Genomic DNA, 71,507 nt, shown 5'->3' on the forward strand with positions numbered 1-71,507 from the left:
GTTCTCTGTTATCACGTTATATTATCCCGCTAGCTATTAAATACATTACTCCCTACACAGTACATTCTCGTTGATCACGAGACACGTCCCTATATACACTCTGACAAAATCATTCTTGCTTTACTTGACGGATTTGTGGAAGTGAAGAAAAAGAATTATTGAAACTGTCTCAGACAACATTTACAGCATCTACTCATGCACACCTTATGATATAGGTCACTGTTCTAGTAATCTACTTTAGTAATTAATACATTTTAGAAATAACTTCAATAGTCAGCGCAAAAAATAGTATTTGTAACTGTTGGATATGCCAAACTAGTATGTTTTTATATTTCTAATCAGATCTTTAATATTACTCTGTTTAATACTAATTTGAATCCTACTTTTATTCCTTTGGTCTCTCTCTTCTGTAGGTCATCTATTTTCCTTCACTTACATACACTGTTTGGTGTGTTTCAGAGACAAGTTCTATAAAATGGCTCCTCCAATGTTAACCAGAAGAGCGGCTGCATTGGAAGAGCAATTGAAACTAAAGAATGCCCTCCGTGAACTCAAGTCACTCAAACAAGTAAATGCTGACTTGGTGAGGGAACAAGATGACAGTGAAGTTGAACTGAGAGCAATTATAGCCAAGAACTCCCAACTGAAAGGTGAACTAGCAGAGTTAAACAGTGCACACAATCTGGTCATAGAGGAGCGCGACCAACTCCAGAAGGCAGTCAGCTCATTTGAACAATGCATATCAACCTATGAAGAAGCTCTAGGGAAAATTTCTATGTTGGAGGGAGAATTAAGTAGGGCATGTTCAACAATCAATGACCTTCAGTCACAATTACACAGTGCTGAAATACTATCAACAAATAATCTGTACGATGAACTTGTTGCTTCATCCTCAACAATGCCAATGTGTATCGATCTGACTTGTGATAGTCCTTGTATTAAAAACCCCAAGCCTCAGCAACATTCCTGTTCCTATTTAAATAGCCATAACAAAATAAAAAAATACATTAAAATAAGTAAAATAATTAAAAAAACTCAAACTTTAATAAAAAAACAAAGGGCTGGCACAAAAAACCTGGCATTAAGAAAGGAACGCTCAGTTTTAGTAAATAAATTAAACACCCTTTCATTATCCTCTCAGAGAAGTAGAGAAAACTATGAAAGTGAAATTCAAAGCCTCAATGATGTAATTAAACAATTGGAGGACTCACTTAAAACTGTAACCATTAAATATGAGCTATCACAAAGGCAGATTGATGAACAAATTCTGGCAGCTGATGAGTTGTTAGCCCTAGATACCTATGACTAACCTAAAATTATGTGATACAGTATCTTCCAACCAATTAGAAACATGCCTGGAGCAGTGCTCAACTGTCATACCAGACCCTTCACCTTTATTAAAAAGTATGCCTGAAAAACAGACAATTATATTTTCCGACATGTTAGGTAAAGGTTTTGGACCTATTATGAACCATTACCTTGATCACTCAGTGACTAATAGATGTTCACCGGGGGCTAGTTTCGATTATCTTATTAATAGTTTGAATAGTGACTATTTAGATGTAAATAAAAATGTTGTTCTCTTAATAGGAGACAGTTTGAATGTCAAAAAGCATCAAATTATAAGATGCATTGATAAATTACTAGCTTTACATAGTAAAACTCAATGTAAATTCGTTATGTGTGCCTTTCCTTACTGTGGCACATTTAGTTCAAAGCAGAATGAACATATTTATAATTTAAATTTATTAATTTATAACCTGACATGCCGTCATAGTGACGCAGTTTTTTATTTTGACATCAATAAATCCATGTCATCCCTATTGTCTAGAGATAGTTTAATTTTATCTAAGAAAAGTAAGCATCACTTGGCATCTTTACTAGCTTACAACTTAAATGATACTGTTACAAGTATTGTAACTAAGTCTATTGACACCTCTACATATTGTACTTCAAGTACCACCAATATTTCTAATATTGACCCTAGTACTTGTTCTAGTACTATAATAAATAGTTATTTAAACTAGACAGTGAGACAACGGGGAAGCTCTGTAATATGAACATTGTACATCAAAACATACAGAGCTTCACCGGCAAAGAATTAGAAATAGAACTGTTTGTTGAAAAATTCAATATACACATATTGTGTATAACTGAGCATTGGCTCACTGGAGCACAAATAGCAGTTAACATCAATAACTTCAAAATGTCAAGTGTGTTCTTTAGAAAGACTGCTATTCATGGTGGATCCTTAATTTTTGTACGCAATAATATAACATGTAAGGAGCGAAAAGATATAGTTAGTCTTTCTGTGGAGCGCATAATTGAACTGTCTTGTGTGGAGCTGGAGCGTTTTATAATAGTGTGTGTGTACCATCCCCCCTCAGGTGATTTCAACCAATTCGAGGATGTAATGGAAGATGTCCTTAAGCGATTGTGTATGTCTACTAAAAATGTAATAGTATGCGGGGATTTCAATGTTGATATCTTATTACATAATACTACTACGACTAGGTTGTTAAACTTATTTAAATGCTTTAATTTGAATAATGCTTTCGATGAACCTACTAGAATCACAGCAACTTCAGCATCTTGTTTAGATAATATTTTTTTTAACTGTGATATCTTAGGTAAATCGATATTAAACAATTTAAGGTCAGATCATTGTGGCCAACAAATTACTGTTGTTGGTACAAATAGAAATAAACATATTGTTAAGTACAGGCCGATAACTCAGAGTAAACTGACGCGATTTGAAGGTGAAATATCAGCCAAAATTCCAGCTCTCTTTTTTGAAAACTGTCATCCCGACAATCTTTATCGTACGCTTTTCATTGAAATAGAAAGTGCATTTAATAAAGTATTTACTTTTAAATACATAGATTCTAATAAAAAAATGAGGTTTAGTGATTGGGCGACAATAGGCATTTACAAAAGCAGGGATAAGTTGTATGAGCTATATGATGAAAAACAATACAATCAGACTCCAACCTTCCTTGAATATGTAAAAAGTTACTCCAAATCATTTAAAAATGTTTGTAGACAAGCTAAGTCGCTATACATTAAAGATCGGATAGTAAAATCTGAAAACAAAATACAAACAACCTGGAAAATTGTTAATAATGAATCTGGGAAAACTAAATCTCGAGACGGAAATTTTGAATTAATTATTAATAATAATATGGTTACTACTGATACAGAAGTTGCTAGTACTTTTGAAAACTTTTTTCAGAATGTTCCTATTTTGTTAACAGATTCACTAAATTCCTCACCTACTGCAGCTCAGAATTTATTAAGAGGCAACATTAATGAGTGCAAAGTTTTATTTCATTTCAAACATATAGATGCATCGGATATCAGTAAAAACTTCAAGTTGTTAAAATTAAAGAAAACAGGTGATATATGGGGAATGTCGGTAAAGGTAATATCTCAAATTATTGACGTCATTGCTCCTCTTTTAGCCATAATTTTCAATGAATGTGTTGATTTAGGTACTTTCCCGAACCTAATGAAACATAGTAAACTCATTCCTCTATTTAAATCTGGTAATAAAAATGATATAAACAATTACAGACCTATCTCAATCTTACCAGCTCTTAGTAAGATATTTGAAAAAATTATATTAAATCAACTCTTATATCATTTTAATGTAAATAACTTACTACACCCTGAGCAGTATGGCTTCACTAAAGGTCGTAGCACAACGGACGCAGGCGCTAAACTTATAAAACATGTTTATGATGCCTGGGAATGTTCACAGAACGCCATGGGTGTTTTTTGTGATCTATCTAAAGCTTTCGATTGTGTTGATCATAAAACCTTGCTTCTTAAGCTAAGCCACTATGGTATCCAAAACGTTGCACTAAATTTGGTTGCCTCTTATCTCAGCAATAGAACCCAAAGAGTTTGCATAAATGATGCAAAGTCTCAGGGTTCAAATACCTCAATGGGTGTCCCACAAGGCTCGATTTTGGGTCCTTTTCTATTTTTAGTGTATATAAATGATCTACCGTACCATGTCAGTGGAACATGCGACATTGTATTGTTTGCAGATGATACATCTCTAATTTTTAAGACTGATAGGAGTAAAGATAACTCTGACGAAGTAAACCGTGTTATGTCGCATGTGTCGCACTGGTTTACAGTTAACAACTTACTTTTAAATGCAAAAAAAACAAAGTGTGTCGAATTTATCTTACCAAATGTAAAGAAAATTGATAAAAATATAATGATAAATGGTGAATCACTAAAAATAGAGACTTCCACAGTTTTTCTGGGCGTGACCTTGGATAATAAGCTACAGTGGGGTGCCCATATAGATTCACTAGCGGGTAAACTAAGCTCGGCTGCCTACGCAGTCAGAAAAATTAGACAGATTACTGACGTTGAAATAGCTAGGCTAGTTTATTTTGCGTACTTTCATAGTGTTATGTCCTATGGAATCTTGTTATGGGGTAAAGCAGCTGATATCGAAACTATATTTATATTGCAGAAAAGAGCTGTACGGTCAATATATAAACTTAAATCACGCGAATCCCTCCGTGAGAAGTTTAAAGAAATAGGCATACTTACTGTAGCTTCACAATATATTTATAACAATATAGTATTTGTAAGACAACATATTAGTCTTTATACACAAAAAGTGGACATAAACAGTCGACTTACAAGAAATGGTCATAAATTGGTGTCATCTGCATATCGTCTGCGTAAGGTACAGGGATCATTTGTGGGATTGAGTATACGTTTTTATAATATGATTCCTAAGGTGATTTTGGACCTGCCAATGCACAAGTTTAAAGAATTTGTTAAAACACATTTATTAGAGCGAGGTTACTATACAATTGATGAATTTTTTAATGACAAGGTTGCTTGGAAGCATCCGGCTCCGCTTTCAGCTCTCACAAGATAGAAAAATGAATGTTAAAATACAAAATGTAAATTGTTGATGTTGGAAAAGAGCAACTGCTGAGTTTCTTGCCGGCTTATTCTCGGTAGAATCTGCCTTCCGAACCGGTGGTAGAATCACTACAAACAGACAGACTTGAAGTTTCAAAAGTGCTTATATTAGGCCTACTTGAAATAAATGAATTTTGAATTTTGAATTTTGAATTGAATTTTCCAGTTGAAAAACATCTTACTCCCTGCAAAAGAGTAGTCTATTACTACAGACGTGGTGACTATGGAAAAATTAGTGATGAGCTCGATAATATTATCTGGCAGGACTTGTTTTCATCAACCAGTGTTGACATTGCGGTTCAGCGTTTCTATGATATAGTTTACGGCTTTCGTGACTCGTTTATTCCTAAACGCAGGCTCGATAATAAAAAGACGTATCCTGTTTGGTTCTCTGGGGAACTTATAAAAATTCTTAATGAAAAATACAAGTATCATTCCAAATTTAAAGTATATGGTAATCTTGATGATAAAATTCAATTCGAGCGTTTGCGTGTCAAGGCTATCGAAATCGAGAACCTATGTTACAGAAACTATCTGAAAAACTGAAAATTCTATTATTTTCAATTTTAAATTGTTTTGGTCAATTATGAACAACAAAACCAAAAATAACTGCATTCCAGCGTCTATGACCTACTCCAACCAAGCTAGCGACTCAGGCGAGGGCATATGTAACTTACGAATCAGGTAAAACTAAATCTCGTGATGTGGATTTTGAACTTATTGTTGATAACAATAAAGTGACGTATGAGGTTGCTAATACTTTCGAAAACTTTTTTCAGAATGTTTTTCAGATTCTCTAAGCTCTTCACCAATAGGAGCTCAGCGTATATTGAGAGATAATGTTAAAGAGTGCAATGTTTTATTTAATTTTAAACATATATCTGCAATAGATATTGTAAAGAATTTCAGGTTATTAAAGTTGAAAAAAACCGGTGATCTGTGGGGTATATCGGTGATGGTCATTTCTAACATTATTGACGTTATTGTCCCTTATCTAGCCGTAATTTTTAATGAATGTGTTGATATGGGTATTTTTCCGAACATAATGAAATGTAGTAAATTAATACCCCTTTTAAATCCGGTCATAAAAATGACCTTAAAAATTACAGGCCTATTTCAATCTTGCCAACTCTTAGTAAGGTCTTTGAAAAAATTATACTTTATCAACTTTTAAATCATTTTAATGTAAATAACATACTTCATCCGGAGCAGTACGGCTTCACTAAAGGTCGTAGTACAACGGATGCAGGCGCAAGACTTATAAAGCATATTTACGATGCCTGGGAACGTTCGCAGAATGCCATTGGTGTTTTCTGTGATCTGTCCAAAGCATTCGATTGCGTTGAACACAAAATGTTGTTATTTAAACTAAGCCACTATGGCATCAAAAACGTTGCACTCAATTATACACAGTTGTTAAGTCTCGTTTCGATCAATTTCAACACGGTTTTGTTAAGGGAAGTTCTGCAGTATCTAACCTGGTCCTATCTTCGGACTTCATATCTGATAAAATGGATAATCAAGACTAGGTGGATGCTGTATACACTGATTACAGCACAACTTTCGATCGGATTGATCACAGCATATTATTACTCAAATTATCAAAAGCTGGAATAAGGGGAGATATTTGTATCGTTGGTTCTCATCTTATGTTAAAAAAAGATCACAGGCAGTAGTACTAAACAGTTTCACTTCACCTTGGCGTAATATACCTTTAGGTGTTCCGCAAGGCTCACTGCTTGGGCCTTTACTATTTAACATTTTCATACATGATATTGACCATTGTTTTCTAAATACGAAATTTTTACTATTTGCAGACGATATGAAAATCTTTAGAGTAGTTAACAATCCCAATGATGAGATGCTTCTTCAGGACGACCTAGATAGACTAGATAATTACTGTACCATCAACAGATTAGATCTAAATGTTTCTAAATACTTTGCAATTTCATTGACACGTAAACGCAATATATTCAAATCCACCTACAAAATAAAAAATCAAAATCTTAACCGGGTGTCTGAAATACGAGATCTAGAAGTCGTGCTTGAAACTAAACTACTCTACGATAAACACGTGACCAAGTTGTCAGTAAAGCTTCTAGAATGCTCAGATACCTGTCTCGATCATCTAAAGATTTTACCAAATTAAAAACAATCAAAATACTATATTGTGCCTTTGTAAGGAGTAATCTTGAATACACATCTCAAATATGGAATCCCTAGTATGAGGTGTACATTCAACGTATTGAAAGAATCCAGAAAAAGTTTATACGGTTTCTTAAGTTTAGATTTTAACTCAATCCTAGTTTGACCTATGAAGCTATATGTGCTCAATTGCACTTATTACCACTTGCCCTAAGAAGAAATATAAATTATATTACCTTTTTAATCAATATTGCTAATAATAAAGTAGACTGTACACCGCTCCTTGATAAGCTGTTCTTCAAAGTCCCCGTGAATAACCATCCTCGATCCGCTCGATCCCATTCAATTTTGTGGACACCTTTTTCGCACACGAAATTCCGGAGTAATTCTTATATGCTTAGATCTTGCGTATCATTCAAAAAACTAAGTAATAAAAATGATAAAATGGATCTTTTTTGTACAAATGCAACCTCTGCGCGTAAAATTATGGCTAATGGATTTTTTAGATCTTTTAACTTAAATTAGTAAATCTGCTGTTCAGAACTAATCAATAATTTTAAGTACTCTCACAATATTTTAAGTAGCTATAACTTTTCAGTGTTGGTCACTCCTATTTTTTGACTACACTATTCATAAATCTTTTAACTATACTTCCCGTGTGAGCAATTTCCTTTCTTAGTATGTAAATTCTATCTGTGAAAACTTGTAATTGGCTATACTTGATTACTTTACTTCCATTTTTTTTATTTTCTGTTATTAGCTGTAAGTTTTCCTGTACAATAAAATAAAATAAATAAAAAGGAGGACGAGATCGGCCTCATAGGGTCTTTTCGCCTTTTCGCGTCCGACGCCCAATTCGCGTCCAAACGACGGTACACTGTTTTACAACAGTGAAAAATAACAATACCGACACACCAATCTAAACAAGAGCGCTTCTATTGATGTTCGGACCTATGACAGGTACTCACACACAAACAAAAGATCTGTGCGTGCAACCCAAATTTAATGAAAAATAAACTAATCTTGCGTGTGCAACCAACAAGTGCTGACGCACGAATGAGTTGTAAAAAAAATAGTGAGCAGCTGTACTTTTCACGATAAGTATTTAAGGTTTTTATGTGAAATTTAGAATACTTTGTTATCCCTAGACCTTAATTGTGAACCACACTATAGGAATAACGATGTTTGTGCTTATATTTTTCTACTGACACTTTTATATAAGGTGGACGCGAACTGGTACATACAATTTATAAAAAAACCACTTTGCGTCCGCTGTGGACGCAGATTACTCTAACTATTTCTCAGTCAGATGTTTAATTAAATACGATAACATGGGAAAAACAATATAAACTTCCTATCAATTTTAACAACATTAACATGCATAATATGATGGCCGATTTGCGTCCATATTATTAGATATATAAAAAAAGATAATTAATGTCAAAAATCAGACTTGGACGCACAGTTTTCCTACATTAGAAACCCTATAACATTTTGCGTCCATCTTTTTATCACACGAAAATAATAGAGTAAAATTTATATAATTTTATTTAAATATACTCTTTATAACCTACCTAACCTAAAAATATACAATTATTATACGAAAATTATTTTATGTATTTGCCAATATTTGAATTTTGTTCCATTTTTAGGGTTCCTTACCCAAAGGGTAAAAACAGGAACCTAGTACTAAGACTTCGCTGTTCGTCTGTCACCAGGCTGTAGCTCATTAATCGTGATAGTAAGACAGTTGAAATTTTCATGGATGATGTATTTCTATTGCCGCTATAACAATAAATATTAAAAAATAGAATAAAACACGGAACGCGCGAGTCCGATTCGCACTTGGCCAATTTTAAAGGCTTTGTACCGAAATGGTAAAATAGAATCGTATAAAGCCATCGACATGATATTCGAAATAATAGTGAATCTATTAATGGAGTTAGTTGGAGGAGAAAAAAAAATATCCTGAAGTGCAATTTATGTTTACTTTTATGATATCAGCAATTATTAAATAAATGTTTTGATTAAAATCACAAGCTTCCCTTTTGATTTCCTATTTCCCTTCCTAATTATTTCTAAACAGGTGGACGCCAATTGGTCCACAGGCGGACGCAATCTGGATTTTGTGGACGCAAAATGGGAAAATCGCCTGTTTCAGCTATTTGTACCTGTGTAGAATAAAACATCAGATGCGTTGTCCAAAACAGTGCATTAAACTTGACAAGACTATATAGGGACTACATTACAACCATATTTGATTAAAAACTACCGCACGGACATTTTTTTTTTCACGTTCAAACCTAACAACTCCACTAAGTGGACGCAAACAGGCGAAATGACCCTACATGTTTCACAATTGTAGACCACACACGAGATTTTGTAAGAAACTTCATGAAGGCTTGGCCCCACAAGTACATAAGCGTAAGCCTTCTGCTATTTTATAAATTGACCATAAACTTTTCTGCTAGTGAAATTTTAAGAAATTATTTACGTTGACACCCCGTTGCTAATGTAATGAACATATAAGGCATTTGTAAAAAAAAAATGCGCGTATGTGTGAGCAAATGAACGTGCGTGAAATATTGATTTTGCATTATCTAGGACCAAACCCTTCGCGGTGTTGCCATAGTATTCCGTGACCCTATTAGTCCTCAAATGTCTTACACGATCCACCGGCTAAGCAGCTTGAGAGTGTAGACTCATAATTTCTTTACCGCTCTGTCTTTTGTGTAAAGAGTACAGTGAATTTCACAGCAAGTGCACAGATACAGCGGGTAGGATACAGAATTTCTTTTTTTGGAAATCTACCTCTAATAGAATGAAAGATTTAACTTCTCGTATTTTCAAATTTAGGTACATTAAAATTCATAAAATAGATTCTTCGCAGTGCCACAATAATTAATTTGCAATTTAAAGTATACTGATTTCTGTTGCGTGCGTTACGAAAATAAAATAATCTTCTTTGGTCTAATATTTTTTTTGATGTTATAAGACTAAGAATTTCAATATTTACTGTTACAGTTTTTTTTATAAAATTATTTCTTAATAAAGAACAACCTTCAGGTGTGTTCAATATTGGATGACAGTTTGTATGGTTATATTTTTCTTAGAAAAAGTACGCGCAAGAAGTCGCGGTTACCTGTTACCAATATAAATAAAGATCGGGGCCAGATATTGATTGGTAATATAATTTATATACAAAATGGGAGATACCATTAATGATTCGCGTAGAAGGCTTCATTAAGATTCACTCGAAGGCAAGGGTCACTAAAAACAGGGGTGTAGGTTACAATTACATATTTACGTGATGGCAATACAAAATGGGAACAATTCCTTAGAGGCACGTACCCGAAACATTATGAAATAATTGTACATTCAGCTGGCGATCTTTGTAAATAGATTCCGTTTAATGATGTCATGCTAAGCATTCCGGTTTAGCAATATTACAAATTACAATATGTTATAGTATCATAGGAATAACTAGTTAACTATACAACTTAGACAAATTGAGATCACGGGCTGCTAAACTGCCAACGCCGCACCAAAATACGCTCTGTTGGTAGGCCCCCCACATTAATTCAACCGTGTAAAAAATATCAATCAACCAATCACACAGACAAAATATTAATTAAAAAATAAAGTACGTGACTGAATGGACTATGTTACTTAAATTTGGCGTTGTTTAATCGCCGGATGTTTATCATTGAAACTTATTTTGTTTACGTTTTCGCGCCAAAATTGATTGTTAAATGAATGAGAAACAATATTTTTTACTCCATGACTACCCTGCGTCAGAAGTACAGCATCCATAAAAAACATCACTAACACTCCATTCAAAGAAATTATATTATTATGATTTCAAATTGTTTACATTTCACTAACATCTGTAGTACGAGTTTTTACTCAGTTTAGGTATCAGTGATTCAACCAAACTTAATATTAAACTATGATTTATGTCACTATTTAATAATCGTGTGAATAAATGATTTTATTATAATTATAATTATTTAGTTTATAGAAAAACTATCTTAAATAAAATTTGACAACCCTTATCGTTATAACTATAAAACGCATATGCACGTACGTGTCTGCGTATAAATGTGTGTGTTATTGTTTTCGTATTATCTAGGATGATAATAACATTTTGCACTATTCCGTGACCCCATTTGAACTTAAATGTGAGCACGGCTAATATTTTAGATGTCACTGCTTATTTTTCATGACATCACTGTACAGTTAATTCTCCAAAAACTTTGAATAGTGTGGTAATCCATCAGCTCCTTGTCTTCCAGCATTGTCTACAATCAACATAATTATCCACAAATCTTCATGGTATTTTACTTATGAGACTTATTTTTTTCACTACAAGTTAACTCTTGACGGCAATCTCACCTAGTTTGAAATGATGGAGTGAACTGACTTCTTACACAACGGATAGGACAGAGAGATTATGAGTCTAGACCCCCACGCTGCTTCCATCAATAGTCTGTAACAGTCCACTGCTGGACTAAAGGCCCACCACCCCGGCGGTAAGGCCATAATCACAATGCCGGGTTTGTGATCGCAGAAGTTAGTAGTAATTTCACTCCATCGGGGAGAGAACGGGTTATGTCATCCTATATTCTCTGCCGTAACCACACCGCAACGCACAACTCGTTGCTTTAAATTAGATTTAAAGTATATGAATACTTGCAGTAAATAAGGCACTAAGTACCAAAAAGTTAAAATTCAAACTAAGTATGCAGTTCGGTTCTAAATGCCATGCCCAACAACACAAATAAAGCACTAAGGACCCAGCTTAATATTTTTCTAACAAAATAATGGTATGAAGTTCGCGCGGGTACTAAGAGCCACGGGTTCGCTGTTCTCAGAAGGCACTAAGGACCATTGTCGTCTGATTCATTTTGTATCAAAATGGCGGACTGTGACGCCGCGCCTGGGTGTTCAAGTGATGCAAATAAAAGAAAAAAACAGTGTTCCAGTGCTAGTTTTCGAAGAAAACTACTTAAAACTCATGGCAAAGAGTATGTTTCGACATCAGAAAAAGTCATTCCTGCGGTTTCTGCTCCCGGTGCCGAGGTAAAACAAACAACTGTTTTGTTATGCTTGTTTAGTCGAATTCAAAGGATTATTGATAGTGACGTGCTGAATGTGTTCCGACGACTCATCGTATTTTGAATTTTAATAGTGTATCTTTCAACTTTTTTGTAATTATCATTTTTAAGACTACGTAAAATATTATATTGATTTAGGTAGATGTACCTACCTAGAAAAAAATTAAGATTTTTATTTTATAACAAAAACGATCCTATCGTTTTATCCGCGTTATCGATTCGATCTAAAATTTATAAATAGATTAAGCTGAAATATTCAAGGCTGAATTCGAAGAAGCTTAGAAAACGAAGAAATGATTTTTTTTCTACACCCGACAAAATAAAAGGAAGGTTATGACTTTAGCAGCGTATAATATGCGAACGTATAATTTGTGCATGTCGTGTGTTTCCTCATAGCGCTTGAACTACCTAACCGATTTTAAACGATCGTGATATACTCGTAGGTCAGTTAGAAAATATGGCGTCATTATTTTTTTTTTAATTTTTTAACAGTCGGGTTTCACTTTATTTTTATTTTTATTGCAGATACTATGCAAATGTTCTAAGAGCTGCAAAGATGTTTCACATGAACAAAAATTAAAGATATTTAAGGAATACTATGATTTAGATTCCCATGAAAAGCAAGGCAGTTACTTAATGGGCTTAATTAATATCTTACCAATAAAGAGGCGACGAAATGGAAAATACCTTGATCCAAAAGATAGTAAACGCCAATGTACGGTTTCCTATACTTTGCCTGATGGTAAAGGTAACATAATCCAAGTTTGTAGGAAAACATTTTCATCTGTTTTTGGCCTCAAGCAGAAAAAAATACACGTTCTTGTTAATAGAATAAAAAATGGAGAGCTTACATATGAAGAGAAAAGAGGAAATAAGATAAAACATCGAAAATACTCTGAGGACATCGTAAAACTAATTAAGGAGCATGTAGCAACATTTCCTCGAGAAGAATCCCACTATGGAAGAGCACGATCCCAAAAAGAATATTTAAGCCCCGATTTAAACATAAATAGACTTTACAATGCATTTAAAGTATTGCATCCTGACATCACAATTACATATAAATTTTACAGTGACACCTTCAAAGCTAATTTCAAAAATTTAAAATTTGGTCGGAAGCGAACAGATACTTGCGCAACTTGTGATCTGTTAAATGCTCTAGCTAAAACTAATGGTCCGGATAGAGAAACAAACGCTACCAAGCTACGTCTTCATCAATGCAAGGCAAATAGAGCTATGGATACTTTGAAGAGAGATGTGGTGAGGTCTCAGATGCCTGGAAGCCTTATATGCACTGCAACTATGGATCTTCAACAAGTATTATCTACCCCTGCCCTTACTCACAGTCAGATGTATTACAGTCGCCAACTTTCAAACTTTAACTTGGGAATCCATATTGGTGACACCAATGATGCATACATGTGCTTATGGCACGTAGGTATTACTGGACGAGGTGGAAACGAAATCGCATCCTGTGTTTTAAAAGTCTTCAGTAGTGGTGCTACAAATAAAAAAAAATTAATAATGTGGAGCGATAATTGCGCAGGACAGAACAAAAACCGAATGATTATACTATTGTGGATCTATTTGATAAAATTGGGAATTTTTGATGAAATTGAGCACAAATTTCTAATAACTGGACATTCATATCTTAATTGCGACAGAGACTTTGCGCTTATTGAAAAGCGCAAAAAGCTATGTAGCCCAATGGTACCCAATGATTTGATAAAGATGATCGAAGAAGCGAGATATAAGCCATTTAAGGTAATTCCAATGGATAAAGAGAATTTTTTCGATTTCCAAAAAGCTGCAGATTCCATTATTACTACGGATAAAATGTGTATTTCTAAAGCCAACTGGATAAAAATATCGAATAAGCAAATAAATAAAATAAGAGTCCGTACAACCTTGAATGAGATGGAATCTTGGCGGGTAGTCAATATTTTAAAAAGGAATAAAACAATAAACGATTTAAATTCTATAATCCTTCCACAGTTAAAATGTACGTCAAAAATCAATGAAGCAAAAAAAAAAGATTTATTGGCTATGGTGCCGTACCTAAAAAAAGAAGAGGACAAAAATTTTTATACAAATCTGCTCACATAAATAATAATTTGTATAAAAACATTTTTTTATTTCTTAATGAATGAAATAAAAAAATCAATATTGTTTAAAATTTAATCGATGTGTCCCATCACTACTGATTTTTATATAAAACGTCGCTCCGCGACATAAGTGCCTTTCAAATTTCATTATCAGTTGGACTTAGTTCCTTTTATAGGGAAACACACTAGGCACATATGACTTTCTGTTAATTTAATTTTGTTTATTCATTTTAAGTGTGAAATAATAATTTTGTGTTACTTTTTTTTCAATTTTCCTATAAAACTTAACTTCATTTATTGTGTCTAATGCTTATTTTTAAAATGAATAAAAAAGTTAATAATTTAAAAGAGTTTTGTTATTTTCCTAACTTTAATCTTCGTGGTTCATAGTGCTTTATTTACTGCAAGTATTCATATAGAAACAGTTTCTGTTACATTTTCTTTTTTTTTTATTCGTGCTCATATTATATTAGCAAGTAAAACCTTAACCTAAGGAATAGCAGAACCGCTTAATAGGATACTTTCAATGATGACTTTGGCAGATGGACTAATATCAACTGGCACTAACATTATGTAATAACTGATATCAACAGCTAATAATATTATGGAATGAATTTAACATTATTTTTTTCACAGAATGCGATCGGCGCCATCACGAATCCATATTCCGAGTTCCTACGCACTTACCAAAATGAAACAGTGGATTACAACGACCCCATCATTTGCCTATCCAATCAAAAGGCATACAAATCAGAATACGGCGAGGCAATATCAAATTTAATTAAAGGGGTTTGTATTTATAGTTTTAAAAATTAGTAATATGAACAGTCCAATTAGCATGAAATATGATAACCGCTTTTATACAACTCTATTTATTGTGCCATACAGCAAAAATACATGTATAATGGATTAAACTCCTATTATTAGATCTAAGTTTTTCTAGTTGGTGCGGTAAAAGTCACTTAACCCTGCCAAGCGTAGTTCGCTCTGAACTCAGTGCCGACTGGTGTCAGATTTAGAATATATTTACACCCATAATATATTCTATCTAAACTGTATACATTCACCCTTTGTGTGGGTGAGTAAGTATGCGTTCTCATATGTAAACGCTTATATTCTGTGTAACGTTAAGTATTGAAATTGGGCTGACAAATTAAAAAGCATCAACTCTAGGCTCAGAGCGAACTAAAAGCTACGCGTAACCCAGACATAGTTTCTGCTCATATTATTTTAGCAAGTCAAACCTTTACCTAAGGCATAGCAGAACATCTTAGTTGGGTACTTCCACACAAATCGATCGAATTTTGGTCTTTAACCTGAATTGGTACGATAAGTTTGGCTAATGGACAGATATAAACTACGATACTGGACGATAAATCGTCGATGTAACATCGATCAATATTGGTCAGTATGAAACTTGTTAAAAAACAGAATTATCTGGATTAAGAAACGCCGTTCTTAGAGCGGAAGATTCCATAATACAAAACTACAATAATCGATCCATCGATCGATGAAATCAAGTGACGATTGATTGATTCGTGTGGTAGCATCGTGTTTTCGTCTTAGAATTTTCAATTCTACTACCGAATATACTCAAAGAACTACCATTGATCAAAGGGTCTGGTAACACGAACAGAAGTGGCGAGACACGGCAGTTGACCATAAGAGCTAGCACGCGCTACAATTTGATGAACTTAGATTTTTTTTCGAAATAATCTTAATTCCCGTTACGCTCAGCGTGATGAATCTGCACAAGAACATTTAAAGGCACATTAAAATGTGTGTGAAACTTGTTGACCCCAAAATTTGCTAAATTAACATATTTGAAAAAATAACTTTGTTGTCTTCGCGCACATCGTCATCGTCGCAACACCAACTCGACTGAAATTTGCATTAAAATGTAAGCTTTATATTCTTTGACATTAAAGTGTTACTTGAAGTGGCGTGGAAAACAGGTGTATAACCTATCAAAAAATCATAAAATGAATTTATAGGCTTATAAAATATATGAAAGTTTGCCTTATATCCGATAACGTGACCGATGACCGATGACCTTACAATCTAATGCTTAAATTTCAGCCGAGTCGGTTTTCGGCAGCAAATTGAAATTTTTCCGGTCGCTAGTTTTCGGTCGATGTGGCCATAAGGCCATATAAAAGAAGAAAGACTTAAGACGCCACGCAAAAAAATGACAGCAACGAGTGATGTTTTTTCCGCAGTGTCTGAGCTTCTGATATTACGGACTTAAAAATAAATCAAAAAAGTTACACCAGTGCTACTCTAGGATTGTCTATGTCAACGAGCGTATACTATGATACCATATAGTACACAGATATTTGCGTTCCATTATCACGCGCAATGCTGAAATCAGTGTTGCCAAGGAAACAAATCACAGCACAGATATGCGTCTCGCAGCTGTACGCTTGTTCGTACATTATAAAATTTAAAATGCTCAGCGCTATACTCAAATTTTCTAAATGCCACACGTTTTACGTTTTCTGATGAAAGTCTATAACTTTAGTAGTTATATTATTGTTCGATATCAAATGGTGTCTCCATACTTATGAGCTTTTATTTTGCATCTTCATGGAACATCATAACGCATGCGTTGAATGGTACGAAAGGGCTTTAGTAATAGACCATATACATACGCTGCAGAAGGTTGTATAGAAGACCGAAGCCGGCCACTTAGCTTAGCGTTTGTGGACTATGAAAAAGCCTTTGATTCGGTGGAAACCTGGGCTGTGTTAAGGTCCCTTCAGAGATGCCGAATTCACTATAGGTACATCCAAGTCTTGAAGTTTTTGTACGAAAACGCCACAATGCCAGTCCTTACATACGAGGCCGATCCGAGTCATAATGGCAAATATTCTGGGAGACCTTAATGCGATGCTTATTGACCTCAGCGGAGTTTCTTAATAGGTGGGCTTCCGTATGAACAGGAACAAGACGTAAATTATGTTTAACGCTTATGTCCCGCTCCACCCAGTAATAGTTGGGTATTCAAACTTGATTTATATAAAATACTAGCGGACCCCAGCACCATCAGCCCGGCTAATTTGTCTATCTAAACCATGCAGGGTGCCACCCAAACGTATACCAAAAAATTCATTTAAATCGGTCCAGTCATCTAGGAGGAGTTCAGTGACATACACACGCACACAAGAAATATATATTTAAAATATATATGTTTTACTCGGTTTAAAAATTACTATCCAAATATTAAATAGTCAACTTTTATTAAGACTGAGTCGATTTAACACGTTAATTGTCCAGTGCCCCGCAAAATATACACGGACTTTCAACAGATTCGTAGGACTTTATTTTGTGTTTATACGTCGATTAAAGCAACGTTTGAATACTAGTAAATATGTCGCCAAAACATTTGCGCAGACCTATTCTATATCTTTTTGAATATGAAATTACTGAAGAAAACACTGGAATTTTATCATCAAATGACTGTCAAACCATTAGCTGTTTTCGTCGAGAAACATTCATAAATAATCTCAGCTCATCTTTGTAACTACTTTTTGTTTCTTTGGTGTACAATAAAAGTGTATTCATTCATTCATTCATTCACTCAGTTGAAAACTGCTTCAAGCAATTGAGAAATCGAATATCCTGCTGGTATCATCGCCGTTAAGCACAATAGTTATTAGTAATAAAACATTATCAACCGACCTTGCAATTAACGTCTTTTCCACCGGCATTTAAATATCATAGTTTCATATGCTTACGTACTAAATAAACTGTTTGAGGTCATATGAGATTCCAGATGACGTTTAAAGTAGGAAGATTATTTTATTTGCCGCAGACGGTGATCGAAGGCATAACAGGACCGATCCACTTTCATGATACCTGTATCCGAAAGAACTTTACCATGCACGTACATCAGCTCAACGTATCCGGAACTCTAAAGAAGGTAAGTCCAACAATTACATTAAATTACGTTGTACTCGTGGTAAGCATGTATGATTAAAAATGAAGAAGTCATGAAATTTCGTGTGAGATTAGATAGCAACCGAGTCGCTAGAGTTTAACTGAAATATTCGCTATATTGATGGACTTTGTCGCGTAGGTACTGATTAGGGGAATGGGTTTAATATAACTGCCGTACTTCCTAACAGGTTAACCCGCTACCACATTATACTGCATCACCACTTACCGCTAGGTGAGATTGCAGTCAAGGTCAAGTCAGCCAACTTGTAAAGGAATTCACTAAAAAAAGTACCTTAAACTTTTCACCGCATGCGGACGCGTCAGCCCGAGTGAGTCATCTGTTATATTATTTTTAAATGATTATTATCATTTACTATCAGTCAATGACGTAGGTGGAATAAAAAAAAAAACGTGTGTGTACTTATGTACACGCGTAAGAAGTTACACTATGGCGTAACAAGATAAAAATCTTTTCAAAAATTTTACATTTCGCCTTATTCTACGTTTGTAGAAAAAACTTCTCTAACAATAGTAAAAAATACATTTCATTCCTTGAAAGTTTATAATAACTCACTATCTAGTTAAATAAAGTTTATTTAAGTATCACAAAAAAAATATTTATGCATATTTAAAGGAATGGACATAATGAACAAAATTGAATTTGGGCACTAATGGACTCGTAGTTATCGGACAACCAAGTTTCACTCAACATTAAAATTTAAGATTTTTGTACAATTAAATCACCGGAATGAGCCCGCAGACTTTGACAATTCAAAGTGTACACTGTCAAACCTTACAGCTAACTTCAGGTTGTCGGTTTTTTGTGACAGTGTGCGCGCATCGTAAAATTTACTCTCATCATTTTCCCTAACGCGCCAAAAGAATTATAACTTCAATAATAATAATCACACACTAAAATTAATATTTACAAAAAATATAAGCCGTCTAACTGTTCACTTACGGGCATGGCACCCAAAATGTTGGCGCTACTGCCCCTTTGAATGCTAGACTTAGCCGTTGGGCTAAGTATAAATAGTAATTTGGTCAATATATTCAGTTCCAAGATGGCCGAAGACACAAAGTGGCGTATCACATATATTTTCACTACTCCCACAATATGGGTATCGAATAAAACGACTTAACTATTAGACCACGATACACGATGACAAATTTTTAATCCAAGATGGCCGCCAATACGAAACTGCGACTTACATTGTTTTCACAACTGTCTCTATATCAAATAAAGCACTGGACAAAGAGAATATTATACTGAATGTAAGAATGTATAGGTACACTTTTATTGTACACCAAGAAAAAAGAAGTCACAGACATAACATAGTAAGAAGGTACAATTTGGCGGCTTTATCGCAACCTACGACAAACATTATCCGCTATGACAAATTTCGAATGCAAGATGGCCGCCACCACAATATAGCGACCCATTCGTTCTGACACCGGAGCATCCTCAGGAGATGTTGACTTTACAATGTATATTTGTTAAGTCATTATTTATTTAGTCGTATGGCATTTTCTAAGAAAAAGCGGTTTAAATTATTGATATAATTTATAAATTATTTATTTATTTCATCTTATTTATACATAAATATAAATAAATAATACATACGGATAGTTAACCTTAATTATATTGGAGCACTTGAAAAAGTATATAAGCACAATTTTTTTCACTAATATTCACAAATAGTAAGTAATATCAATGAAAATATTCAATTTAAATCACTACTGAATATAATTTATTAGCACATATATAATTCGCACTTGTATGACACTAAAACACGTGTTGTGAATGTATAAACTAGAAACATGTTGATAAATATTATAAATATGAAAACAGTGATCAGAGGTGACGAGCGTACCAACATGCGCGACTAATATCGAGGTTCAATTTCTATTTTGTTGGTAGCTTTTTTTTCGAGACTTAATGAGCGTTTAAGCAGACAGCTTCATACTGTTAATTTTGTGTCACAGATGCGCGCGCATCTTAAAATTTCACTCTCATAATTTTTTCATAACGCGCCTACAGCAGTGTAACTTCAAAAAAATACTTTTAACATTTTGCGTCATTCTCGACGTAAAGCAACACAATAGCTCGCAAGCATCGAACCCAATTATCATAAGAGACACACTAAAGACTAATCCAATATGTTTTAGTTTTTATTAATTGTAATTAAACGATTATTATCCAACTTTTATTAACGAACTACCCAGAGATTTTAAATGGCAAAGGATACGTTGAGAATGCCAGATCCATACGGGTCTGTTCGTATCCGGACGTCCTCAAATATTTTTATAATTTAATTATTTTTTTTACTTTAAACAAAATAATTGTTGTTTAAACGAATGTTTTTTATTGATATACATATCGAGGGGTGAAAGGCTATTTGGTTTAAGCGACATCTTGGGCGATATTGAGTTATATACATATTCGGAATCAGCAATTTTTTCTCCGTCGGATGATGCCGGATTCATTTAAATTTTTTTGGCGCTTCAAACAACTCTATTTTGGGTTGTTTCCATAATGGCAGTGTATTATCTGACGTCGTTTTTGCATTAATTTATTACTAGTGTACTTGAACTATACAATGATTTAAAGAACCGAGACATAAATCAGTAGGCCTTTCTCAGAAAAAAGATTCAATATCGGTTAAAGCGTTTTTCTTGTTTCTATTTTTTATTAACATGTGACTTAAATCATTTTGATATCCACGATTTACATGTCGTGATGTCGCTTAAATCATTTGTCCGTCAACAAAATACGACATGGAGTGTCGCTTAAGCTCTTTCAGCTGCATTTATTTTCTACCTAGGGTGTTTCTTAAACTAAATAGCCGTTTTGTTTTAGCTATTTTGCATGTTCGTTAAAACATTTTGGTCCTATTATTTTTTTAAATGAATGACTCTTAAAACAGACGGTAAAATGAACTGATGGATTTTGAATCATTGTTCAATTTTAATAAAAAGAATAGTCGACCTTTAAATCATTCAATTCTAATATGATACATTTCATTCATGTCATATAATACCATTATTTATTCTATCACCCGGGAGTTAAAAATCGTGATCATTCAACGACACTGTAGTGCTCAGGCGCTTCAGTCGAACTCCAGAGTGTATCAAGGTGTGACGTGACTCACAGTTGCCGCCAGTGTTTATAAAACAGCGCTCTCCAAAACAAATCGTAAGTGTTGTTTATGTAAGATTTCAAATTGAGATGAAATGTAATACGTTTACTTATTTGTTATTATTATTTATTAGTTTAATTATGTTACTAATACTATTAAGTATGTAGTTAATTCATTATTTTAAGAGAATTATTGCAATCTTAGGCTAACTGTCTTCATTTAAGTTCGGTATAATTGTATAACAATACATGATTGTTATTATTGATATACACACTGTTTAATATAGTTGTACTTATAATTATTTAATACTCGTATCTTTAGATACATTTTAGGTACACCTAGTTTGTTTATTACAATAAAATTACCGATAAGCGACATGCAAATTACTTTTTCAGTGATCTATTATGTAATTGATTTGTCTTTTATTTGTAAACTATGTTAAGTACTAACATTTAGCGCCAACTATAAATATGATATAGGTACATACTTGTGGTTGTAAAAGGATCATCTTATGTACTTCCCTTATAATTACTATTTCAGATAAATATGGAGAGAGAAAGACAGAAATTCTACAAACACAAAATCAAACGAATCAGTGTGTCAAAAGAGGACAATACGTCTTCCGTAACTGATAAAAGCGACACCACCAAATCTACAGTAACAATCTTAGGAAGTGCCTCCTATCATGAACAAGTCAACGATTTAAGTATTTTTAATTCGAACAGCATAGGTCAACAACCGGAATCCTTGATTGATGATCCAATTGATTTAAATGATGAATCGAACTTTTATGCACATTCTGTGGATATAGAAGTAGGTATATGTTTCATATTTGTAATACTTGTAATAGTAGCCATTTGTTATTCACACGTTAAATTTTACTTATTTCAGACAAAAACGACACAATATATACCTGATGATTTGAAAGACGAGGATTTAATTATTAACGAAGTAACGATTGAAGTGGAAAGAGCGGTGATTTTTTTATATAGTCACTAGTTTCGTAACTTTGTGAAAAGTAGTCTACGTGTTATTTTGATTTATGATCTATGTTACTGTTAAGTTTTATAAAAACCTAATTAATATTTTCAACATAAATGAGCAACAAACATCGTATTATCCATCTTCCCTCATAAACTTTCGCGTTTACTGTAAAATCTAGTGCGGAGTTTTTTTGCAAATTTGATGGTGAATAATATTTCAATTGCCTTTTAGAATCAAGAAGAAAAGGACAAACCTGAAGTAACAGAAATAGAAAGAACAATTAGTAACGACAGTCTTCAACCAACTATTACTGAAATTATACCTGAAACCGACATGGATATATTAAGGAAATCTTTAGAAGTAAATACTGATGACAATGTAGAAATACAAACAGAAGGTGATCATCCAATACCGAAGAAAAACAAACGAGTTCTAAAAAAAAGCTATGTTGATTTTTTAAGTGATGATGAAGATTTTGCTTGGGACTCAACGTCGTGGAAAGAAACAGATGAGTCTTCAAGTGATCAAGATGATCAAAGAATAGCGAAGAAAAAGAAAATAAGCATAAAAGATGGAAAAGTAGGAGATGCAGGATTAAAAAAGAAAAGAACAAATAAGAAAAAGGTACGAAAAGATGCTAGATCAAAGGGCGTTCAATATGTTAAGGGAGATGGTTCAATTGTGAAAGAAATAAATATGAAACCGAATCCTTGCTTGGAAAAAAACTGTCCCTATAACTGTAAAGAAATACCCTCAGAAAAGAAATGGCCATATTTAAACATTTTTGGGAATTATCTACAGAAAGAAAAAAACAGTGGATCATATCTATGTCTTCTAAACAAACCATAAAAAGGAAGAGATCCAAAGACTCTAATTACAGGAATAATACATTCTTTTATTTCATAAATGATGGAGAAGGTCGGCGACAAGTTTGTTTAAAGTTCCTCATGAACACTCTTGATATCAGTCAAAGATACATTTATTATACATTGACGGCACAGGAACTTGGTATGGCGAAAGAAGAAGGAAGAGGAAAATGCATTCCCACCAACAAAACATCTAACGCAATCAAAGAATCAGTAAAATCCTTTATCAAAAGGTTACCTGCTATACCATCGCACTACTGCTGAAAGGATAGCACAAAACTATATCTGCCTGTTGAAGTCAAAAATATTAAAAATTTATACCGATGTTATAAAGAAGACCTAATTAGTAAAGGAGTGGATGTTGTAAGTGAAAAAGTATTCCGTCTAATATTCACTACTGATTTTAATATTGGGTTTCACGTACCTAAAAAGGACAAATGCATAAAGTGCCTGCGTTTTGAAGGCCAGAAGCCAGAGGATTGTGCCGAATTGCAAGCTCATTTTGACGAAAAGGAGGCATCGAAGAAGCGGTTGGATTGTCATCGACAATTAGGTAAAGAAAACCCTTCCATTCTGTGCACTTCTTTTGACCTCCAAAAGGTTCTCAATACGCCTCATGGCAATAATATGTTACTGTTTTATTCTAGAAAGTATGCTGTTTTTAATTTATGTTTCTACGAAAGCATCACAAGGAACGGTTTTTGTTTTATCTGGGGAGAATCTGAAGCAAAGAGGGGTGCAAATGAAATTGCCACTATTATAGAGAAGTACATACAGAATGTTGATTCTCGGGGCAACATTAAATTTTTGATCTTGTATTCAGATTCTTGTCCTGGACAAAACAAAAATAAAATAGTTCTTGCAGCAATACACAATGCTTTATTGCAATCGACCAATTTAGAAGCAATTCAAATAAATTACCTTTTACCTGGTCACACGGAAATGTCAGTAGATAGCATACATTCTACAATAGAACAATCCTTTCGAAATATTACTGTATGGGCTCCATCGCAATGGGCAACAATATGCCAGCTAGCAAGAAAAGAACCGGCACCTTATAATGTTGAAAATCTGACACATGAGGATTTCTTAAATTTTGATGATATGTCTGATAAATATTTTAAGGGAAACCTTGTAGGTAAGATAAGTAAAATCCGTACAGCAACATTTAAGAAATCTCATACAAATCAGATGAAAGTAAAATTTTCAATGAAAGATAGTGCACCGGAAGATACTATACAAATTATTGCGAAACCTAGAGCTATCAATCGTAGATATAATTCAAGTTTGCCGATTACCAAAGCCAAATACATGGATCTAAAGAAATTATGTGACACAGGGGTTGTACCCAAGATATTTCATAAAGAATATTTAAATTTGCAATACTGCAATTCCAAAGACGTTCTACTCGATACTGATGTAGAGGATACAGTCGAATAAAATGATAACTAAATACTTTTTCGTTATTTTTTATTGCATTTTATTATCAAGCATTGATTGTATTTTATATAATTTCTAGAAGTTTTGTTGTTTGTACTAAAAGTTAATTATAATTATAGTTGATGTTCCTACATTGAGACTGATTTTACATGATTATTATACTAAGGTAAATTACACCACACACATTATACACCACAGTGTGTAATGTGTGTGGTGTAATTCATAAAAATATTTATTCTATAGCTATTTTCTTCTTTGTCACTTTGTCATTGAAATGTGTGAAAGTGACTAAGTAAAATATAGCTACAAACAAACTTGTGATTGTTATCTCATCGTCATAAGGGTGACAAATGTGATGGATAGGATGGTGTTAAAATATGCAGATTTACGCCTAATATTGTTAAATATGAATAAGCGAGTAATACTTATTTTAACTGATGTGGTTGATTAAGACTGAAAGATAATAAATAAAAATATTGATGTTCCTACATTGAGACGTTTCGTACAAGAGTTCTACTTTATTATTATTACGTGACTTAATAAATACTTGAACTGATTCTGTGTATTTCTTTATTTATTCAATATCAGCACCCGAAATTTTTGGTGATAGCGGTATATTCAGGTTGTTTCAACAGCCATTGACTGATTTAGACGCTTAAAATGTTACATCCAACGTCACATTTTCAATACTTTACTACTTTTATATGTTACTTATGTGAATTAGCCAGTCAGTCAATTTAATCTCAATTGGCAGGTGAGATAAATAGCTTGCTACAGTTAATTTCTTGGGCTGCGTCACTTCATGCTGTTTGGCTTATTCTGAAAATATACTGCAGAGTCGCTTAGTATTTTTTTCCTGTAGCCAATTGTAGTTATGAAGTCACTTAAATCTTTTTTCCGTTCCCTGAAAAATAGTGGCTTAAGGCAATTCGTATTAAGCGACATTTATCTTCTTAATTAAAGGTCCGTTTTATATGGTATAAGCATCAACACCTTGACGTTTTCAAATTAATTTAAATTAAGTTTACTCCATTCCAATAGCTGAAGAAGTTTTTTTGTTATGATTTTTTTTCGGAAATTTTAAACTTTAAATGGCTCTCCTGTAAAGTTGCAAAAATGTCGCTTAAACCAAATAGCCTTTCACCCCTCGATATGATTATATTATCCTATAAGTGCAATGTGAGAAAAATACAGTCATTTTTAGTTTTGAAAAGACCTTGACTTTCATATAGCGGGAGCATCACCTCAACGCTTCGCTTAATAAAGCGTGCAAAACAGAACTGCACCACTTGTTTTTTTTGTTCTATGTCCACCTAAAGCCATACTACGCACACACAATACATTTTCCACAAACACCAAGTAAACTGGAAGAAAATGTACCTTATTCAACAGTATGCAATAAATAATTAAAATAAACATGTAAAAGGGGAGTCTACGAATAGTATATTGCCCTGTATATAGAGCTATATATTATAGAGCTGCCCTGAACTATATAACCCTACGATTGCCATTTACGCTTTGCAACTCGCTCAGCTTCATATTTCGGTCTGATCCTTCCTCTGATCCCACTTCTGATTTAATCACGTAGGGAAAAGGAATTAATCCTTAAAATGTATCTTTATAGTCAAAGTTTCTTCTTTCTTTCAGATTGGAACTTGGTCAGACATAAATGGCCTCAAGAATGTTTTTCCGTTTGAAAGACAGAAAACACGCCTACGAGAAGTGATTGTTGCAATATTTTATCAGTTTCATGAAGATAGCTAACACACTAGGTATAGGTGATCCTGATAAAATTTTTGGTTTATGCAAGGACATTTTGGACTTAATTGCCAAAAGTACCGGCATAGTGTGTGAGTATATATTATATATTTGCTTAGAATGCTAAGTGCATTTTAAGCAAATAAAAACACTGTGAGAGGAGGCCCTTGCCCTGTACTGGGTCGGTAATGGGTTCATATGATGATGATGATGAATATGAACTTTGTAGATCTTGACAGTAAATTATAAATAAAAAAAAAAATAACTGACCAGTGAAAATACCCCGACTATCAATTGATAGCCATATTAAGAGAGTTGTGAAAACAAAAAAAAAACACAGGGAGATGTGTAAAAACATGTCATCCGCCATCTGACGGCGACCCGAACACTCTCGACTAATATATATATCAAACAAAAACACAATATCAAAATCGATTCGGGAAATATGATGCTACAGACAGACAGACAGACATAAAACACCAAAAGAGGATAAAACAAATAAATTAGGGTTTTCAAAATACAAAAGCATGAGTAAATAGTTATATAAATTTGAAATTGGAATTCATATCCAAAGAGAAGATCAACGAGGCCAGTACGACATAACGCGAATTTCATAATGAAGGACCTAATATTATTATACAACGAACAAATTTTTGCGTGAAATTTGGTACCAAAAAGAAGGCCACCGCAAGCCATCTTTCTTTCTTTCTTACCGATGATGATCGAGTTAAGTTTACGACCAATAACAAAAATCTTGCTGATGAGGGCACGACTTATCATTGGTCGCACGCAGAACGCGAATTTAAACGTCACATCAGACGCTGCTGTCTGTTCTTGCGTTTGTAGATGCTATTGATATACAGACATTTTAATCAATATTTGTAATAATACAAATATTGATTAAAATGTAAACGTTAATCTATCTTCAAGATTGAAAATACGTGTTGGGTTGAAGCCTTTTCACGTTCATCTGTCTATCTGATTCGTAACTTTACTACTTCGTATTTTAATTTTTAACCGTACATGCTAAACATTTACCTTTTAAAACACGTAAAAATCTCATGTTATCTATTGCAGGGTAAATCAATTATTATGAATCACTCGACATATGACGCCCTCTACTGTTGCATAGAAATATCAATAAAATAAGCACGCCCAAAGAAAGAATCGTTCTGCTAGATGTGTGCGTGCAAGTTAGTAGTGTGTGTCGTGTAATGTTATAATCGTGCGCTTGTACTTACAAGATTAGCATCGGTCTTGTGTGAACAGTTTCATTCATAAATTCTCTATTCTCTAATTACGTGTTTCATTTTTTCTATGAATAAAATGATTTGCTTGGTTTGTTATTGTTGTTAAAGGTCATTATTCTTTTTTTAGAATTAAAAACATTATTCACAAATGTAAATACCTTTTAGTGTCTTTTAAGAAAATTAAGGATCTAATATTATCGAATTAGTCTTTCGTTTTGAAAATAATCTATGAAACCAAACGCTGTCTCAATTTTGAAAAATGAATAATTTAGGTTTTCCAGGAATCATTGGAGAGTGAGAGAGTTAACAATAAATATGGTTTCTATTTATTGTTTACATATCAAAATAAAATAGCGTTCGTACCCATACTTACAAAAAATTAAAGACATATTTTGACTAATTTCGATTGCAATATTATCATTAGCATATTCGATCGCCATTATTGTTTACCTTCGAACAATGCTGTATGGCGTTGGTGATAAATAAACGGTTCAAGTGCATAAATTCAGTAACTTATAAAAGTTTGAGCAGTGATAGTTTAATGTGTTAAGGTTAATTTATAGTTTATTCATTCATTTTATAATGAAAGCATATTCGTGCGGTCTTTGTTTGGGTTCAGTGTGCCTGGAAAAAGTACTTAGAGAAAACTTTAATTTCTATCCCTACTTATATCGTAAAATTAGAAATCATTCGCAAAGGAAGGAGTGTACCAATGTTACAAATATCCCAAAAAAAGGTGATAAAGTAACGCGTATATTTAATAATAAATATTACGAAAACTATTCTTGGCTAAGCGGCTTTGTACACACCAATCGATTAATTTGCTTTCCTTTTGTTTTATTGTCCAATATACGTAAAGTGTGGAATGATAAAGGATATTGTGATCTTAATAATTTTCATAAAAACGCTAAAAACATGATATGTTGGAAAAATATTATCATCATCAGTGTGCTTAGAAAATGCTGCCGAATGGTGTGTCATAATTTTGTGACGTAAATCAGGGTATGTACTTTTATTCAATTAGCAGTAGATAGACGATAGTATTAAATCAATCAAAAATATAACTTTCGTAAAGTAATTTGATTATAAACCGACATACCTATCTAAAATCTAAATTTTAATTTTACTTTATGTTTGTGTTGAACACCTTGTGCATACCCTGGGTCCAAGGGCTATGCACGCCACTGAGTATATACCTTCAAAGAAGATAGCGGGCGTGTAGTTGTCCTGCGTAGTAGTCATACATAGCGCATGCCACGGATCGACCGAACCGTGCACGTACGCGACCCGACCGGCGGGTATGTTTAAACCACCGAACTCTTCATTAGTCCACTCAGCACACGCGTTCACAAACACAGAGTCAAATCTGTAACGAAGAGAAAATAATATTAAAAATTGTTCAATGTACATACTTGTTTCAGTGTTTATTTTATAACTTAAGCTTATTTAAGCGATTATTTATGAACTATTTATGAAATTTATAGCTAATAAATCTAATAGGTTGGGGAAAAAGTCTTTTCGCATTATAGTATGTATGAACATGTAATAAAATCTCTTTGGCTATACTATTTGTATCTGGCTGGTTTTGGTATCAAATTAGGAAAATGTGTGAAGATGAGTGAATCTAATGAAGAAATTCCTTTTTACCTTTTAAAATTTTACTACAAAAAAGGTAAAAATGCAACGCAAGCCGCGAAAAAAATTTGGGTTTAGCGTTTTCAATCCGGAAATTTTGATGTCAAAGATGCACCTCGCTCTGGTTAGGAGGAGCCCTATGACGGATATAATGGATGCCATTTTTGAAAAAGTGGACCAAGATGGGCAAATCAGTAGGTACAATGTAGCTGAAGAACTGGGAATTGACCACAAAACCATTTTTGACGGAGCTGATAAGAAGTGGATCATGACCGAACCATTTTTGAACTGGTGATGAGAAGTGGATCATGTACGACAAGAAAGTGCGAAAAAGGTCACGGTCAAAGGCCGATCAGGCTTCACAGACTGTGGCGAAACCCGGGTTAACTCGCAACAAGGTGACGCTGTGTGTGTAGTAGTAGGATTGGAAGGGCATTATTCATTATAAGCTGTTACCACCAGGCAGGATCATCAATTCTGAATTCTACTGCGAACAACTGATGAGATTAAAGCAAGAAGTTTAGAGAAAGCGGCCGGAATTAATCAACAGAAGAGGTGTGGTTTTTCATCATGATAACGCTAGACCTAACACATCTTTAGCCACTCAGCTAAAATTAAGATAGTTTGGCTGGGAGGTGGTAATGCATCCGCTGTATAGTCCTGACCTTACACCTTCAGATTTCCACCTGTTTCGGTCTCTTCAGAATTCTTTAGGCAGTGTCAGGTTAACATCACGAGAGGACTGCCAAAACTACTTGTCGCGGTTTTTTGATTTCAGAAACCCCAAAATTTCTATAGCAATGGGATTATGTCCCTACCTACCTATGCCTAATTTATGCAAAGGAAGAAAATAAATTCCAAAAACTTTTTAATGATGATAGTACTTCTAGAAAAAGAGGTAGTATTTAGATTTTATTACAACGTTCTACATAGATACTAGTTTGCGAAAAGACTATTATTCCCGCAACCCACTTTTCCGCAAATTTCTCCCTATATCACATTTCAATTTGTATGTCCACTTAAACTAACTTTATAACATTACTATCAGCAGGTGGATCAACTGAATTCCAAACTTTTTTCTCCAAAAGTGACAGATACTCTACATTCATAGCTTTTTGCCACCAGAGGAGTTTGATAACTTTATTGCCTACACATATGTTTGTGGCTTCTCAAAAATTCTGGTCTACATACCTATTTTATAATCGCCATATTTCGTCGGCGGTGTACCACGTGTACTGCGCATGGATCGGCAGCTGACAGACTCCTCTGTACTAGTCGCCACTTCCCCTCCAACTATAGCGCCGCCGACGTCTCGCGTCGTTTTTTCTCTCTTCCGCCTTTCCTCAGCAGAAGACTCGGCATCAGTAGAGGCCTGCTCTACCTCACTGTTGTTGCAGCAGTCATCGCCAGACTCACCATCTGTTAATTCATATAAAAATCATGTGATTTATTTATATTATATAAGACGAGAATTACGATATTCATCAATGTCAGCACATTTATTTTCAATAAAAAGTACATTAGGAATGTGCTTTTTACTATACAGAATAACCTTCCTTGGATTTATTTAATGGTTCTATAAATCGGTAACGCTGAATAACCGACAAAAATGCACAACTTTCTCTTAGCGTTCAATTTATTATGTAGACTAGACTGCGGGATTAATGAATAGGCAATGCATCCAAAAACAAAGGTTTCCTTTACAAATAGTGTGTCGGGACCACACTTCCTCAGTGTTGCTTCTGGTATTCAAATACATCTGCTGAGTACAATGCGGTAAGGTAAGCTGGTGAGCTGTTCCCTTCTTCTCTAGGAAACACTTAACACTGCCCCTATGGTAATTCAAAATCAAAACCAATGTTATCAAAACGCAGGCATTTTATATGTTACGCACTTACGTAATAATTATTTGATAAAGCAATCTTACACTTCACACATTTTCTTGAATAAATATCTAAAGTTTTGAAGAGAAAAATTATTAGTAGTAAGGGCGAGTAAGTACCTTGCATTTCCACAGCTGGAGTCTCTCATAGGGCTCCACACGTCACTATGGATGAGTTCCAAGGGTCGGCCAACACGTTTCGTAGATCTTTTCGGAGCCCGGGCCACAGGCTTTCCTTCCAGGCAGGCGCAAACTTGTTGAAATCTTCTTTGTCATCCTGAAATGAACATACCTTTAAGACAATGATACCCTAACCGTCTATGCCATAAATCAGTATTCATGTTAAGTATTATTAGACTTAACTAACTTTGCAATATTGACTTCCTGCGCTTGATGTAGGACAGTCATCGATTGCTCTTTTGCAAAACAAAACATTCATTCTATCAGTGACGTGCATAGAGGGTATGTAAAGTATATGCAAATGTTTATTTAATTTTCATTTTCATTAATTCTTCATTTTATATCATCTGCATACCCTGTACATAGCCTCAATGCACGCTACTGCATTCTATATACACCCACATAGATTAGCAGATATAACAGGCTGGTGTTGTATACTACAACTGTCATGGACAAAACACCCATCTACATTCATGATCACAACCATGCCACTTTCACATAATTTAATAACAGAAAACAAATTTTGCAGACAACTACGGAACGTATTAAACATTTTTATCAAACTTATCTATGCTGTTTACATGAATATCTGTAGAGCTCTCCAGTTTAGTCGCTCCATCATCACAAGTGATCATCCTTTTCCATCCATCACCACGGAAAGATCTGGAGCAGTCTTATTCCTAGCCAGGACTGCACGGACAATGTGATCAAAAGAGTTAGTGTTTAAAATTATACAACTTTAGGAAGTAACAGTTTCTACCCTTAGTAAAAGTTTGTTCACTGGCAATACAGTACAGCGTCGCTGGTACAGTTGCTTTCGAGTATTGTAGCAGTATACTTCAGTTAAATTGAATGTATATCCAAACCCTGTTTTAAAGCCTATAAACACTTCAACAGCCTAGACAGTAGATCTAAAAGGAACGTTTGTAAGTGGATAAAAATCAATACAGGATTTGCGACACTAAAACGATTGCAGTAAGAAGTTTTACTAAGACCGAAAGTTTTGTTTCGATACGCGAAATCGACTACGACTGCGAGCGTGCAAATGTGCTAAGGGTAAAAAGTCTTTCCCCATCAAATAAATAAATGAAAATATCATAATAATGTACTCAAGACTCCCCAGTAAACTGGTTAAAAGTAAAAGTCTTTTAAACTGTAATAAACCACATCCGAGCATGTTCACATTGAAATTGCCTGGTCTCCCCGTCCTCCCGTGTCAAACGGATGGTAACCCCTTTAGACCCTGACCTATTACCCCCATCTCTCCCATCCCCCTTAATTCTTAAATCTAGACAGATTACGAGTCTTAGAATATCTACGTCGAGTTTGTAAACACTTATTTTTCTTCAGTTAAAGGCAAATCCGCGTAACTATTACGCACCAACGCCAACATTAATAATCAATCAAATCCAACATATTCATTAAAATTAATTTTGGTCAGAACATTTCAATTATAAGTATAGGTATTAAAGAAAATGTAGATAGAGCGAAAGTACAATCTCATGTTAAATGTTTTTAAGGAGAAGTAGAAAGCTTCTGAAATCCATTGGTTGATATTATAGTGTATTCTTAAATCTAAGTAAAAAAAAAAAAAAAATGCATTGATAACCTCTTCCTTTATTTGAAGTCGGTTAGAACTATGAAAGAAGAAATAACCTACCCTACCCAGTAATGCGGAAGCCACTTAGGAAGAATAAGTTAAAAGTAGTTAATAATTAGTATATACAGTGGCGTGCATTGCATATATGCAAATAAGCAGTGCATACCCTACCCTCAGGGTCTTAAAGAGCCTTCAGATAGGACCATTAAAGTTTTGTAATTAAAAAAACACTAAGTAAAAAATATATGAAAGCGCCATCTAGTAATGAGCGGCCAAACTTCTAGGTCAATTGTCGCTAGACAGGCGACAGCGCAACCAGCGCGCGCGAGGCGCATAGCGTACAAAATAAAATCTTTAGCGTATATCTCTAAAAGCGTATTTTAATTTTTAACCGTAAATGCTAAACATTTACCTTTTAAAACACGTAAAAATCTCATGTTATCTATTGCAGGGTAAATCAATTATTATGAATCACTCGACATATGACGCCCTCTACTGTTGCATAGAAATATCAAATAAAATAAGCACGCCCAAAGAAAGAATCGTTCTGCTAGATGTGTGCGTGCAAGTTAGTAGTGTGTGTCGTGTAATGTTATAATCGTGCGCTTGTACTTACAAGATTAGCATCGGTCTTGTGTGAACAGTTTCATTCATAAATTCTCTATTCTCTAATTACGTGTTTCATTTTTTCTATGAATAAAATGATTTGCTTGGTTTGTTATTGTTGTTAAAGGTCATTATTCTTTTTTTAGAATTAAAAACATTATTCACAAATGTAAATACCTTTTAGTGTCTTTTAAGAAAATTAAGGATCTAATATTATCGAATTAGTCTTTCGTTTTGAAAATAATCTATGAAACCAAACGCTGTCTCAATTTTGAAAAATGAATAATTTAGGTTTTCCAGGAATCATTGGAGAGTGAGAGAGTTAACAATAAATATGGTTTCTATTTATTGTTTACATATCAAAATAAAATAGCGTTCGTACCCATACTTACAAAAAATTAAAGACATATTTTGACTAATTTCGATTGCAATATTATCATTAGCATATTCGATCGCCATTATTGTTTACCTTCGAACAATGCTGTATGGCGTTGGTGATAAATAAACGGTTCAAGTGCATAAATTCAGTAACTTATAAAAGTTTGAGCAGTGATAGTTTAATGTGTTAAGGTTAATTTATAGTTTATTCATTCATTTTATAATGAAAGCATATTCGTGCGGTCTTTGTTTGGGTTCAGTGTGCCTGGAAAAAGTACTTAGAGAAAACTTTAATTTCTATCCCTACTTATATCGTAAAATTAGAAATCATTCGCAAAGAAAGGAGTGTACCAATGTTACAAATATCCCAAAAAAAGGTGATAAAGTAACGCGTATATTTAATAATAAATATTACGAAAACTATTCTTGGCTAAGCGGCTTTGTACACACCAATCGATTAATTTGCTTTCCTTTTGTTTTATTGTCCAATATACGTAAAGTGTGGAATGATAAAGGATATTGTGATCTTAATAATTTTCATAAAAACGCTAAAAACATGATATGTTGGAAAAATATTATCATCATCAGTGTGCTTAGAAAATGCTGCCGAATGGTGTGTCATAATTTTGTGACGTAAATCAGGGTATGTACTTTTATTCAATTAGCAGTAGATAGACGATAGTATTAAATCAATCAAAAATATAACTTTCGTAAAGTAATTTGATTATAAACCGACATACCTATCTAAAATCTAAATTTTAATTTTACTTTATGTTTGTGTTGAACACCTTGTGCATACCCTGGGTCCAAGGGCTATGCACGCCACTGAGTATATACCTTCAAAGAAGATAGCGGGCGTGTAGTTGTCCTGCGTAGTAGTCATACATAGCGCATGCCACGGATCGACCGAACCGTGCACGTACGCGACCCGACCGGCGGGTATGTTTAAACCACCGAACTCTTCATTAGTCCACTCAGCACACGCGTTCACAAACACAGAGTCAAATCTGTAACGAAGAGAAAATAATATTAAAAATTGTTCAATGTACATACTTGTTTCAGTGTTTATTTTATAACTTAAGCTTATTTAAGCGATTATTTATGAACTATTTATGAAATTTATAGCTAATAAATCTAATAGGTTGGGGAAAAAGTCTTTTCGCATTATAGTATGTATGAACATGTAATAAAATCTCTTTGGCTATACTATTTGTATCTGGCTGGTTTTGGTATCAAATTAGGAAAATGTGTGAAGATGAGTGAATCTAATGAAGAAATTCCTTTTTACCTTTTAAAATTTTACTACAAAAAAGGTAAAAATGCAACGCAAGCCGCGAAAAAAATTTGGGTTTAGCGTTTTCAATCCGGAAATTTTGATGTCAAAGATGCACCTCGCTCTGGTTAGGAGGAGCCCTATGACGGATATAATGGATGCCATTTTTGAAAAAGTGGACCAAGATGGGCAAATCAGTAGGTACAATGTAGCTGAAGAACTGGGAATTGACCACAAAACCATTTTTGACGGAGCTGATAAGAAGTGGATCATGACCGAACCATTTTTGAACTGGTGATGAGAAGTGGATCATGTACGACAAGAAAGTGCGAAAAAGGTCACGGTCAAAGGCCGATCAGGCTTCACAGACTGTGGCGAAACCCGGGTTAACTCGCAACAAGGTGACGCTGTGTGTGTAGTAGTAGGATTGGAAGGGCATTATTCATTATAAGCTGTTACCACCAGGCAGGATCATCAATTCTGAATTCTACTGCGAACAACTGATGAGATTAAAGCAAGAAGTTTAGAGAAAGCGGCCGGAATTAATCAACAGAAGAGGTGTGGTTTTTCATCATGATAACGCTAGACCTAACACATCTTTAGCCACTCAGCTAAAATTAAGATAGTTTGGCTGGGAGGTGGTAATGCATCCGCTGTATAGTCCTGACCTTACACCTTCAGATTTCCACCTGTTTCGGTCTCTTCAGAATTCTTTAGGCAGTGTCAGGTTAACATCACGAGAGGACTGCCAAAACTACTTGTCGCGGTTTTTTGATTTCAGAAACCCCAAAATTTCTATAGCAATGGGATTATGTCCCTACCTACCTATGCCTAATTTATGCAAAGGAAGAAAATAAATTCCAAAAACTTTTTAATGATGATAGTACTTCTAGAAAAAGAGGTAGTATTTAGATTTTATTACAACGTTCTACATAGATACTAGTTTGCGAAAAGACTATTATTCCCGCAAATTTCTCCCTATATCACATTTCAATTTGTATGTCCACTTAAACTAACTTTATAACATTACTATCAGCAGGTGGATCAACTGAATTCCAAACTTTTTTCTCCAAAAGTGACAGATACTCTACATTCATAGCTTTTTGCCACCAGAGGAGTTTGATAACTTTATTGCCTACACATATGTTTGTGGCTTCTCAAAAATTCTGGTCTACATACCTATTTTATAATCGCCATATTTCGTCGGCGGTGTACCACGTGTACTGCGCATGGATCGGCAGCTGACAGACTCCTCTGTACTAGTCGCCACTTCCCCTCCAACTATAGCGCCGCCGACGTCTCGCGTCGTTTTTTCTCTCTTCCGCCTTTCCTCAGCAGAAGACTCGGCATCAGTAGAGGCCTGCTCTACCTCACTGTTGTTGCAGCAGTCATCGCCAGACTCACCATCTGTTAATTCATATAAAAATCATGTGATTTATTTATATTATATAAGACGAGAATTACGATATTCATCAATGTCAGCACATTTATTTTCAATAAAAAGTACATTAGGAATGTGCTTTTTACTATACAGAATAACCTTCCTTGGATTTATTTAATGGTTCTATAAATCGGTAACGCTGAATAACCGACAAAAATGCACAACTTTCTCTTAGCGTTCAATTTATTATGTAGACTAGACTGCGGGATTAATGAATAGGCAATGCATCCAAAAACAAAGGTTTCCTTTACAAATAGTGTGTCGGGACCACACTTCCTCAGTGTTGCTTCTGGTATTCAAATACATCTGCTGAGTACAATGCGGTAAGGTAAGCTGGTGAGCTGTTCCCTTCTTCTCTAGGAAACACTTAACACTGCCCCTATGGTAATTCAAAATCAAAACCAATGTTATCAAAACGCAGGCATTTTATATGTTACGCACTTACGTAATAATTATTTGATAAAGCAATCTTACACTTCACACATTTTCTTGAATAAATATCTAAAGTTTTGAAGAGAAAAATTATTAGTAGTAAGGGCGAGTAAGTACCTTGCATTTCCACAGCTGGAGTCTCTCATAGGGCTCCACACGTCACTATGGATGAGTTCCAAGGGTCGGCCAACACGTTTCGTAGATCTTTTCGGAGCCCGGGCCACAGGCTTTCCTTCCAGGCAGGCGCAAACTTGTTGAAATCTTCTTTGTCATCCTGAAATGAACATACCTTTAAGACAATGATACCCTAACCGTCTATGCCATAAATCAGTATTCATGTTAAGTATTATTAGACTTAACTAACTTTGCAATATTGACTTCCTGCGCTTGATGTAGGACAGTCATCGATTGCTCTTTTGCAAAACAAAACATTCATTCTATCAGTGACGTGCATAGAGGGTATGTAAAGTATATGCAAATGTTTATTTAATTTTCATTTTCATTAATTCTTCATTTTATATCATCTGCATACCCTGTACATAGCCTCAATGCACGCTACTGCATTCTATATACACCCACATAGATTAGCAGATATAACAGGCTGGTGTTGTATACTACAACTGTCATGGACAAAACACCCATCTACATTCATGATCACAACCATGCCACTTTCACATAATTTAATAACAGAAAACAAATTTTGCAGACAACTACGGAACGTATTAAACATTTTTATCAAACTTATCTATGCTGTTTACATGAATATCTGTAGAGCTCTCCAGTTTAGTCGCTCCATCATCACAAGTGATCATCCTTTTCCATCCATCACCACGGAAAGATCTGGAGCAGTCTTATTCCTAGCCAGGACTGCACGGACAATGTGATCAAAAGAGTTAGTGTTTAAAATTATACAACTTTAGGAAGTAACAGTTTCTACCCTTAGTAAAAGTTTGTTCACTGGCAATACAGTACAGCGTCGCTGGTACAGTTGCTTTCGAGTATTGTAGCAGTATACTTCAGTTAAATTGAATGTATATCCAAACCCTGTTTTAAAGCCTATAAACACTTCAACAGCCTAGACAGTAGATCTAAAAGGAACGTTTGTAAGTGGATAAAAATCAATACAGGATTTGCGACACTAAAACGATTGCAGTAAGAAGTTTTACTAAGACCGAAAGTTTTGTTTCGATACGCGAAATCGACTACGACTGCGAGCGTGCAAATGTGCTAAGGGTAAAAAGTCTTTCCCCATCAAATAAATAAATGAAAATATCATAATAATGTACTCAAGACTCCCCAGTAAACTGGTTAAAAGTAAAAGTCTTTTAAACTGTAATAAACCACATCCGAGCATGTTCACATTGAAATTGCCTGGTCTCCCCGTCCTCCCGTGTCAAACGGATGGTAACCCCTTTAGACCCTGACCTATTACCCCCATCTCTCCCATCCCCCTTAATTCTTAAATCTAGACAGATTACGAGTCTTAGAATATCTACGTCGAGTTTGTAAACACTTATTTTTCTTCAGTTAAAGGCAAATCCGCGTAACTATTACGCACCAACGCCAACATTAATAATCAATCAAATCCAACATATTCATTAAAATTAATTTTGGTCAGAACATTTCAATTATAAGTATAGGTATTAAAGAAAATGTAGATAGAGCGAAAGTACAATCTCATGTTAAATGTTTTTAAGGAGAAGTAGAAAGCTTCTGAAATCCATTGGTTGATATTATAGTGTATTCTTAAATCTAAGTAAAAAAAAAAAAAAAAAATGCATTGATAACCTCTTCCTTTATTTGAAGTCGGTTAGAACTATGAAAGAAGAAATAACCTACCCTACCCAGTAATGCGGAAGCCACTTAGGAAGAATAAGTTAAAAGTAGTTAATAATTAGTATATACAGTGGCGTGCATTGCATATATGCAAATAAGCAGTGCATACCCTACCCTCAGGGTCTTAAAGAGCCTTCAGATAGGACCATTAAAGTTTTGTAATTAAAAAAACACTAAGTAAAAAATATATGAAAGCGCCATCTAGTAATGAGCGGCCAAACTTCTAGGTCAATTGTCGCTAGACAGGCGACAGCGCAACCAGCGCGCGCGAGGCGCATAGCGTACAAAATAAAATCTTTAGCGTATATCTCTAAAAGCGTATTTTAATTTTTAACCGTAAATGCTAAACATTTACCTTTTAAAACACGTAAAAATCTCATGTTATCTATTGCAGGGTAAATCAATTATTATGAATCACTCGACATATGACGCCCTCTACTGTTGCATAGAAATATCAAATAAAATAAGCACGCCCAAAGAAAGAATCGTTCTGCTAGATGTGTGCGTGCAAGTTAGTAGTGTGTGTCGTGTAATGTTATAATCGTGCGCTTGTACTTACAAGATTAGCATCGGTCTTGTGTGAACAGTTTCATTCATAAATTCTCTATTCTCTAATTACGTGTTTCATTTTTTCTATGAATAAAATGATTTGCTTGGTTTGTTATTGTTGTTAAAGGTCATTATTCTTTTTTTAGAATTAAAAACATTATTCACAAATGTAAATACCTTTTAGTGTCTTTTAAGAAAATTAAGGATCTAATATTATCGAATTAGTCTTTCGTTTTGAAAATAATCTATGAAACCAAACGCTGTCTCAATTTTGAAAAATGAATAATTTAGGTTTTCCAGGAATCATTGGAGAGTGAGAGAGTTAACAATAAATATGGTTTCTATTTATTGTTTACATATCAAAATAAAATAGCGTTCGTACCCATACTTACAAAAAATTAAAGACATATTTTGACTAATTTCGATTGCAATATTATCATTAGCATATTCGATCGCCATTATTGTTTACCTTCGAACAATGCTGTATGGCGTTGGTGATAAATAAACGGTTCAAGTGCATAAATTCAGTAACTTATAAAAGTTTGAGCAGTGATAGTTTAATGTGTTAAGGTTAATTTATAGTTTATTCATTCATTTTATAATGAAAGCATATTCGTGCGGTCTTTGTTTGGGTTCAGTGTGCCTGGAAAAAGTACTTAGAGAAAACTTTAATTTCTATCCCTACTTATATCGTAAAATTAGAAATCATTCGCAAAGAAAGGAGTGTACCAATGTTACAAATATCCCAAAAAAAGGTGATAAAGTAACGCGTATATTTAATAATAAATATTACGAAAACTATTCTTGGCTAAGCGGCTTTGTACACACCAATCGATTAATTTGCTTTCCTTTTGTTTTATTGTCCAATATACGTAAAGTGTGGAATGATAAAGGATATTGTGATCTTAATAATTTTCATAAAAACGCTAAAAACATGATATGTTGGAAAAATATTATCATCATCAGTGTGCTTAGAAAATGCTGCCGAATGGTGTGTCATAATTTTGTGACGTAAATCAGGGTATGTACTTTTATTCAATTAGCAGTAGATAGACGATAGTATTAAATCAATCAAAAATATAACTTTCGTAAAGTAATTTGATTATAAACCGACATACCTATCTAAAATCTAAATTTTAATTTTACTTTATGTTTGTGTTGAACACCTTGTGCATACCCTGGGTCCAAGGGCTATGCACGCCACTGAGTATATACCTTCAAAGAAGATAGCGGGCGTGTAGTTGTCCTGCGTAGTAGTCATACATAGCGCATGCCACGGATCGACCGAACCGTGCACGTACGCGACCCGACCGGCGGGTATGTTTAAACCACCGAACTCTTCATTAGTCCACTCAGCACACGCGTTCACAAACACAGAGTCAAATCTGTAACGAAGAGAAAATAATATTAAAAATTGTTCAATGTACATACTTGTTTCAGTGTTTATTTTATAACTTAAGCTTATTTAAGCGATTATTTATGAACTATTTATGAAATTTATAGCTAATAAATCTAATAGGTTGGGGAAAAAGTCTTTTCGCATTATAGTATGTATGAACATGTAATAAAATCTCTTTGGCTATACTATTTGTATCTGGCTGGTTTTGGTATCAAATTAGGAAAATGTGTGAAGATGAGTGAATCTAATGAAGAAATTCCTTTTTACCTTTTAAAATTTTACTACAAAAAAGGTAAAAATGCAACGCAAGCCGCGAAAAAAATTTGGGTTTAGCGTTTTCAATCCGGAAATTTTGATGTCAAAGATGCACCTCGCTCTGGTTAGGAGGAGCCCTATGACGGATATAATGGATGCCATTTTTGAAAAAGTGGACCAAGATGGGCAAATCAGTAGGTACAATGTAGCTGAAGAACTGGGAATTGACCACAAAACCATTTTTGACGGAGCTGATAAGAAGTGGATCATGACCGAACCATTTTTGAACTGGTGATGAGAAGTGGATCATGTACGACAAGAAAGTGCGAAAAAGGTCACGGTCAAAGGCCGATCAGGCTTCACAGACTGTGGCGAAACCCGGGTTAACTCGCAACAAGGTGACGCTGTGTGTGTAGTAGTAGGATTGGAAGGGCATTATTCATTATAAGCTGTTACCACCAGGCAGGATCATCAATTCTGAATTCTACTGCGAACAACTGATGAGATTAAAGCAAGAAGTTTAGAGAAAGCGGCCGGAATTAATCAACAGAAGAGGTGTGGTTTTTCATCATGATAACGCTAGACCTAACACATCTTTAGCCACTCAGCTAAAATTAAGATAGTTTGGCTGGGAGGTGGTAATGCATCCGCTGTATAGTCCTGACCTTACACCTTCAGATTTCCACCTGTTTCGGTCTCTTCAGAATTCTTTAGGCAGTGTCAGGTTAACATCACGAGAGGACTGCCAAAACTACTTGTCGCGGTTTTTTGATTTCAGAAACCCCAAAATTTCTATAGCAATGGGATTATGTCCCTACCTACCTATGCCTAATTTATGCAAAGGAAGAAAATAAATTCCAAAAACTTTTTAATGATGATAGTACTTCTAGAAAAAGAGGTAGTATTTAGATTTTATTACAACGTTCTACATAGATACTAGTTTGCGAAAAGACTATTATTCCCGCAACCCACTTTTCCGCAAATTTCTCCCTATATCACATTTCAATTTGTATGTCCACTTAAACTAACTTTATAACATTACTATCAGCAGGTGGATCAACTGAATTCCAAACTTTTTTCTCCAAAAGTGACAGATACTCTACATTCATAGCTTTTTGCCACCAGAGGAGTTTGATAACTTTATTGCCTACACATATGTTTGTGGCTTCTCAAAAATTCTGGTCTACATACCTATTTTATAATCGCCATATTTCGTCGGCGGTGTACCACGTGTACTGCGCATGGATCGGCAGCTGACAGACTCCTCTGTACTAGTCGCCACTTCCCCTCCAACTATAGCGCCGCCGACGTCTCGCGTCGTTTTTTCTCTCTTCCGCCTTTCCTCAGCAGAAGACTCGGCATCAGTAGAGGCCTGCTCTACCTCACTGTTGTTGCAGCAGTCATCGCCAGACTCACCATCTGTTAATTCATATAAAAATCATGTGATTTATTTATATTATATAAGACGAGAATTACGATATTCATCAATGTCAGCACATTTATTTTCAATAAAAAGTACATTAGGAATGTGCTTTTTACTATACAGAATAACCTTCCTTGGATTTATTTAATGGTTCTATAAATCGGTAACGCTGAATAACCGACAAAAATGCACAACTTTCTCTTAGCGTTCAATTTATTATGTAGACTAGACTGCGGGATTAATGAATAGGCAATGCATCCAAAAACAAAGGTTTCCTTTACAAATAGTGTGTCGGGACCACACTTCCTCAGTGTTGCTTCTGGTATTCAAATACATCTGCTGAGTACAATGCGGTAAGGTAAGCTGGTGAGCTGTTCCCTTCTTCTCTAGGAAACACTTAACACTGCCCCTATGGTAATTCAAAATCAAAACCAATGTTATCAAAACGCAGGCATTTTATATGTTACGCACTTACGTAATAATTATTTGATAAAGCAATCTTACACTTCACACATTTTCTTGAATAAATATCTAAAGTTTTGAAGAGAAAAATTATTAGTAGTAAGGGCGAGTAAGTACCTTGCATTTCCACAGCTGGAGTCTCTCATAGGGCTCCACACGTCACTATGGATGAGTTCCAAGGGTCGGCCAACACGTTTCGTAGATCTTTTCGGAGCCCGGGCCACAGGCTTTCCTTCCAGGCAGGCGCAAACTTGTTGAAATCTTCTTTGTCATCCTGAAATGAACATACCTTTAAGACAATGATACCCTAACCGTCTATGCCATAAATCAGTATTCATGTTAAGTATTATTAGACTTAACTAACTTTGCAATATTGACTTCCTGCGCTTGATGTAGGACAGTCATCGATTGCTCTTTTGCAAAACAAAACATTCATTCTATCAGTGACGTGCATAGAGGGTATGTAAAGTATATGCAAATGTTTATTTAATTTTCATTTTCATTAATTCTTCATTTTATATCATCTGCATACCCTGTACATAGCCTCAATGCACGCTACTGCATTCTATATACACCCACATAGATTAGCAGATATAACAGGCTGGTGTTGTATACTACAACTGTCATGGACAAAACACCCATCTACATTCATGATCACAACCATGCCTCTTTCACATAATTTAATAACAGAAAACAAATTTTGCAGACAACTACGGAACGTAAAAAACATTGTTTAAGGTTTTATCAAAGTTATTTATGCTGTTTACATGAATATCTGTAGAGCTCTCCAGTTTAGTCGCTCCATCATCACAAGTGATCATCCTTTTCCATCCATCACCACGGAAAGATCTGGAGCAGTCTTATTCCTAGCCAGGACTGCACGGACAATGTGATCAAAAGAGTTAGTGTTTAAAATTATACAACTTTAGGAAGTAACAGTTTCTACCCTTAGTAAAAGTTTGTTCACTGGCAATACAGTACAGCGTCGCTGGTACAGTTGCTTTCGAGTATTGTAGCAGTATACTTCAGTTAAATTGAATGTATATCCAAACCCTGTTTTAAAGCCTATAAACACTTCAACAGCCTAGACAGTAGATCTAAAAGGAACGTTTGTAAGTGGATAAAAATCAATACAGGATTTGCGACACTAAAACGATTGCAGTAAGAAGTTTTACTAAGACCGAAAGTTTTGTTTCGATACGCGAAATCGACTACAACTGCGAGCGTGCAAATGTGCTAAGGGTAAAAAGTCTTTCCCCATCAAATAAATAAATGAAAATATCATAATAATGTACTCAAGACTCCCCAGTAAACTGGTTAAAAGTAAAAGTCTTTTAAACTGTAATAAACCACATCCGAGCATGTTCACATTGAAATTGCCTGGTCTCCCCGTCCTCCCGTGTCAAACGGATGGTAACCCCTTTAGACCCTGACCTATTACCCCCATCTCTCCCATCCCCCTTAATTCTTAAATCTAGACAGATTACGAGTCTTAGAATATCTACGTCGAGTTTGTAAACACTTATTTTTCTTCAGTTAAAGGCAAATCCGCGTAACTATTACGCACCAACGCCAACATTAATAATCAATCAAATCCAACATATTCATTAAAATTAATTTTGGTCAGAACATTTCAATTATAAGTATAGGTATTAAAGAAAATGTAGATAGAGCGAAAGTACAATCTCATGTTAAATGTTTTTAAGGAGAAGTAGAAAGCTTCTGAAATCCATTGGTTGATATTATAGTGTATTCTTAAATCTAAGTAAAAAAAAAAAAAAAAAAAAATGCATTGATAACCTCTTCCTTTATTTGAAGTCGGTTAGAACTATGAAAGAAGAAATAACCTACCCTACCCAGTAATGCGGAAGCCACTTAGGAAGAATAAGTTAAAAGTAGTTAATAATTAGTATATACAGTGGCGTGCATTGCATATATGCAAATAAGCAGTGCATACCCTACCCTCAGGGTCTTAAAGAGCCTTCAGATAGGACCATTAAAGTTTTGTAATTAAAAAAACACTAAGTAAAAAATATATGAAAGCGCCATCTAGTAATGAGCGGCCAAACTTCTAGGTCAATTGTCGCTAGACAGGCGACAGCGCAACCAGCGCGCGCGAGGCGCATAGCGTACAAAATAAAATCTTTAGCGTATATCTCTAAAAGCGTATTTTAATTTTTAACCGTAAATGCTAAACATTTACCTTTTAAAACACGTAAAAATCTCATGTTATCTATTGCAGGGTAAATCAATTATTATGAATCACTCGACATATGACGCCCTCTACTGTTGCATAGAAATATCAAATAAAATAAGCACGCCCAAAGAAAGAATCGTTCTGCTAGATGTGTGCGTGCAAGTTAGTAGTGTGTGTCGTGTAATGTTATAATCGTGCGCTTGTACTTACAAGATTAGCATCGGTCTTGTGTGAACAGTTTCATTCATAAATTCTCTATTCTCTAATTACGTGTTTCATTTTTTCTATGAATAAAATGATTTGCTTGGTTTGTTATTGTTGTTAAAGGTCATTATTCTTTTTTTAGAATTAAAAACATTATTCACAAATGTAAATACCTTTTAGTGTCTTTTAAGAAAATTAAGGATCTAATATTATCGAATTAGTCTTTCGTTTTGAAAATAATCTATGAAACCAAACGCTGTCTCAATTTTGAAAAATGAATAATTTAGGTTTTCCAGGAATCATTGGAGAGTGAGAGAGTTAACAATAAATATGGTTTCTATTTATTGTTTACATATCAAAATAAAATAGCGTTCGTACCCATACTTACAAAAAATTAAAGACATATTTTGACTAATTTCGATTGCAATATTATCATTAGCATATTCGATCGCCATTATTGTTTACCTTCGAACAATGCTGTATGGCGTTGGTGATAAATAAACGGTTCAAGTGCATAAATTCAGTAACTTATAAAAGTTTGAGCAGTGATAGTTTAATGTGTTAAGGTTAATTTATAGTTTATTCATTCATTTTATAATGAAAGCATATTCGTGCGGTCTTTGTTTGGGTTCAGTGTGCCTGGAAAAAGTACTTAGAGAAAACTTTAATTTCTATCCCTACTTATATCGTAAAATTAGAAATCATTCGCAAAGGAAGGAGTGTACCAATGTTACAAATATCCCAAAAAAAGGTGATAAAGTAACGCGTATATTTAATAATAAATATTACGAAAACTATTCTTGGCTAAGCGGCTTTGTACACACCAATCGATTAATTTGCTTTCCTTTTGTTTTATTGTCCAATATACGTAAAGTGTGGAATGATAAAGGATATTGTGATCTTAATAATTTTCATAAAAACGCTAAAAACATGATATGTTGGAAAAATATTATCATCATCAGTGTGCTTAGAAAATGCTGCCGAATGGTGTGTCATAATTTTGTGACGTAAATCAGGGTATGTACTTTTATTCAATTAGCAGTAGATAGACGATAGTATTAAATCAATCAAAAATATAACTTTCGTAAAGTAATTTGATTATAAACCGACATACCTATCTAAAATCTAAATTTTAATTTTACTTTATGTTTGTGTTGAACACCTTGTGCATACCCTGGGTCCAAGGGCTATGCACGCCACTGAGTATATACCTTCAAAGAAGATAGCGGGCGTGTAGTTGTCCTGCGTAGTAGTCATACATAGCGCATGCCACGGATCGACCGAACCGTGCACGTACGCGACCCGACCGGCGGGTATGTTTAAACCACCGAACTCTTCATTAGTCCACTCAGCACACGCGTTCACAAACACAGAGTCAAATCTGTAACGAAGAGAAAATAATATTAAAAATTGTTCAATGTACATACTTGTTTCAGTGTTTATTTTATAACTTAAGCTTATTTAAGCGATTATTTATGAACTATTTATGAAATTTATAGCTAATAAATCTAATAGGTTGGGGAAAAAGTCTTTTCGCATTATAGTATGTATGAACATGTAATAAAATCTCTTTGGCTATACTATTTGTATCTGGCTGGTTTTGGTATCAAATTAGGAAAATGTGTGAAGATGAGTGAATCTAATGAAGAAATTCCTTTTTACCTTTTAAAATTTTACTACAAAAAAGGTAAAAATGCAACGCAAGCCGCGAAAAAAATTTGGGTTTAGCGTTTTCAATCCGGAAATTTTGATGTCAAAGATGCACCTCGCTCTGGTTAGGAGGAGCCCTATGACGGATATAATGGATGCCATTTTTGAAAAAGTGGACCAAGATGGGCAAATCAGTAGGTACAATGTAGCTGAAGAACTGGGAATTGACCACAAAACCATTTTTGACGGAGCTGATAAGAAGTGGATCATGACCGAACCATTTTTGAACTGGTGATGAGAAGTGGATCATGTACGACAAGAAAGTGCGAAAAAGGTCACGGTCAAAGGCCGATCAGGCTTCACAGACTGTGGCGAAACCCGGGTTAACTCGCAACAAGGTGACGCTGTGTGTGTAGTAGTAGGATTGGAAGGGCATTATTCATTATAAGCTGTTACCACCAGGCAGGATCATCAATTCTGAATTCTACTGCGAACAACTGATGAGATTAAAGCAAGAAGTTTAGAGAAAGCGGCCGGAATTAATCAACAGAAGAGGTGTGGTTTTTCATCATGATAACGCTAGACCTAACACATCTTTAGCCACTCAGCTAAAATTAAGATAGTTTGGCTGGGAGGTGGTAATGCATCCGCTGTATAGTCCTGACCTTACACCTTCAGATTTCCACCTGTTTCGGTCTCTTCAGAATTCTTTAGGCAGTGTCAGGTTAACATCACGAGAGGACTGCCAAAACTACTTGTCGCGGTTTTTTGATTTCAGAAACCCCAAAATTTCTATAGCAATGGGATTATGTCCCTACCTACCTATGCCTAATTTATGCAAAGGAAGAAAATAAATTCCAAAAACTTTTTAATGATGATAGTACTTCTAGAAAAAGAGGTAGTATTTAGATTTTATTACAACGTTCTACATAGATACTAGTTTGCGAAAAGACTATTATTCCCGCAACCCACTTTTCCGCAAATTTCTCCCTATATCACATTTCAATTTGTATGTCCACTTAAACTAACTTTATAACATTACTATCAGCAGGTGGATCAACTGAATTCCAAACTTTTTTCTCCAAAAGTGACAGATACTCTACATTCATAGCTTTTTGCCACCAGAGGAGTTTGATAACTTTATTGCCTACACATATGTTTGTGGCTTCTCAAAAATTCTGGTCTACATACCTATTTTATAATCGCCATATTTCGTCGGCGGTGTACCACGTGTACTGCGCATGGATCGGCAGCTGACAGACTCCTCTGTACTAGTCGCCACTTCCCCTCCAACTATAGCGCCGCCGACGTCTCGCGTCGTTTTTTCTCTCTTCCGCCTTTCCTCAGCAGAAGACTCGGCATCAGTAGAGGCCTGCTCTACCTCACTGTTGTTGCAGCAGTCATCGCCAGACTCACCATCTGTTAATTCATATAAAAATCATGTGATTTATTTATATTATATAAGACGAGAATTACGATATTCATCAATGTCAGCACATTTATTTTCAATAAAAAGTACATTAGGAATGTGCTTTTTACTATACAGAATAACCTTCCTTGGATTTATTTAATGGTTCTATAAATCGGTAACGCTGAATAACCGACAAAAATGCACAACTTTCTCTTAGCGTTCAATTTATTATGTAGACTAGACTGCGGGATTAATGAATAGGCAATGCATCCAAAAACAAAGGTTTCCTTTACAAATAGTGTGTCGGGACCACACTTCCTCAGTGTTGCTTCTGGTATTCAAATACATCTGCTGAGTACAATGCGGTAAGGTAAGCTGGTGAGCTGTTCCCTTCTTCTCTAGGAAACACTTAACACTGCCCCTATGGTAATTCAAAATCAAAACCAATGTTATCAAAACGCAGGCATTTTATATGTTACGCACTTACGTAATAATTATTTGATAAAGCAATCTTACACTTCACACATTTTCTTGAATAAATATCTAAAGTTTTGAAGAGAAAAAATATTAGTAGTAAGGGCGAGTAAGTACCTTGCATTTCCACAGCTGGAGTCTCTCATAGGGCTCCACACGTCACTATGGATGAGTTCCAAGGGTCGGCCAACACGTTTCGTAGATCTTTTCGGAGCCCGGGCCACAGGCTTTCCTTCCAGGCAGGCGCAAACTTGTTGAAATCTTCTTTGTCATCCTGAAATGAACATACCTTTAAGACAATGATACCCTAACCGTCTATGCCATAAATCAGTATTCATGTTAAGTATTATTAGACTTAACTAACTTTGCAATATTGACTTCCTGCGCTTGATGTAGGACAGTCATCGATTGCTCTTTTGCAAAACAAAACATTCATTCTATCAGTGACGTGCATAGAGGGTATGTAAAGTATATGCAAATGTTTATTTAATTTTCATTTTCATTAATTCTTCATTTTATATCATCTGCATACCCTGTACATAGCCTCAATGCACGCTACTGCATTCTATATACACCCACATAGATTAGCAGATATAACAGGCTGGTGTTGTATACTACAACTGTCATGGACAAAACACCCATCTACATTCATGATCACAACCATGCCTCTTTCACATAATTTAATAACAGAAAACAAATTTTGCAGACAACTACGGAACGTAAAAAACATTGTTTAAGGTTTTATCAAAGTTATTTATGCTGTTTACATGAATATCTGTAGAGCTCTCCAGTTTAGTCGCTCCATCATCACAAGTGATCATCCTTTTCCATCCATCACCACGGAAAGATCTGGAGCAGTCTTATTCCTAGCCAGGACTGCACGGACAATGTGATCAAAAGAGTTTTTTTTTTTTTTTTTTTTTATTCTTTATTTATTCGGGACTTTTCTTAACAATAAGAATGTCAGCCCCATCGTTCCCTTTACAAAAATTTATACTTCCTTTCTCTTATCTTAACTTAAAATCTAATAGAATTCTGGCTACCTCTGAATAAGGTGCCGCCAGGATACTTTGCCAAATCCCCACATCATGAAGATTTATTTTAAATTTACATATTAATTGGTCCCTCATTGGCCTATTCCGAACACACTCCCCCAACAAATGCAAGACATCTTCGTCTATATTACAAATTTCACACTTAGGTGAACTGACCCTTTTCATAAGATATCCAAATTTGTTTAGAGGAACATGTCCAGCACGCAGTCTCAATGCCATCACAACTTGTTGGCGCTTCAATCTTACCTCACAGAACCACGGGACACGAGGAGGCTCGCATTGTATGCTCTTATACCAGATACCTTTACTTTTTGACCGTTCGTCAAAATACACTTTCCAATTTTTGCAACATTCCTTTTTGAATTTTGTTAAAATTTCGCAAAAGTTTGGTTTAACCTCAATATAATCTCCTTCGAACAATGCTCTTTTAGCCAGGGTATCAGCCATCTCGTTTCCCGTAAGTCCAATGTGTGAAGGAATCCACTGTAATTTTAAATCAATTCCTTTACATTGTAAGGAATTTATTACCCTCAATATTTCATACGCTACTGATATACCCCTTGTTCCTCGAACACAACCCATTATATGAAGAATAGCACTTTTGCTATCTGAATAAATTACAATATTTCTATCTGTAACATTTACAGCATAGGAAATTGCTAACAATATAGCAGTGAGTTCAGCAGTCATAATAGAAACGTTACTATTAATCTTTAACATTTTCCCTATGTTACAGTTTGGATCATAAAAGGAACACCCAACATTCAATTTATCTTTAGAACCGTCTGTGTATAACGAATACCATCCAGTATATTTACCATGAATTTCCCGTATTGTTTCCTGTCTTAGTATATTTATATCAGACTTTTTTTTTGAATATTTCATACAGTCTAAATTGCTTTTACCTACATTACTTATACCAATACTAGAGACCCACGTATTCAAACAAAACATATCCAAAGGATTCGAGGACATTATATTCTCGTCCTTCGTTTTTAAATACGTTTCTGGTAGCAAGGGTTTCTTTTTGTTACACCAGTAACTATTATCAATTAGTAAACTAAGATCTAAGATACACTGAACGGTTTTGCTATCAGACCAGGACTGACATTTTAAACAATATTTTGTTGCAAGATAAGTCCTCCTTATAATTAACGGCACTATACAAAGATCACTTTCCATCACGTGTATAGGGGTTGATCTTATGTATCCTCCAATGATCCTCATAGACTGGTTTTGAATCTTATCTAACTTATACAAGTGGGTATTAGCACTGTTACTATACAGAAAGGAGCCATAATCTATCCTACTCCTTATTAATGTCAAATATAGTCTACGTAAATGCAAGGGATGTATCCCCCATCCAGACCCTGCCAGAACTTTAAGAACCTGTAAAAATTTTCCGGCTTTTGCACATGTTTCATTAATATGTTTCCCCCAGCGGAGTGACCTATCCAACCAAATACCCAAAATCAAAAGAGTTAGTGTTTAAAATTATACAACTTTAGGAAGTAACAGTTTCTACCCTTAGTAAAAGTTTGTTCACTGGCAATACAGTACAGCGTCGCTGGTACAGTTGCTTTCGAGTATTGTAGCAGTATACTTCAGTTAAATTGAATGTATATCCAAACCCTGTTTTAAAGCCTATAAACACTTCAACAGCCTAGACAGTAGATCTAAAAGGAACGTTTGTAAGTGGATAAAAATCAATACAGGATTTGCGACACTAAAACGATTGCAGTAAGAAGTTTTGTTTCGATACGCGAAATCGACTACGACTGCGAGCGTGCAAATGTGCTAAGGGTAAAAAGTCTTTCCCCATCAAATAAATAAATGAAAATATCATAATAATGTACTCAAGACTCCCCAGTAAACTGGTTAAAAGTAAAAGTCTTTTAAACTGTAATAAACCACATCCGAGCATGTTCACATTGAAATTGCCTGGTCTCCCCGTCCTCCCGTGTCAAACGGATGGTAACCCCTTTAGACCCTGACCTATTACCCCCATCTCTCCCATCCCCCTTAATTCTTAAATCTAGACAGATTACGAGTCTTAGAATATCTACGTCGAGTTTGTAAACACTTATTTTTCTTCAGTTAAAGGCAAATCCGCGTAACTATTACGCACCAACGCCAACATTAATAATCAATCAAATCCAACATATTCATTAAAATTAATTTTGGTCAGAACATTTCAATTATAAGTATAGGTATTAAAGAAAATGTAGATAGAGCGAAAGTACAATCTCATGTTAAATGTTTTTAAGGAGAAGTAGAAAGCTTCTGAAATCCATTGGTTGATATTATAGTGTATTCTTAAATCTAAGTAAAAAAAAAAAAAAAAAAAAATGCATTGATAACCTCTTCCTTTATTTGAAGTCGGTTAGAACTATGAAAGAAGAAATAACCTACCCTACCCAGTAATGCGGAAGCCACTTAGGAAGAATAAGTTAAAAGTAGTTAATAATTAGTATATACAGTGGCGTGCATTGCATATATGCAAATAAGCAGTGCATACCCTACCCTCAGGGTCTTAAAGAGCCTTCAGATAGGACCATTAAAGTTTTGTAATTAAAAAAACACTAAGTAAAAAATATATGAAAGCGCCATCTAGTAATGAGCGGCCAAACTTCTAGGTCAATTGTCGCTAGACAGGCGACAGCGCAACCAGCGCGCGCGAGGCGCATAGCGTACAAAATAAAATCTTTAGCGTATATCTCTAAAAGCGTATTTTAATTTTTAACCGTAAATGCTAAACATTTACCTTTTAAAACACGTAAAAATCTCATGTTATCTATTGCAGGGTAAATCAATTATTATGAATCACTCGACATATGACGCCCTCTACTGTTGCATAGAAATATCAAATAAAATAAGCACGCCCAAAGAAAGAATCGTTCTGCTAGATGTGTGCGTGCAAGTTAGTAGTGTGTGTCGTGTAATGTTATAATCGTGCGCTTGTACTTACAAGATTAGCATCGGTCTTGTGTGAACAGTTTCATTCATAAATTCTCTATTCTCTAATTACGTGTTTCATTTTTTCTATGAATAAAATGATTTGCTTGGTTTGTTATTGTTGTTAAAGGTCATTATTCTTTTTTTAGAATTAAAAACATTATTCACAAATGTAAATACCTTTTAGTGTCTTTTAAGAAAATTAAGGATCTAATATTATCGAATTAGTCTTTCGTTTTGAAAATAATCTATGAAACCAAACGCTGTCTCAATTTTGAAAAATGAATAATTTAGGTTTTCCAGGAATCATTGGAGAGTGAGAGAGTTAACAATAAATATGGTTTCTATTTATTGTTTACATATCAAAATAAAATAGCGTTCGTACCCATACTTACAAAAAATTAAAGACATATTTTGACTAATTTCGATTGCAATATTATCATTAGCATATTCGATCGCCATTATTGTTTACCTTCGAACAATGCTGTATGGCGTTGGTGATAAATAAACGGTTCAAGTGCATAAATTCAGTAACTTATAAAAGTTTGAGCAGTGATAGTTTAATGTGTTAAGGTTAATTTATAGTTTATTCATTCATTTTATAATGAAAGCATATTCGTGCGGTCTTTGTTTGGGTTCAGTGTGCCTGGAAAAAGTACTTAGAGAAAACTTTAATTTCTATCCCTACTTATATCGTAAAATTAGAAATCATTCGCAAAGGAAGGAGTGTACCAATGTTACAAATATCCCAAAAAAAGGTGATAAAGTAACGCGTATATTTAATAATAAATATTACGAAAACTATTCTTGGCTAAGCGGCTTTGTACACACCAATCGATTAATTTGCTTTCCTTTTGTTTTATTGTCCAATATACGTAAAGTGTGGAATGATAAAGGATATTGTGATCTTAATAATTTTCATAAAAACGCTAAAAACATGATATGTTGGAAAAATATTATCATCATCAGTGTGCTTAGAAAATGCTGCCGAATGGTGTGTCATAATTTTGTGACGTAAATCAGGGTATGTACTTTTATTCAATTAGCAGTAGATAGACGATAGTATTAAATCAATCAAAAATATAACTTTCGTAAAGTAATTTGATTATAAACCGACATACCTATCTAAAATCTAAATTTTAATTTTACTTTATGTTTGTGTTGAACACCTTGTGCATACCCTGGGTCCAAGGGCTATGCACGCCACTGAGTATATACCTTCAAAGAAGATAGCGGGCGTGTAGTTGTCCTGCGTAGTAGTCATACATAGCGCATGCCACGGATCGACCGAACCGTGCACGTACGCGACCCGACCGGCGGGTATGTTTAAACCACCGAACTCTTCATTAGTCCACTCAGCACACGCGTTCACAAACACAGAGTCAAATCTGTAACGAAGAGAAAATAATATTAAAAATTGTTCAATGTACATACTTGTTTCAGTGTTTATTTTATAACTTAAGCTTATTTAAGCGATTATTTATGAACTATTTATGAAATTTATAGCTAATAAATCTAATAGGTTGGGGAAAAAGTCTTTTCGCATTATAGTATGTATGAACATGTAATAAAATCTCTTTGGCTATACTATTTGTATCTGGCTGGTTTTGGTATCAAATTAGGAAAATGTGTGAAGATGAGTGAATCTAATGAAGAAATTCCTTTTTACCTTTTAAAATTTTACTACAAAAAAGGTAAAAATGCAACGCAAGCCGCGAAAAAAATTTGGGTTTAGCGTTTTCAATCCGGAAATTTTGATGTCAAAGATGCACCTCGCTCTGGTTAGGAGGAGCCCTATGACGGATATAATGGATGCCATTTTTGAAAAAGTGGACCAAGATGGGCAAATCAGTAGGTACAATGTAGCTGAAGAACTGGGAATTGACCACAAAACCATTTTTGACGGAGCTGATAAGAAGTGGATCATGACCGAACCATTTTTGAACTGGTGATGAGAAGTGGATCATGTACGACAAGAAAGTGCGAAAAAGGTCACGGTCAAAGGCCGATCAGGCTTCACAGACTGTGGCGAAACCCGGGTTAACTCGCAACAAGGTGACGCTGTGTGTGTAGTAGTAGGATTGGAAGGGCATTATTCATTATAAGCTGTTACCACCAGGCAGGATCATCAATTCTGAATTCTACTGCGAACAACTGATGAGATTAAAGCAAGAAGTTTAGAGAAAGCGGCCGGAATTAATCAACAGAAGAGGTGTGGTTTTTCATCATGATAACGCTAGACCTAACACATCTTTAGCCACTCAGCTAAAATTAAGATAGTTTGGCTGGGAGGTGGTAATGCATCCGCTGTATAGTCCTGACCTTACACCTTCAGATTTCCACCTGTTTCGGTCTCTTCAGAATTCTTTAGGCAGTGTCAGGTTAACATCACGAGAGGACTGCCAAAACTACTTGTCGCGGTTTTTTGATTTCAGAAACCCCAAAATTTCTATAGCAATGGGATTATGTCCCTACCTACCTATGCCTAATTTATGCAAAGGAAGAAAATAAATTCCAAAAACTTTTTAATGATGATAGTACTTCTAGAAAAAGAGGTAGTATTTAGATTTTATTACAACGTTCTACATAGATACTAGTTTGCGAAAAGACTATTATTCCCGCAACCCACTTTTCCGCAAATTTCTCCCTATATCACATTTCAATTTGTATGTCCACTTAAACTAACTTTATAACATTACTATCAGCAGGTGGATCAACTGAATTCCAAACTTTTTTCTCCAAAAGTGACAGATACTCTACATTCATAGCTTTTTGCCACCAGAGGAGTTTGATAACTTTATTGCCTACACATATGTTTGTGGCTTCTCAAAAATTCTGGTCTACATACCTATTTTATAATCGCCATATTTCGTCGGCGGTGTACCACGTGTACTGCGCATGGATCGGCAGCTGACAGACTCCTCTGTACTAGTCGCCACTTCCCCTCCAACTATAGCGCCGCCGACGTCTCGCGTCGTTTTTTCTCTCTTCCGCCTTTCCTCAGCAGAAGACTCGGCATCAGTAGAGGCCTGCTCTACCTCACTGTTGTTGCAGCAGTCATCGCCAGACTCACCATCTGTTAATTCATATAAAAATCATGTGATTTATTTATATTATATAAGACGAGAATTACGATATTCATCAATGTCAGCACATTTATTTTCAATAAAAAGTACATTAGGAATGTGCTTTTTACTATACAGAATAACCTTCCTTGGATTTATTTAATGGTTCTATAAATCGGTAACGCTGAATAACCGACAAAAATGCACAACTTTCTCTTAGCGTTCAATTTATTATGTAGACTAGACTGCGGGATTAATGAATAGGCAATGCATCCAAAAACAAAGGTTTCCTTTACAAATAGTGTGTCGGGACCACACTTCCTCAGTGTTGCTTCTGGTATTCAAATACATCTGCTGAGTACAATGCGGTAAGGTAAGCTGGTGAGCTGTTCCCTTCTTCTCTAGGAAACACTTAACACTGCCCCTATGGTAATTCAAAATCAAAACCAATGTTATCAAAACGCAGGCATTTTATATGTTACGCACTTACGTAATAATTATTTGATAAAGCAATCTTACACTTCACACATTTTCTTGAATAAATATCTAAAGTTTTGAAGAGAAAAATTATTAGTAGTAAGGGCGAGTAAGTACCTTGCATTTCCACAGCTGGAGTCTCTCATAGGGCTCCACACGTCACTATGGATGAGTTCCAAGGGTCGGCCAACACGTTTCGTAGATCTTTTCGGAGCCCGGGCCACAGGCTTTCCTTCCAGGCAGGCGCAAACTTGTTGAAATCTTCTTTGTCATCCTGAAATGAACATACCTTTAAGACAATGATACCCTAACCGTCTATGCCATAAATCAGTATTCATGTTAAGTATTATTAGACTTAACTAACTTTGCAATATTGACTTCCTGCGCTTGATGTAGGACAGTCATCGATTGCTCTTTTGCAAAACAAAACATTCATTCTATCAGTGACGTGCATAGAGGGTATGTAAAGTATATGCAAATGTTTATTTAATTTTCATTTTCATTAATTCTTCATTTTATATCATCTGCATACCCTGTACATAGCCTCAATGCACGCTACTGCATTCTATATACACCCACATAGATTAGCAGATATAACAGGCTGGTGTTGTATACTACAACTGTCATGGACAAAACACCCATCTACATTCATGATCACAACCATGCCTCTTTCACATAATTTAATAACAGAAAACAAATTTTGCAGACAACTACGGAACGTAAAAAACATTGTTTAAGGTTTTATCAAAGTTATTTATGCTGTTTACATGAATATCTGTAGAGCTCTCCAGTTTAGTCGCTCCATCATCACAAGTGATCATCCTTTTCCATCCATCACCACGGAAAGATCTGGAGCAGTCTTATTCCTAGCCAGGACTGCACGGACAATGTGATCAAAAGAGTTAGTGTTTAAAATTATACAACTTTAGGAAGTAACAGTTTCTACCCTTAGTAAAAGTTTGTTCACTGGCAATACAGTACAGCGTCGCTGGTACAGTTGCTTTCGAGTATTGTAGCAGTATACTTCAGTTAAATTGAATGTATATCCAAACCCTGTTTTAAAGCCTATAAACACTTCAACAGCCTAGACAGTAGATCTAAAAGGAACGTTTGTAAGTGGATAAAAATCAATACAGGATTTGCGACACTAAAACGATTGCAGTAAGAAGTTTTACTAAGACCGAAAGTTTTGTTTCGATACGTGAAATCGACTACGACTGCGAGCGTGCAAATGTGCTAAGGGTAAAAAGTCTTTCCCCATCAAATAAATAAATGAAAATATCATAATAATGTACTCAAGACTCCCCAGTAAACTGGTTAAAAGTAAAAGTCTTTTAAACTGTAATAAACCACATCCGAGCATGTTCACATTGAAATTGCCTGGTCTCCCCGTCCTCCCGTGTCAAACGGATGGTAACCCCTTTAGACCCTGACCTATTACCCCCATCTCTCCCATCCCCCTTAATTCTTAAATCTAGACAGATTACGAGTCTTAGAATATCTACGTCGAGTTTGTAAACACTTATTTTTCTTCAGTTAAAGGCAAATCCGCGTAACTATTACGCACCAACGCCAACATTAATAATCAATCAAATCCAACATATTCATTAAAATTAATTTTGGTCAGAACATTTCAATTATAAGTATAGGTATTAAAGAAAATGTAGATAGAGCGAAAGTACAATCTCATGTTAAATGTTTTTAAGGAGAAGTAGAAAGCTTCTGAAATCCATTGGTTGATATTATAGTGTATTCTTAAATCTAAGTAAAAAAAAAAAAAAAAATGCATTGATAACCTCTTCCTTTATTTGAAGTCGGTTAGAACTATGAAAGAAGAAATAACCTACCCTACCCAGTAATGCGGAAGCCACTTAGGAAGAATAAGTTAAAAGTAGTTAATAATTAGTATATACAGTGGCGTGCATTGCATATATGCAAATAAGCAGTGCATACCCTACCCTCAGGGTCTTAAAGAGCCTTCAGATAGGACCATTAAAGTTTTGTAATTAAAAAAACACTAAGTAAAAAATATATGAAAGCGCCATCTAGTAATGAGCGGCCAAACTTCTAGGTCAATTGTCGCTAGACAGGCGACAGCGCAACCAGCGCGCGCGAGGCGCATAGCGTACAAAATAAAATCTTTAGCGTATATCTCTAAAAGCGTATTTTAATTTTTAACCGTAAATGCTAAACATTTACCTTTTAAAACACGTAAAAATCTCATGTTATCTATTGCAGGGTAAATCAATTATTATGAATCACTCGACATATGACGCCCTCTACTGTTGCATAGAAATATCAAATAAAATAAGCACGCCCAAAGAAAGAATCGTTCTGCTAGATGTGTGCGTGCAAGTTAGTAGTGTGTGTCGTGTAATGTTATAATCGTGCGCTTGTACTTACAAGATTAGCATCGGTCTTGTGTGAACAGTTTCATTCATAAATTCTCTATTCTCTAATTACGTGTTTCATTTTTTCTATGAATAAAATGATTTGCTTGGTTTGTTATTGTTGTTAAAGGTCATTATTCTTTTTTTAGAATTAAAAACATTATTCACAAATGTAAATACCTTTTAGTGTCTTTTAAGAAAATTAAGGATCTAATATTATCGAATTAGTCTTTCGTTTTGAAAATAATCTATGAAACCAAACGCTGTCTCAATTTTGAAAAATGAATAATTTAGGTTTTCCAGGAATCATTGGAGAGTGAGAGAGTTAACAATAAATATGGTTTCTATTTATTGTTTACATATCAAAATAAAATAGCGTTCGTACCCATACTTACAAAAAATTAAAGACATATTTTGACTAATTTCGATTGCAATATTATCATTAGCATATTCGATCGCCATTATTGTTTACCTTCGAACAATGCTGTATGGCGTTGGTGATAAATAAACGGTTCAAGTGCATAAATTCAGTAACTTATAAAAGTTTGAGCAGTGATAGTTTAATGTGTTAAGGTTAATTTATAGTTTATTCATTCATTTTATAATGAAAGCATATTCGTGCGGTCTTTGTTTGGGTTCAGTGTGCCTGGAAAAAGTACTTAGAGAAAACTTTAATTTCTATCCCTACTTATATCGTAAAATTAGAAATCATTCGCAAAGGAAGGAGTGTACCAATGTTACAAATATCCCAAAAAAAGGTGATAAAGTAACGCGTATATTTAATAATAAATATTACGAAAACTATTCTTGGCTAAGCGGCTTTGTACACACCAATCGATTAATTTGCTTTCCTTTTGTTTTATTGTCCAATATACGTAAAGTGTGGAATGATAAAGGATATTGTGATCTTAATAATTTTCATAAAAACGCTAAAAACATGATATGTTGGAAAAATATTATCATCATCAGTGTGCTTAGAAAATGCTGCCGAATGGTGTGTCATAATTTTGTGACGTAAATCAGGGTATGTACTTTTATTCAATTAGCAGTAGATAGACGATAGTATTAAATCAATCAAAAATATAACTTTCGTAAAGTAATTTGATTATAAACCGACATACCTATCTAAAATCTAAATTTTAATTTTACTTTATGTTTGTGTTGAACACCTTGTGCATACCCTGGGTCCAAGGGCTATGCACGCCACTGAGTATATACCTTCAAAGAAGATAGCGGGCGTGTAGTTGTCCTGCGTAGTAGTCATACATAGCGCATGCCACGGATCGACCGAACCGTGCACGTACGCGACCCGACCGGCGGGTATGTTTAAACCACCGAACTCTTCATTAGTCCACTCAGCACACGCGTTCACAAACACAGAGTCAAATCTGTAACGAAGAGAAAATAATATTAAAAATTGTTCAATGTACATACTTGTTTCAGTGTTTATTTTATAACTTAAGCTTATTTAAGCGATTATTTATGAACTATTTATGAAATTTATAGCTAATAAATCTAATAGGTTGGGGAAAAAGTCTTTTCGCATTATAGTATGTATGAACATGTAATAAAATCTCTTTGGCTATACTATTTGTATCTGGCTGGTTTTGGTATCAAATTAGGAAAATGTGTGAAGATGAGTGAATCTAATGAAGAAATTCCATTTTACCTTTTAAAATTTTACTACAAAAAAGGTAAAAATGCAACGCAAGCCGCGAAAAAAATTTGGGTTTAGCGTTTTCAATCCGGAAATTTTGATGTCAAAGATGCACCTCGCTCTGGTTAGGAGGAGCCCTATGACGGATATAATGGATGCCATTTTTGAAAAAGTGGACCAAGATGGGCAAATCAGTAGGTACAATGTAGCTGAAGAACTGGGAATTGACCACAAAACCATTTTTGACGGAGCTGATAAGAAGTGGATCATGACCGAACCATTTTTGAACTGGTGATGAGAAGTGGATCATGTACGACAAGAAAGTGCGAAAAAGGTCACGGTCAAAGGCCGATCAGGCTTCACAGACTGTGGCGAAACCCGGGTTAACTCGCAACAAGGTGACGCTGTGTGTGTAGTAGTAGGATTGGAAGGGCATTATTCATTATAAGCTCTTACCACCAGGCAGGATCATCAATTCTGAATTCTACTGCGAACAACTGATGAGATTAAAGCAAGAAGTTTAGAGAAAGCGGCCGGAATTAATCAACAGAAGAGGTGTGGTTTTTCATCATGATAACGCTAGACCTAACACATCTTTAGCCACTCAGCTAAAATTAAGATAGTTTGGCTGGGAGGTGGTAATGCATCCGCTGTATAGTCCTGACCTTACACCTTCAGATTTCCACCTGTTTCGGTCTCTTCAGAATTCTTTAGGCAGTGTCAGGTTAACATCACGAGAGGACTGCCAAACTACTTGTCGCGGTTTTTTGATTTCAGAAACCCCAAAATTTCTATAGCAATGGGATTATTTCCCTACCTACCTATGCCTAATTTATGCAAAGGAAGAAAATAAATTCCAAAAACTTTTTAATGATGATAGTACTTCTAGAAAAAGAGGTAGTATTTAGATTTTATTACAACGTTCTACATAGATACTAGTTTGCGAAAAGACTATTATTCCCGCAAATTTCTCCCTATATCACATTTCAATTTGTATGTCCACTTAAACTAACTTTATAACATTACTATCAGCAGGTGGATCAACTGAATTCCAAACTTTTTTCTCCAAAAGTGACAGATACTCTACATTCATAGCTTTTTGCCACCAGAGGAGTTTGATAACTTTATTGCCTACACATATGTTTGTGGCTTCTCAAAAATTCTGGTCTACATACCTATTTTATAATCGCCATATTTCGTCGGCGGTGTACCACGTGTACTGCGCATGGATCGGCAGCTGACAGACTCCTCTGTACTAGTCGCCACTTCCCCTCCAACTATAGCGCCGCCGACGTCTCGCGTCGTTTTTTCTCTCTTCCGCCTTTCCTCAGCAGAAGACTCGGCATCAGTAGAGGCCTGCTCTACCTCACTGTTGTTGCAGCAGTCATCGCCAGACTCACCATCTGTTAATTCATATAAAAATCATGTGATTTATTTATATTATATAAGACGAGAATTACGATATTCATCAATGTCAGCACATTTATTTTCAATAAAAAGTACATTAGGAATGTGCTTTTTACTATACAGAATAACCTTCCTTGGATTTATTTAATGGTTCTATAAATCGGTAACGCTGAATAACCGACAAAAATGCACAACTTTCTCTTAGCGTTCAATTTATTATGTAGACTAGACTGCGGGATTAATGAATAGGCAATGCATCCAAAAACAAAGGTTTCCTTTACAAATAGTGTGTCGGGACCACACTTCCTCAGTGTTGCTTCTGGTATTCAAATACATCTGCTGAGTACAATGCGGTAAGGTAAGCTGGTGAGCTGTTCCCTTCTTCTCTAGGAAACACTTAACACTGCCCCTATGGTAATTCAAAATCAAAACCAATGTTATCAAAACGCAGGCATTTTATATGTTACGCACTTACGTAATAATTATTTGATAAAGCAATCTTACACTTCACACATTTTCTTGAATAAATATCTAAAGTTTTGAAGAGAAAAATTATTAGTAGTAAGGGCGAGTAAGTACCTTGCATTTCCACAGCTGGAGTCTCTCATAGGGCTCCACACGTCACTATGGATGAGTTCCAAGGGTCGGCCAACACGTTTCGTAGATCTTTTCGGAGCCCGGGCCACAGGCTTTCCTTCCAGGCAGGCGCAAACTTGTTGAAATCTTCTTTGTCATCCTGAAATGAACATACCTTTAAGACAATGATACCCTAACCGTCTATGCCATAAATCAGTATTCATGTTAAGTATTATTAGACTTAACTAACTTTGCAATATTGACTTCCTGCGCTTGATGTAGGACAGTCATCGATTGCTCTTTTGCAAAACAAAACATTCATTCTATCAGTGACGTGCATAGAGGGTATGTAAAGTATATGCAAATGTTTATTTAATTTTCATTTTCATTAATTCTTCATTTTATATCATCTGCATACCCTGTACATAGCCTCAATGCACGCTACTGCATTCTATATACACCCACATAGATTAGCAGATATAACAGGCTGGTGTTGTATACTACAACTGTCATGGACAAAACACCCATCTACATTCATGATCACAACCATGCCTCTTTCACATAATTTAATAACAGAAAACAAATTTTGCAGACAACTACGGAACGTAAAAAACATTGTTTAAGGTTTTATCAAAGTTATTTATGCTGTTTACATGAATATCTGTAGAGCTCTCCAGTTTAGTCGCTCCATCATCACAAGTGATCATCCTTTTCCATCCATCACCACGGAAAGATCTGGAGCAGTCTTATTCCTAGCCAGGACTGCACGGACAATGTGATCAAAAGAGTTAGTGTTTAAAATTATACAACTTTAGGAAGTAACAGTTTCTACCCTTAGTAAAAGTTTGTTCACTGGCAATACAGTACAGCGTCGCTGGTACAGTTGCTTTCGAGTATTGTAGCAGTATACTTCAGTTAAATTGAATGTATATCCAAACCCTGTTTTAAAGCCTATAAACACTTCAACAGCCTAGACAGTAGATCTAAAAGGAACGTTTGTAAGTGGATAAAAATCAATACAGGATTTGCGACACTAAAACGATTGCAGTAAGAAGTTTTACTAAGACCGAAAGTTTTGTTTCGATACGTGAAATCGACTACGACTGCGAGCGTGCAAATGTGCTAAGGGTAAAAAGTCTTTCCCCATCAAATAAATAAATGAAAATATCATAATAATGTACTCAAGACTCCCCAGTAAACTGGTTAAAAGTAAAAGTCTTTTAAACTGTAATAAACCACATCCGAGCATGTTCACATTGAAATTGCCTGGTCTCCCCGTCCTCCCGTGTCAAACGGATGGTAACCCCTTTAGACCCTGACCTATTACCCCCATCTCTCCCATCCCCCTTAATTCTTAAATCTAGACAGATTACGAGTCTTAGAATATCTACGTCGAGTTTGTAAACACTTATTTTTCTTCAGTTAAAGGCAAATCCGCGTAACTATTACGCACCAACGCCAACATTAATAATCAATCAAATCCAACATATTCATTAAAATTAATTTTGGTCAGAACATTTCAATTATAAGTATAGGTATTAAAGAAAATGTAGATAGAGCGAAAGTACAATCTCATGTTAAATGTTTTTAAGGAGAAGTAGAAAGCTTCTGAAATCCATTGGTTGATATTATAGTGTATTCTTAAATCTAAGTAAAAAAAAAAAAAAAAAAAAATGCATTGATAACCTCTTCCTTTATTTGAAGTCGGTTAGAACTATGAAAGAAGAAATAACCTACCCTACCCAGTAATGCGGAAGCCACTTAGGAAGAATAAGTTAAAAGTAGTTAATAATTAGTATATACAGTGGCGTGCATTGCATATATGCAAATAAGCAGTGCATACCCTACCCTCAGGGTCTTAAAGAGCCTTCAGATAGGACCATTAAAGTTTTGTAATTAAAAAAACACTAAGTAAAAAATATATGAAAGCGCCATCTAGTAATGAGCGGCCAAACTTCTAGGTCAATTGTCGCTAGACAGGCGACAGCGCAACCAGCGCGCGCGAGGCGCATAGCGTACAAAATAAAATCTTTAGCGTATATCTCTAAAAGCGTATTTTAATTTTTAACCGTAAATGCTAAACATTTACCTTTTAAAACACGTAAAAATCTCATGTTATCTATTGCAGGGTAAATCAATTATTATGAATCACTCGACATATGACGCCCTCTACTGTTGCATAGAAATATCAAATAAAATAAGCACGCCCAAAGAAAGAATCGTTCTGCTAGATGTGTGCGTGCAAGTTAGTAGTGTGTGTCGTGTAATGTTATAATCGTGCGCTTGTACTTACAAGATTAGCATCGGTCTTGTGTGAACAGTTTCATTCATAAATTCTCTATTCTCTAATTACGTGTTTCATTTTTTCTATGAATAAAATGATTTGCTTGGTTTGTTATTGTTGTTAAAGGTCATTATTCTTTTTTTAGAATTAAAAACATTATTCACAAATGTAAATACCTTTTAGTGTCTTTTAAGAAAATTAAGGATCTAATATTATCGAATTAGTCTTTCGTTTTGAAAATAATCTATGAAACCAAACGCTGTCTCAATTTTGAAAAATGAATAATTTAGGTTTTCCAGGAATCATTGGAGAGTGAGAGAGTTAACAATAAATATGGTTTCTATTTATTGTTTACATATCAAAATAAAATAGCGTTCGTACCCATACTTACAAAAAATTAAAGACATATTTTGACTAATTTCGATTGCAATATTATCATTAGCATATTCGATCGCCATTATTGTTTACCTTCGAACAATGCTGTATGGCGTTGGTGATAAATAAACGGTTCAAGTGCATAAATTCAGTAACTTATAAAAGTTTGAGCAGTGATAGTTTAATGTGTTAAGGTTAATTTATAGTTTATTCATTCATTTTATAATGAAAGCATATTCGTGCGGTCTTTGTTTGGGTTCAGTGTGCCTGGAAAAAGTACTTAGAGAAAACTTTAATTTCTATCCCTACTTATATCGTAAAATTAGAAATCATTCGCAAAGGAAGGAGTGTACCAATGTTACAAATATCCCAAAAAAAGGTGATAAAGTAACGCGTATATTTAATAATAAATATTACGAAAACTATTCTTGGCTAAGCGGCTTTGTACACACCAATCGATTAATTTGCTTTCCTTTTGTTTTATTGTCCAATATACGTAAAGTGTGGAATGATAAAGGATATTGTGATCTTAATAATTTTCATAAAAACGCTAAAAACATGATATGTTGGAAAAATATTATCATCATCAGTGTGCTTAGAAAATGCTGCCGAATGGTGTGTCATAATTTTGTGACGTAAATCAGGGTATGTACTTTTATTCAATTAGCAGTAGATAGACGATAGTATTAAATCAATCAAAAATATAACTTTCGTAAAGTAATTTGATTATAAACCGACATACCTATCTAAAATCTAAATTTTAATTTTACTTTATGTTTGTGTTGAACACCTTGTGCATACCCTGGGTCCAAGGGCTATGCACGCCACTGAGTATATACCTTCAAAGAAGATAGCGGGCGTGTAGTTGTCCTGCGTAGTAGTCATACATAGCGCATGCCACGGATCGACCGAACCGTGCACGTACGCGACCCGACCGGCGGGTATGTTTAAACCACCGAACTCTTCATTAGTCCACTCAGCACACGCGTTCACAAACACAGAGTCAAATCTGTAACGAAGAGAAAATAATATTAAAAATTGTTCAATGTACATACTTGTTTCAGTGTTTATTTTATAACTTAAGCTTATTTAAGCGATTATTTATGAACTATTTATGAAATTTATAGCTAATAAATCTAATAGGTTGGGGAAAAAGTCTTTTCGCATTATAGTATGTATGAACATGTAATAAAATCTCTTTGGCTATACTATTTGTATCTGGCTGGTTTTGGTATCAAATTAGGAAAATGTGTGAAGATGAGTGAATCTAATGAAGAAATTCCTTTTTACCTTTTAAAATTTTACTACAAAAAAGGTAAAAATGCAACGCAAGCCGCGAAAAAAATTTGGGTTTAGCGTTTTCAATCCGGAAATTTTGATGTCAAAGATGCACCTCGCTCTGGTTAGGAGGAGCCCTATGACGGATATAATGGATGCCATTTTTGAAAAAGTGGACCAAGATGGGCAAATCAGTAGGTACAATGTAGCTGAAGAACTGGGAATTGACCACAAAACCATTTTTGACGGAGCTGATAAGAAGTGGATCATGACCGAACCATTTTTGAACTGGTGATGAGAAGTGGATCATGTACGACAAGAAAGTGCGAAAAAGGTCACGGTCAAAGGCCGATCAGGCTTCACAGACTGTGGCGAAACCCGGGTTAACTCGCAACAAGGTGACGCTGTGTGTGTAGTAGTAGGATTGGAAGGGCATTATTCATTATAAGCTGTTACCACCAGGCAGGATCATCAATTCTGAATTCTACTGCGAACAACTGATGAGATTAAAGCAAGAAGTTTAGAGAAAGCGGCCGGAATTAATCAACAGAAGAGGTGTGGTTTTTCATCATGATAACGCTAGACCTAACACATCTTTAGCCACTCAGCTAAAATTAAGATAGTTTGGCTGGGAGGTGGTAATGCATCCGCTGTATAGTCCTGACCTTACACCTTCAGATTTCCACCTGTTTCGGTCTCTTCAGAATTCTTTAGGCAGTGTCAGGTTAACATCACGAGAGGACTGCCAAACTACTTGTCGCGGTTTTTTGATTTCAGAAACCCCAAAATTTCTATAGCAATGGGATTATGTCCCTACCTACCTATGCCTAATTTATGCAAAGGAAGAAAATAAATTCCAAAAACTTTTTAATGATGATAGTACTTCTAGAAAAAGAGGTAGTATTTAGATTTTATTACAACGTTCTACATAGATACTAGTTTGCGAAAAGACTATTATTCCCGCAAATTTCTCCCTATATCACATTTCAATTTGTATGTCCACTTAAACTAACTTTATAACATTACTATCAGCAGGTGGATCAACTGAATTCCAAACTTTTTTCTCCAAAAGTGACAGATACTCTACATTCATAGCTTTTTGCCACCAGAGGAGTTTGATAACTTTATTGCCTACACATATGTTTGTGGCTTCTCAAAAATTCTGGTCTACATACCTATTTTATAATCGCCATATTTCGTCGGCGGTGTACCACGTGTACTGCGCATGGATCGGCAGCTGACAGACTCCTCTGTACTAGTCGCCACTTCCCCTCCAACTATAGCGCCGCCGACGTCTCGCGTCGTTTTTTCTCTCTTCCGCCTTTCCTCAGCAGAAGACTCGGCATCAGTAGAGGCCTGCTCTACCTCACTGTTGTTGCAGCAGTCATCGCCAGACTCACCATCTGTTAATTCATATAAAAATCATGTGATTTATTTATATTATATAAGACGAGAATTACGATATTCATCAATGTCAGCACATTTATTTTCAATAAAAAGTACATTAGGAATGTGCTTTTTACTATACAGAATAACCTTCCTTGGATTTATTTAATGGTTCTATAAATCGGTAACGCTGAATAACCGACAAAAATGCACAACTTTCTCTTAGCGTTCAATTTATTATGTAGACTAGACTGCGGGATTAATGAATAGGCAATGCATCCAAAAACAAAGGTTTCCTTTACAAATAGTGTGTCGGGACCACACTTCCTCAGTGTTGCTTCTGGTATTCAAATACATCTGCTGAGTACAATGCGGTAAGGTAAGCTGGTGAGCTGTTCCCTTCTTCTCTAGGAAACACTTAACACTGCCCCTATGGTAATTCAAAATCAAAACCAATGTTATCAAAACGCAGGCATTTTATATGTTACGCACTTACGTAATAATTATTTGATAAAGCAATCTTACACTTCACACATTTTCTTGAATAAATATCTAAAGTTTTGAAGAGAAAAATTATTAGTAGTAAGGGCGAGTAAGTACCTTGCATTTCCACAGCTGGAGTCTCTCATAGGGCTCCACACGTCACTATGGATGAGTTCCAAGGGTCGGCCAACACGTTTCGTAGATCTTTTCGGAGCCCGGGCCACAGGCTTTCCTTCCAGGCAGGCGCAAACTTGTTGAAATCTTCTTTGTCATCCTGAAATGAACATACCTTTAAGACAATGATACCCTAACCGTCTATGCCATAAATCAGTATTCATGTTAAGTATTATTAGACTTAACTAACTTTGCAATATTGACTTCCTGCGCTTGATGTAGGACAGTCATCGATTGCTCTTTTGCAAAACAAAACATTCATTCTATCAGTGACGTGCATAGAGGGTATGTAAAGTATATGCAAATGTTTATTTAATTTTCATTTTCATTAATTCTTCATTTTATATCATCTGCATACCCTGTACATAGCCTCAATGCACGCTACTGCATTCTATATACACCCACATAGATTAGCAGATATAACAGGCTGGTGTTGTATACTACAACTGTCATGGACAAAACACCCATCTACATTCATGATCACAACCATGCCTCTTTCACATAATTTAATAACAGAAAACAAATTTTGCAGACAACTACGGAACGTAAAAAACATTGTTTAAGGTTTTATCAAAGTTATTTATGCTGTTTACATGAATATCTGTAGAGCTCTCCAGTTTAGTCGCTCCATCATCACAAGTGATCATCCTTTTCCATCCATCACCACGGAAAGATCTGGAGCAGTCTTATTCCTAGCCAGGACTGCACGGACAATGTGATCAAAAGAGTTAGTGTTTAAAATTATACAACTTTAGGAAGTAACAGTTTCTACCCTTAGTAAAAGTTTGTTCACTGGCAATACAGTACAGCGTCGCTGGTACAGTTGCTTTCGAGTATTGTAGCAGTATACTTCAGTTAAATTGAATGTATATCCAAACCCTGTTTTAAAGCCTATAAACACTTCAACAGCCTAGACAGTAGATCTAAAAGGAACGTTTGTAAGTGGATAAAAATCAATACAGGATTTGCGACACTAAAACGATTGCAGTAAGAAGTTTTACTAAGACCGAAAGTTTTGTTTCGATACGCGAAATCGACTACGACTGCGAGCGTGCAAATGTGCTAAGGGTAAAAAGTCTTTCCCCATCAAATAAATAAATGAAAATATCATAATAATGTACTCAAGACTCCCCAGTAAACTGGTTAAAAGTAAAAGTCTTTTAAACTGTAATAAACCACATCCGAGCATGTTCACATTGAAATTGCCTGGTCTCCCCGTCCTCCCGTGTCAAACGGATGGTAACCCCTTTAGACCCTGACCTATTACCCCCATCTCTCCCATCCCCCTTAATTCTTAAATCTAGACAGATTACGAGTCTTAGAATATCTACGTCGAGTTTGTAAACACTTATTTTTCTTCAGTTAAAGGCAAATCCGCGTAACTATTACGCACCAACGCCAACATTAATAATCAATCAAATCCAACATATTCATTAAAATTAATTTTGGTCAGAACATTTCAATTATAAGTATAGGTATTAAAGAAAATGTAGATAGAGCGAAAGTACAATCTCATGTTAAATGTTTTTAAGGAGAAGTAGAAAGCTTCTGAAATCCATTGGTTGATATTATAGTGTATTCTTAAATCTAAGTAAAAAAAAAAAAAAAAAAAATGCATTGATAACCTCTTCCTTTATTTGAAGTCGGTTAGAACTATGAAAGAAGAAATAACCTACCCTACCCAGTAATGCGGAAGCCACTTAGGAAGAATAAGTTAAAAGTAGTTAATAATTAGTATATACAGTGGCGTGCATTGCATATATGCAAATAAGCAGTGCATACCCTACCCTCAGGGTCTTAAAGAGCCTTCAGATAGGACCATTAAAGTTTTGTAATTAAAAAAACACTAAGTAAAAAATATATGAAAGCGCCATCTAGTAATGAGCGGCCAAACTTCTAGGTCAATTGTCGCTAGACAGGCGACAGCGCAACCAGCGCGCGCGAGGCGCATAGCGTACAAAATAAAATCTTTAGCGTATATCTCTAAAAGCGTATTTTAATTTTTAACCGTAAATGCTAAACATTTACCTTTTAAAACACGTAAAAATCTCATGTTATCTATTGCAGGGTAAATCAATTATTATGAATCACTCGACATATGACGCCCTCTACTGTTGCATAGAAATATCAAATAAAATAAGCACGCCCAAAGAAAGAATCGTTCTGCTAGATGTGTGCGTGCAAGTTAGTAGTGTGTGTCGTGTAATGTTATAATCGTGCGCTTGTACTTACAAGATTAGCATCGGTCTTGTGTGAACAGTTTCATTCATAAATTCTCTATTCTCTAATTACGTGTTTCATTTTTTCTATGAATAAAATGATTTGCTTGGTTTGTTATTGTTGTTAAAGGTCATTATTCTTTTTTTAGAATTAAAAACATTATTCACAAATGTAAATACCTTTTAGTGTCTTTTAAGAAAATTAAGGATCTAATATTATCGAATTAGTCTTTCGTTTTGAAAATAATCTATGAAACCAAACGCTGTCTCAATTTTGAAAAATGAATAATTTAGGTTTTCCAGGAATCATTGGAGAGTGAGAGAGTTAACAATAAATATGGTTTCTATTTATTGTTTACATATCAAAATAAAATAGCGTTCGTACCCATACTTACAAAAAATTAAAGACATATTTTGACTAATTTCGATTGCAATATTATCATTAGCATATTCGATCGCCATTATTGTTTACCTTCGAACAATGCTGTATGGCGTTGGTGATAAATAAACGGTTCAAGTGCATAAATTCAGTAACTTATAAAAGTTTGAGCAGTGATAGTTTAATGTGTTAAGGTTAATTTATAGTTTATTCATTCATTTTATAATGAAAGCATATTCGTGCGGTCTTTGTTTGGGTTCAGTGTGCCTGGAAAAAGTACTTAGAGAAAACTTTAATTTCTATCCCTACTTATATCGTAAAATTAGAAATCATTCGCAAAGGAAGGAGTGTACCAATGTT

The 71,507-nt window shown here is 34.9% G+C and overlaps 1 pseudogene; it reads left to right on the plus strand.

Moving 5' to 3' along the window:
* Positions 1 to 475: 475 nt before the first annotated feature.
* LOC120636843 lies at positions 476 to 23,516 on the plus strand (annotated as a pseudogene).
* The last annotated feature ends 47,991 nt before the right edge of the window (positions 23,517 to 71,507 follow it).

The sequence above is a fragment of the Pararge aegeria genome (assembly GCF_905163445.1).
Source record: "Pararge aegeria chromosome W unlocalized genomic scaffold, ilParAegt1.1 SUPER_W_unloc_4, whole genome shotgun sequence".
Taxonomy (NCBI): Eukaryota; Metazoa; Arthropoda; class Insecta; order Lepidoptera; family Nymphalidae; genus Pararge; species Pararge aegeria.